General features: G+C 44.2%; 3 protein-coding genes and 1 non-coding gene across 10 annotated transcripts; 1 reads left to right on the top strand and 3 right to left on the bottom strand.

The window, feature by feature from the left end:
* The first annotated feature begins 636 nt into the window (after positions 1–636).
* On the top strand, positions 637–2,499 carry LOC127770153 (cytochrome P450 93G1). Its single transcript, XM_052295817.1, has 2 exons — positions 637–1,587; positions 1,686–2,499. Exons 1-2 carry the CDS (start codon positions 667–669, stop codon positions 2,310–2,312), a joined length of 1,548 nt encoding a protein of 515 aa, XP_052151777.1. The 5' UTR covers positions 637–666; the 3' UTR covers positions 2,313–2,499.
* A 2,296-nt stretch (positions 2,500–4,795) lies between these two features.
* Positions 4,796–13,668, bottom strand: LOC127770154 (protein MRG1-like). Of its 6 annotated transcripts, none has more exons than XM_052295818.1 (12): positions 13,403–13,668; positions 13,137–13,190; positions 12,967–12,980; positions 11,704–11,849; positions 10,656–10,694; positions 10,492–10,532; positions 9,731–9,835; positions 8,971–9,050; positions 8,037–8,072; positions 6,191–6,360; positions 5,312–5,396; positions 4,796–4,991 (listed from the first exon to the last, which is right to left on the bottom strand). In XM_052295818.1, the coding sequence occupies exons 1-12, from the start codon at positions 13,535–13,537 to the stop codon at positions 4,907–4,909; spliced, it is 990 nt and encodes a 329-aa protein (XP_052151778.1). In that variant the 5' UTR covers positions 13,538–13,668; the 3' UTR covers positions 4,796–4,906. The 6 variants fall into 6 exon arrangements, with proteins under 6 accessions (XP_052151778.1, XP_052151780.1, XP_052151779.1 ...); XM_052295820.1 differs by having other exon boundaries at positions 8,037–8,069; XM_052295819.1 differs by having other exon boundaries at positions 10,656–10,691.
* A 28,792-nt stretch (positions 13,669–42,460) lies between these two features.
* On the bottom strand, positions 42,461–46,717 carry LOC127770140 (formin-like protein 18). 2 transcript variants are annotated; one of them, XM_052295806.1, is made up of 4 exons: positions 45,945–46,717; positions 44,137–45,296; positions 43,849–44,045; positions 42,461–43,766 (listed from the first exon to the last, which is right to left on the bottom strand). In XM_052295806.1, the coding sequence occupies exons 1-4, from the start codon at positions 46,107–46,109 to the stop codon at positions 42,586–42,588; spliced, it is 2,703 nt and encodes a 900-aa protein (XP_052151766.1). In that variant the 5' UTR covers positions 46,110–46,717; the 3' UTR covers positions 42,461–42,585. The 2 variants fall into 2 exon arrangements, with proteins under 2 accessions (XP_052151766.1, XP_052151768.1); XM_052295808.1 differs by having other exon boundaries at positions 44,137–45,290.
* A 15,248-nt stretch (positions 46,718–61,965) lies between these two features.
* LOC127772408 (small nucleolar RNA R71) lies at positions 61,966–62,072 on the bottom strand. The gene has a single exon (XR_008017396.1). It is a non-coding gene; the product is annotated as a small nucleolar RNA R71 (small nucleolar RNA).
* Positions 62,073–72,089: the final 10,017 nt, after the last annotated feature.

Below are 72,089 nucleotides of genomic sequence, written 5' to 3'. Positions count from 1 at the left end.
GATAATCGATTTTCACATATATAATTGTGTGGGGCTACCTATGAAAGTCCCAAATTTTACAGAAATTTGGTTACAGACAGATGCTCCACCTAGTAATTTGGGCCGTCTGAAAAAACATTCTTGGTAGTATAGTGATTAATTTCATTCCAAAAGTCAGTAGCGACATCTATTTAAATATGGAGGGAATAATTATTATACTTAAATAAAAATAGAAGTTGTATAGGTGTACTATTATCTACGAAAGCTTTCGCTATAACAAATTTGAATGTGTCATTTTCATATGCCCAAAATTTAAATAATTATTTTCTTAAAATATAAGTATTTTTAGCTTGAATGTACTTGTCCATATTTCGAAATTAGAAGTTGTTGTATATTATAATGGTCAAAATGAATTAAGTTAACTGCACGAATTCTAAGGTAAAACTTATTTGTAACTAGAGAGAGCAGGTAAATATGCTTAAAAAATTTACGTGAAGATAAAACACGATCCATGCCTCTTCATTAGCTAATTCCCCTGTTTTAAAATATAGCAATAATTTTAGAATCGGATGAGACATTATGAGTACGGAGATCCAATGGTAGGTTATCATCCTGGGACGGAGGGAACGGAGGGAGTATATATATGTCTATAATAGTGCGTGCGGTGAAACAGATCAGTAAGGTAGGATGGCATCGTTGATGGAAGTGCAGGTGCCGCTGTTGGGAATGGGCACTACGATGGGCGCCCTGGCTCTGGCTCTCGTCGTCGTTGTGGTTGTGCACGTTGCCGTGAACGCCTTTGGGCGGCGGCGGCTTCCCCCGAGTCCGGCGAGCCTACCGGTGATCGGGCACCTTCACCTGCTCCGGCCGCCGGTGCACCGCACCTTCCACGAGCTGGCGGCGAGGCTGGGCCCCCTGATGCACGTCCGGCTGGGGTCGACGCACTGCGTTGTGGCGAGCTCGGCGGAGGTGGCGGCGGAGCTGATCCGCAGCCACGAGGCGAAGATATCGGAGCGGCCGCTGACGGCGGTGGCCCGGCAGTTCGCGTACGAGTCGGCGGGGTTCGCGTTCGCGCCCTACAGCCCGCACTGGCGCTTCATGAAGCGGCTGTGCATGTCGGAGCTGCTGGGCCCGCGCACGGTGGAGCAGCTGCGCCCCGTGCGCCGCGCCGGGCTGGTGTCGCTGCTGCGCCACGTGTTGTCGCAGCCGGAGGCGGAGGCGGTGGACCTGACCCGCGAGCTCATCCGCATGTCCAACACCTCCATCATCCGCATGGCCGCCAGCACGGTCCCCGGCAGCGTGACGGAGGAGGCGCAGGAGCTGGTGAAGGTGGTGGCGGAGCTGGTGGGCGCCTTCAACGCCGACGACTACATCGCCCTGTGCCGTGGCTGGGACCTGCAGGGCCTCGGGCGCCGTGCGGCCGACGTGCACAAGAGGTTCGACGCGCTGCTGGAGGAGATGATCAGGCACAAGGAGGAGGCTAGGATGCGGAAGAAGACAGACACAGACGTCGGCAGCAAGGACCTGCTTGACATCCTGCTGGACAAGGCGGAGGACGGCGCGGCGGAGGTGAAGCTCACCAGAGACAACATCAAGGCCTTCATCATCGTAAGCCAGCACGCACTTTTTTCTTTCTTTCTTTCTTAATTAGCTAGTGGAGTGGAGTACTAAGATGATGCATGGATATGATGCACTCGATCGATCAGGACGTTGTTACTGCCGGGTCCGACACTTCGGCCGCCATGGTGGAGTGGATGGTGGCGGAGCTGATGAACCACCCGGAGGCCCTGCGCAAGGTGCGGGAGGAGATCGAGGCGGTGGTGGGGCGGGACAGGATCGCCGGCGAGGGGGACCTGCCGAGACTGCCGTATCTGCAGGCGGCGTACAAGGAGACGCTGCGGCTGAGGCCGGCGGCGCCGATCGCGCACAGGCAGTCGACGGAGGAGATCCAGATCCGAGGGTTCAGGGTGCCGGCGCAGACGGCGGTGTTCATCAACGTGTGGGCCATCGGGCGAGACCCGGCGTACTGGGAGGAGCCGCTGGAGTTCAGGCCGGAGCGGTTCCTGGCCGGCGGCGGCGGCGAGGGCGTGGAGCCGCGCGGGCAGCACTTCCAGTTCATGCCGTTCGGGAGCGGCCGGCGCGGGTGCCCCGGGATGGGGCTGGCGCTGCAGTCGGTGCCGGCGGTGGTGGCGGCGCTGCTGCAGTGCTTCGATTGGCAGTGCATGGACAAGATCATCGACATGGAGGAGGCAGACGGCCTGGTTTGCGCTCGGAAGCATCGCCTCCTCCTCCACGCCCACCCGCGCCTCCACCCTTTCCCGCCGCTCCTCTAGCTACGCTACCCCTACCTACCTACCACTCCTTTCCTGTCCCTGTAACGTACTACGGAGTACTAGTACCGTAATACAGTACAACCATTATAAATTATTAATTACCACTTCACTATATTGTAATAATTAATGTGTATGTATTCCCTACCTAGACGTATTGCATGTCTCTCAAATCAAATATTCCAAGCAAGCTTGACTGTGTGATTCAGATGGGACAGATTCCAGAGCTACTCCCTCCGTCCCAAAATGTAGCTATTTCTAGCACAGTGTCTTGTCCTAAAATAAAGCTATTTCTTCACCTACTTCCTCCTCTCAACCAATCACAACCATTCTTCTTCACCTACTTTCTCTTTTCAACCAATCACACACTTCCTCCAATCATTCTCACCTACTTTCTTAATACCCGTGCTAACCTCAAAAATAGCTTTATTTTGGGACGGATGAAGTAGCAAATTAGTACAGTACAGTATATTGTTGACAGTCGTCACAGCACGGGCAGATTATATTAGTCAACGAACCATAGGATACGCTACCTTCCACAGTACTCCTAATTAAATGTACCACCTATTTAGACATTTGGCTCCTAAATTTTGACAAATTGGCTCCGCATCTCCACAATTTTATTGGCTGCTAAGGCTGCGTACGTTCAAGGAACGTTCATGTCTAGCACGGTAAACTGAGCGACTTATTAGCTTGAAAATTTTAAAATAGATGAATATGATTTTGTAAAACAACATTCCTATAAAACATTTTACAAAACACACCATTTAGCAATCCGGAAAACATACACATGAAAAATAAGAAAATAAAGGTTGGAAAAAGAAGAGCCAAACACAACCTTAGAGTGGATGGTTAGTTTGAAGACAGAGGGAGAGATTCAATGTGCACACTTTCTATTTTTTTTAGTGTGCACGTTTTTTTAACTGCTTTCTTTTTTAAAAAAAATATCTATAAGAAAGTTGCATCAAAGAATCATATCGATTCATACTTAATTAGTCATGCCTTTGTATATCTTCTCCTTCTCTTTTAACCTCATCTCAAGTAATACAACCATACAACCTTAGGATGCATTTTGACCATACTGACAGTTCCTAGGTCGATTGGGTCGATGAACACTATTTATGTGAGGTTTCTACAAGACGAAAATGAAAATATCTGATAATCCTTGTTCGAGAAACGCTACCATCAATTCTGTTTTTAGTGACTCTATATTAACAAATTGCCTCAATGTATGGGAAACAATTCTAAACTCTCGAGGAAACATTCCTCGTTGTTTGCATGTCACTAGCTTAAATGGTTATGATTTTTTATAAAAAAAAGTTTCAACAAGATAGATTAATATGTGATAGACCACTTTACAAATATGCAAAATCATATTTAACTTATACAAGTTGCAAAAAAAATAACAAATTTAACAGTGAATATATGTTAACTAGTTATAGTTTAATTTTTTTCTCAACTTATAGAAGTTGAATTTGAACTTACATGTTTGTAGAGTGATATATCACATATTAACCTATCTTCTTTATTTTTTATTTTGATGACATGTAAAAAAAAAATCCCCTCCAGAGTTTAAAATCCCATCCCATCAATGTATAGCATCTTCAAGTGTAGGTCCTACCATCCCAGCTCCCTTATCAATGTCAGTTTGGATCTCCCATACATGATCCCACTCCACCAACCCCTCTCCACTCAACCAACCCAAGTCCATGACATATTGCAGCCACTTCTAGTAGGCTACATCACCGTTGTTTGGTGCCATGTCAACTCACCTCACCATTTGCTTTGCTTTATTTTTCTTCCTTGATTTGTTTGGAGTTCAATTGTTGTCCTACAAATTTTAGCAATATTTCTTTTCCCACTTGACTCCTAGGTTATTTATTTGAGGAAAAAAAATCAAAAATTTAATGTGAGCGTTCATCTTGCAACCGAAGTTATTATAAACCGAACATTGAGCCCCCTAAACATTCTCGAAAGGTCCGAGCTACCCCAGAAAACTGTTTTGTTGAGTAGATTTGCCTACATGCTGCATCAAGCCATTGACCCAACGGTTTTCCTTTCTAACACACTGACTTAATTATATATTTTGACACGCTGAATGGGAATGGATCCTGATGAAATCCCATGGGGGCAAAAAAAATGCTAATCCAAGTGTATAATGATTTGGCATGACTACAAGACCGCGTCGGTTGAAAATAGTGTAGACGCTACAATCTTTGTTTGTCAAATACAAGGTTGCGGTTCTGTTTTTCAGTTATTTTGTTTTTCAAGCCAAAGACCACGGCTTACAGTGCGGTAACTGCACAGTAACCACGAGAAAATTTTGAATTCAACTTTTTAAATATGAAATTCACGTGGTTTGTGATAACTACCGTACGGAATGTGGCCTGTGGGGTGGCCGCGGGGGCGGACACATCCTCGAACTCACAGATGCAAATGCAATGAGAGTACCATATTTTAGGAAACCTTCTGCAGCACTACATGAATTAGCAAACAGTGTTATGATGTTCATTGACCATTGTGCAATCAAATAAAAATTTAAAATAACACAGCGAGACAGTTAAGTACAGTCAACATACAGATGCAACAGTTTGCTTCTATTTGGTCTTTATCCCATCAGTACCTTTAGAACCACCATCATACGCAGAAAGGAAGAACGAACTCTGGTTCTTCTGCAGAAACCTACCATGAATTCCAAATTGGTTTAGTAAGCATTTTGGCTTTAAGTATGCCTAACTATCAGGGATTGCTACAATCTGGTAAGCATATGTAACTAAAATTATGGTATTGACCAGAAAATTGATTGTGGGACAGATTTTCAAGCATGTTTCCAAAAGTCAGGCTAACTAGAGAGCTGCTAGTATATACAGAAGAAAAATAACGGCTGGAATTTCATGAAGAAATGAAGGTGCTAACTGACTTCACATATTTGTGTATATTGATGGGAAATGAATATGTTGCCATAGTGACGCCAACAATAAAATCAAGAAATATTTGCTTACTTGAGAATGTCCAGCAATTTCTGCTGTAGTTTGTTGAGTGCATCTTCTTCCATGTTAACAGACGCAAGTAGCTCCGGCAATTTCACTGCAAAGCAGCAAGAAGTGAACCCTTTCAAACATTGTACTTAGCCTTCCAAATTATTCTGAGTCTCAACATTCTACCGACAGTCCGACACAAAACATTCATCTCACACAAAACCTTGTATTTCATTCAGCTAATGGGGGTTCCAATTTATTCATACCTGTGAACAATTATTACCCAGGCTCTAGTTCAAATTATAATAGAATACATAAGGGTTACAATAGTCGATGTTACCCTCTTCAACTATAGCCCTAACCTAAAAAAAAGACCAGTTACAACCTAAAAAAAAAATAGCCCTAACCTAAAAATCCAACCCTCAACTATGAAATTGGACATTTTCAAGCTCAACTACCAAAACCAGTTACAGCTGACATGGCAACTATTTCTACATTGCTTGCAAATAAGGTGCCATGTCAGCAAAAAGTAGATAATTTGGATGCCAACTGTGCAAAAACCACCGTAAAAATCATATTGGACTGGTCTTAAGGGGCTCTTTTGATTACGCTGTTTTGTTTCATAGCTGAGAATTGATTTCTAGACAACATAATAGATGAGGAGGGTAAAATAAATTTTACTCAGTCATAACAATGTATTCAAAAGTGAAACTGATATAATTGGTTTCAACAAGAGAAGGTTTAGAAATGCAATGAAAGCTTGAAGAAGTAAATTTGCAAGTTACATTCAGGAAGAAAGTGTAATTTTGAACAGACAATAAACCTTGTTCCTAATTTTTTCCTTACTTTACTGAATAATTTATTCATTGGTGGATATCTCATATAATCGAGAACTGCACATACCAAAAAGGCGCAGTAGATGCTCGGCTCCATATATAATTGAGGGCGAAACATCACCTTTAACCTCTTCAGTGTACTGCTGTCGTTCTTTCTTATATAAAAGCATTGCAGGCAATGCTTTATCAAAGTAGCATCGCAATCCTTTCAAAATCTCAGCATAAGAGTCATTTATCCTTCAGTACAAACAATACAAAGTTTTAGTGGGTCTTTTCAAGAAAAATATTTTTTTTAAAAAAATAATCTTGACAGACACAGATGATGCAAATAGGTTTTGGATAAGAATAATATAACATCTAAACCTTTGTTGCATAAGGACAGAATTTCCATAATTATGGTTATTAATATGAATATTAAAATGATTTTATAAGTTTTGGGTCTCAGACATTTCGATGTAGTGAAATTTAATCAGAAAGAGTTAAAGGTCAGTTTATGGTTTTGTGGATATACAAAGAAAAAACAGCAAACCAGCAGTCTGACCATAGGAAACCAGAATTGGCAACCTCAATGGTTCTGTTTGCTTCATGGACTGCTCATGCAATTAGACAGGTAAAAACAGGCAAATCAGAAGGTTACATATGAAACCTATGAACCATGAAAATCTTGAACCATGCAGTCAATGTGCAACATGAAAGATTTGTCCAGGGCATGGACCAATAAATGCTGGAACTCTCCTTGTGAAGGCACACAGTACAACAGAAATAATCCCACCAGTGAGGCCAAGGCGCTGAACAAGAACAGATGCATTTCAATAGCTGGTTTGACTTTTGGTGTATGGTTTTCAGTCATGTTAAGAGAATAGCATGCACATAGTAAACATACTATTGGATTATGCTGCACATAATAATCAGTAACCAAGCACACAGAACACACAGGATGAATTACAAACCCTAAGCTAAGAGTGGAAATTCTGTGGTTATGCTGTTGCAAAACAAAGATAGAAACTGTCAGGTGCAGCAATTGATGTTTGCAATGTTCACATGTGACATGTGGTTACAGTAATCCACATCATTAGTTGATTTATTTAAGTTAAATTTATCCCTTAGTCACAACTTACAAAAGCATGCTATACTCAGCATTGTTCCACAAAGATATAATTGGCCATACGTTTTGTATAACTTTGGATGGGAAGTTGATTAATGGCATGTGGGTCATGGGGCCAATAAAGTGTGTACCACGCTGCCACTAATTTAGCTAATTGGCTTATAAATGTCAAATTTTGCGCAAGTTTTTGCATATTATGGGTATAACATGAAGATATGAATCAACAATACATGTCATTCCCATGTCCGATACATACAGGATACAGCCATATGCAGCATTCCAGTGTATCTGGACATGTCAGTCAAGTTTAGCATTTAAAATTAACAAAATCAGATACAGCAGACCCACCATCTGCATCTTATATAAAAATCCACGATTAGCCCAATATCATATTAAACCCAAATCCCTCTGTGGAGTATACTAGAAAACTTGAGAAAACTAATGAGCATTCTGGAGGAAATGCATAATCAGAAATTCAGAAAACCATTTTAAGGTATCCTAGGGTGAAACATATTAGTTGAAAATTGAAGGGAAATGCAGCAGATGTCACATGGAACATGCAACTTGGGTGTGTTCCTCGTTCCGGATCGAGGAACGGGAACTATGTGGAACTTCGTCCCGAAAATGGATGAAACTTCATCTCAAGAGTGGTCCCAGTACAAGGTATGATAGAGTAACGAGTAGAGCAGTATGATACAGAAATGCAGCACGATGGAGCAAATGATGGAAAGGCAATCCAAAATTTCCAAGCAAAATCTATAATTTGATTAACTTTCACTAAATTTGAACTCATCTGGATGGGACGAACGTTGTTGTTGCTCCCTCGCTGCTCGCCAACGTCCTGCTGTGCATGTACGAGCGTCAGCAACATCATGCAGTGGAGAATGGACAAGCATTGCCCTCGTCACGCTGTGGGACGACCATGGAGTGATAGAGGGATGTTCCAAACAACTTAGGGACGTGTTCCAACTAACGTTCCATGTTTTAGGAAGAGGTATACCCCTAACGTTCCATGTTTTTAGAAAATGGCATCCCGTGTTCCTCGTTCTAGTTCCTCAATCCATCGATCCGGGAACTTTTGTGACCACGGCACCAAGATCTGTCCAAAGGTGATAGTCCCTATCTTTGTTTTACATTATCTTTGTATATATGTGGGAACCTACCAAAATTCATGAATATTCATCTGAATAGCCATTTTTTTAATAAAATTCTATAACACACTACACAAAAGTAACTTTGCCTAGTTTGTCAGTGAGTAATCTTAAACTCAGCGATTCTCATGCACCAGCATCCTCCTGTTTTTTTTCTGTTTATTTGTTAAAATTAGAGTAACTTCCAATACTTTCTGAAAAATACATCAATTATAATTCAAAAGCATGTTAGACTATAATATCTTTCCACATTTTATTTTATCCCTTCTTCCAATTAAAAGACTTGTAACTTTTTTGCACCTCTGAAAGTTTACTCGAATACTCGTTACTCGTTCCTTTATTTTCCACTCATTCTCTCAATGACATGTTGGTCCAGGGTCCACATGTCAGCAAGACATTAGGGGTAAAGGGATAACATGGATTTTCAAGTAGCAAATAAGGAATTGCACCAATGACACTAACATTTGTTTAAAACATCATGGTGTATGCCTCGATACCTACAGTAGAATTCCATATCCCAACACTGTTTATAACTTGTTGTGTCAAAGATATGCCAATAAATAAGAATTTATGTTTATATAGAATGCTTACTTGTTATCCTTCTTTGTTCGGTGCTCCAAGTACTTCTTTAGAATATCATCGACAGTGGGGGATCGAGGTAGCTTCACAAGCTGCAGAACAAGGAAATTGGCTCAGGAAAGAAGCTGGTGAGAATGATAAACAGTTAACTTTGGCATACTGATAAAGTGATAACTGAGGACAAACTCATCGTATTTGTAGTTTTATAACAAGTACCTTTTCCTGTCAGGAATTAGTGCAACATAATGACTTGAAACATTCAAGTCTGTCTAGTTGTTAGTAATTCTTCTTGAAATAGTAACCTTTTTGGGGAACCTTAATTCTTACAATTTTCCATACTACACAATTCTTACATGAGAAATGAACATGACAACATGTTGGCATCAGTCAATCATGTTCAAAAAGGTGCAGAAAATCCAGCTCCACAGATACACAAAATATACAAAATATACAGGATATATCTAGGTAAGTTTGAGTGGCATATATCAAGGTTGTTTGTCTAACAGTAAGGTGGTATATGTCAAAATTTAGCTGCGGAATGTACAATGAACAATATATCCACTGGTCAAGATTGCTAGTTTTTTTTTCTGAAGGAAATAAAGATTGCTAGTTTTCATTCTCTTATTAGTTCCTATTTGATACAAATATGCTTCTCTTAAGTACCTGTTGTTTCCATGCCAATTCAGAGACAATATTCAATTATAATTGAACAATGAGGAGTGTGCTTTGGACATAAATAAATCAAAGACGGCTCAGAGAAAGAATTGAATACCTTACCCAGCTGCGTGACAAACTCCCAATCATCAACAAGTTGTTTTTTTAGTGTTGAAGGAAAATGTGACATGAAGAGACTCTCAGATGATTTTCTTTCTTTCTCCTGGATCAAACAGGGCAGAGTTGTCACTATGTTTACAAATATGCCACAAGAAAACTTGATAGATAAAATGTTCTACCATATGATTGCCAAATATAGCTGAAAGCTTCAAAATGTAAAATTTATCGGTCTGCAAATAGGTAGGTCACGAATTCTCTTCGCACAATGTAAAACATTAGTTTATAGTTCCAGTTTAAATTTAACATGTGTTCTAAATTTATCCATACTACACAATTCTTACAGTTAGATTATTTTTGCTGGTAACCAAACATCATTTAGTCCAGAAATTGGATTGTTGTGTAAAGAACTAAACGAAGCACTGAAGCAACATGATTTCCTATTCATCATTACAATTTAGAATGTTGAGAAAATAAAATTGTCATCATCATACAACAAAAGGTCCACATCGACCATAGAATGTTCCCATTTTCCACATGTATGCTGCAAAATGAGCATAATTGCCAAACCATGTAGTACTAGAAAATAAAAAGAAAACTAATAAAAAAGTATTATTAGTTCAAAGGAGCAGAAATATGCATAATATCAGTAGTTTAGAAACGATATCTCAAAAGGCAAATTGCAGTATTATAATTGATAGAAAATGAACTTCATGGAAATCAAATACTTCACAATAAAACATATTTGAAAGTGAGAGGCACCTCAGTCCCACCAGGCTGACTTTTGCGTTTCTTCCCCTTGACTGCAGTTTTAACATCGCAGAGATCAAATGTAATAAATATCATACAAATCAGAAGAACCATGAAGGCATGAACCACCAGAGACAATGATACAAGAACTTTGAAAAATGTATAAGTGAACTTACCAATAATCTTGGTGTCCTCTTTATCAGTTTTTGCATCTGCTGAATGCAATTACCATAGGCAAGTAAGATATATTTAATTAAAAAGTAAGACATTAAGTGGAAACCCATCCTTAGGTGGAAGCATGGGAAAAATTTTGGTATAACCACTATAACAGCATGGTTTATTCCATTCCCAATGTAGCAAATAGAGTGGTAGCACCCCTTTAAAAATTCAATGTGCCAGAAAGAAAAATATCTGTTGCAAATAGGAACTTCTATCTTTTCTTTCCCTTTGGTTTACCATTGGTCATCATTTCTTATTTCTAGAAGTACAAATAAAATTACAGTTCAAATTCAATAAACAGATAGTTTAACAATTGAAAAGAACATATACAATGTTCTAAGAGTTTTCATACTGAATTGGTGTCAAAGCCATGGCAATTTTCATGATTGGACTGAGAGATAGTTTCCACCATAAAACAGAAATATGATCATGAGTTCATAACCATACCAATATGAAAAAGTATGAACGGGAAATTTTAGAATGTCCTATATGCGTAGTACCAACACCCATAACAGTAATCTACCACGTACTGTACTCTAACTATCACAAAATTACTCCAAGATTGGTTCACAACTCCAAACTTTGGAAGAAATATCTCCCAGGGTGAAGTTTGAGCTTAATCTGTCAATGTAAATGATCACAGCATTCAGTTATAAGTTATAACCATCCCATATTCACAATCTCTTTGCCATTTGGCATTTCTACTCTTTTAACTACAGATTAAGCATTTCCAAGATGATTGATTCTATTAGCAAAATACAAAATTTATAATAGAAACATAACACTCACAGCTATAGAACACAGTAAAAACGACCATTTGGCAAAATAGTTCCTAGAAAGGAAGCTCCCAGTGGAATAGTCTAGACATGATCCAACAGCACAAACATTGATTTAACACACAGATAGCTTGTCATGGATAGAAGTAAAAACTATCGACCCAGTAAAAAAGCATGTGTAATCAATTCCAATGGAAACAATACGGAGAAGAGGGAGGAATAAGCTAACCATTAGAACCTTTTGGCTTATGCTGCGCTGACCGTCCAGATTTTACGCTTTTGTCAACTGCTTGGCTCTTTTCAAGCTCTTGTTGTTTGCGGATATTTTCGTCGGTCAATTTCAGTAAGCGATCATTTGTGACCCATTCATCCCAGCTGTACTCATTGAAAATAAACACAATAAGAAGACTGTTTACTTGGATTAGGAGAGCAGAAAGACAACTAAATAGCATCAGTGCAGTGATAGAAACAAGCCCCTCAACAGGATTCACGCTGTACTCATTGAAAATAAACATAATAAGAAGGCCATTTACTTGGATTAGGAGAGCAGAAAGACAACTAAATAGCATCAGCGCAATGATAGAAACGAGCCCCTAAACAGGATTCATGAAAATATTAAGAAAAAAAAATTGCAACGTAAGGGCAAAGATGTGAGACTACCCAAACATGGTGTTAGACAACAATATGGCCCTGCCAGAAAAATAATAAGACACTAGAACATGCATAAGGTAATCCATATCCAGCTCAAGGTCCAAAATCCAACTTAGACATTTTTAAACTGTCAAAGGCCTCAGTGAAATTTTTCATCCGGCACAAGTATTAAACAAATTTGTGTTGCCATCACTTCAATTCACACATGGAAAATGGATTGGTCATAATTAAAAATATGTCAAGTCATCTGGGCTCCAGGCACTCACTCAGGTCCTAAATCAAAGTCAACAAAACGGGCATAGGATCACTTCCCCAACTGAGACATAACAGATCAAGTTCTAGAGATGATTTCATCAACATAATCATTCAATCATCATATGTTTCACAAACGAATCTAATGGTTTCATTTACAAGTGAATCTATAAATAGCATTTGATATATTGGTGGTCAAAACTATAAAAGTTTGATTCGACGGTTTCAAAAACATCATATATTTCCATTACACAACAAAGAGACACAGATGTAGCCCAAAGTCTGTTCTGAATTCTATGGCTTTGACATGATGCTATGCTGTAGTTCTGTATTAATCAGATTGAGGCCAGTGCAGATTCATGAGAAGATTTGCATACTTTCACATATCTCATGGTACTACATGTAAAAATAATGTCAATTGCTTGATAGAATAAAACATCAAATGCATCATACAGGTACAGGTACAGATCTTCCTTGTATGGTTAGAAAAATATTCACATCAACATAAAGAACTGGAAAGCATTGGTAATAAGCTATCAGCTATAGGTAAGCATGGAAGACTTATCGATCATCCATGGTATGCACTTGCCTCTTACTCCAACCCTAGAAAAGAAAAGAGGAAGATTAAAGCAAGACAAAGAGGGGGGAGGAGGTGCCAAATATATTATACAGGTAACGTGGATATCGTAAGGGAACACCCAAAGTTAATGCATCATTTTTAAGCACTTGTCATGGTGTACAATGGCGACGGAGACTTACAAGATAATGGACGTGATACCGCCACTCGTCCTCCTTGTTTTCGGACTTTTGAACCTTGAGAAATCCAGAAGACAAAATCTATTAGGGAATGCAATTAACAAGCGAAAGAAGGGTAGGAAATTCAAGTATGGGAGCGGAGCAGCTATGGAGGGGGCCATTTGCAGAGAAGCAAAATTAAATGAACGAAATCCGGTGGGGAGGGGAGGGGAGGGGAGGGGACTAGAACCCTAGGTTGGATTGGAGTGGAATGGGAGATAGGGGCGGACCTTGGCCTCGTAGAGGAGGGGGCCGTGGTAGGCGAGCACTCTCTCGCCCTCCTTGAAGGACGGCGATGTCTCGTCGTGCTTATCCTTGCCACCACCGCTGCTGGTGTTGGTGTTGGTGTTGGAGCTCCCCCCCATGCCAAATCACCCAATCTTCTTTCTTGTAGCCGGCGGCGGCGGACGGCGGACGGCGGCCGGCGGTGGGCAAAGAGGCGTGCTAATGGCGGCGCGGCGGGGCGGAGAGAGAGACTATGCCGGGGCGGTTTTGAACGTTGGAAGCCAAGCAGTAGGGGCTCTTTGTGGATCGGAACTGCCGATTTCTGCTTTTACTAAAAAGAAAGTCGCAACGGGAAGAAAAGATATTTACATCGAAATATTTGGATATGGTTGGATTTAATCTTTAGTAAATTAATCATCATTAATAACACTCTTTCAAAATTTGTTGGAATTTCTAGAGTTTAATTGTCAATTTTGATAATATAAACATCCTATCATTTCAGTATTTATTTAAATAAAAATCATCATTCCTCTTTAGGCCATTTTCAGCCCATTTTCTTCCTTAGCCCGCAACCGAGTCGGCCTACTTTCCTCTCTTCTCCTCCCCTTCGCCTCAGCCCGCAAGCAAGCGTCCAGCCCAGCAAGCAAACTAAAGTCTAATTAGCCTCTCCAAGTATTACTCTCACTATCATGTGGGCCCCAACTGAAAGTATAACATAAGCGTAGTGTTGGACCCGACAGACAGCACGTGGCCCAGCAGTGATACGACCCGACGATGGAGACCAGCTCGATATGGGATCAATGTGAGCATATGAGTCGTTCGTTTTGATAGACGACTCAGATTGGTTCCAAATCAATCAAAACCACATGTGCCAAAAAAAACCCTGACCCTACTTCATTTTTTCCCTCCTTTCCCCACCGTCGGCCGCCTCTCCCCCTCTGTCGCTCCCTCTCCATCGCTTCCCCTTCCCCACCGGCAGCGCCGCTTCCTCTCTCCCTCTCCTCCCGTGTCGCAGGCACGGCACGGCGACGGTGAGAGTACGGCGCGATGTAGCAATGGTGGGTCCGGCATGGAGACGGCGAAGACGGCGGCGACGGTCGTCCCACCTCCTCTCCCTCTCCCCGTAGGCCTCGACGCCGAGGGGGAGTGTACGGCGGCCATAGGCGACGGCAGCAGTGATGCCGCTTCCTGGCTAAGGGCCGGATGCACCCCGACGGCTCACATCGGTGGCTTAATGCTCCATGAATCCGGTATGTGATCCAAATTAAAATTATTTGCCACTTATATAGACTGATCACCCTATATAAATATATCAAGTCTATATTAGTATCGGCTAGGTTGGATTGAAATTTATCCGGAGGGGAGGGGAGGGGACTAGAACCCTAGGTTGGATTGGAGTGGAATGGGAGATAGGGGCGGACCTTGGCCTCGTAGAGGAGGGGGCCGTGGTAGGCGAGCACTCTCTCGCCCTCCTTGAAGGACGGCGATGTCTCGTCGTCCTTGTCCTTGCCACCGCCGCTGCTGGTGTTGGCGTTGGTGTTGGAGCTCCCCCATGCCAAATCACCCAAACTTCTTTCTTGTAGCTGGCGGCGGCGGACAGTGGACGGCGGCCGGCGGTGGGCAAAGAGGCATGCTAATGGCGGCACGGCGGGGCGGAGAGAGAGACTATGCCGGGGCGGTTTTGAACGTTGGAAGCAGTAGGGGCTCTTTGTGGATCGGAACTGCCAATTTCTGCTTTACTAAAAATAAGTCGCAACGGGAAGAAAAGATATTTACATCGAAATATTCGGATATGGTTGGATTTAATTTTTATTAAATTAATTAATCATGATTAATAACACTCTTTCAAAATTTGTTGGAATTTCTAGAGTTTCATTGTCAATTTTGATAATATAAACATCATTTCAGCATTTATTTAAATAAAAAGGAATAAGTTCACTTTGGGTCCCTCTATTTGTCGCCCAGTCCGATTTTCGTCCCTTGACCGCAAAAACGGGTATGACCCATCCCCCAATTTACAAAAACCGGGCAAACGTGGTCCCTCGGTGGTTTTGGCTGATGTGGCGCATAGTGACTTGTTTGACTAGGTCTCTGTCCCACGTGACATTGACGTGGCGCTTACGTGGCAATTATATGTAACATCCTCAAATTTTAAACTAAAATTTGACTGCATCATGCTGGCTTTTGATTAAATTAGTGTGCTTTAGAAATCTATTTGACTCTTTAATTGGTTCAAGTATTACTTTCTTAGAGGCCTACTAATTTACCCTAATTATTCCCTTTATTCCAAACCCTAGTGAATTTGAGCAAATTCTCTCAAATTTCAAACCATAGATTATTTCCTTAGTTTATCATAATATTAGTGAGGATTTGCTATACTTCAAACCCTAGTGAAACTCTTTCAAATTCATAGATTAAATTCATTCTTTTCTAGGGAAATATTCAAAAATTGTTGAAAACACTGTTCATTGCACTCAAGGTGCTCGACAAAATGCCCAGCCCAGCTAGAGCAGCCCAAGCACCACCCAATCTTGTGCAAAGTCTAGAATTGATCCTAGGGGACCACATCCCACTCAAAAAACCGTGGTTTAGTTGGCCTTCTCCTCCCCCTTGCGAGCGCCGTCCTAGCGTTCGACTTTGCCGCGCGCCGAGCCGCCGCGCGTCGGTCTCCAGATCGATCGCGCGTGCCCGACCGCCTTGGTGTGCCGCTAGCCGTTCGACGCCCTTAGACCACCATCGCCGCACCAATCACGACGACGACGAAGACATGATGACCACCGCCGCAAGAAATCACCACTCGACGCCGTGCGCGCCCGTCCAAAGCCGCCGCCGAGCACGATTTCGCTTCTACCCCGGGTGAATCGCGCCAATTCTTGCCGCACGGTTGGATTAAAGTTAGACGGTGGTTTCCCCTCTCACAATTCAAACCATTCACCCCCCAAGTCGGCTGTTTTCACCCTCGCCGCCGCCGCGCGTCGCGTCCGGATTGGCGCCAACACGTCGCCAGCCGAATTCGCACGCGGTCAAGCCAATCCTTCGCCGGTAAGTATTCAAACGTGGCCTCCCGCCACTCAAATTGATCTTGCCCGCCCTCTCACAGCCTCTGCCGCCCTAGCCATATCCAAAGCTCGAGCTCATCCATGGCAATGACGGTGCCCGAGCTCATCCATTCCTCCCAGCCCTATAAATAGGACCCCAATCCCTTCCCTGTCCATCATCGATCATCAACAACCATAACCCCACAACCCCGAAGCTCTGCTTCACCAATCCATCCCATCAACCACCATCACCTGTCGGTCGAACACCTTGTGCGCGATCGACTCCACACCTCTCCCTCCATCCTCCGCCCTAAATATCCCTTAGAACACCTTATATCAACCATGTTCTAGCATAGTAGACCCTAACCAAAGTCCTGCGTCAAGTTCTACCTCGCCGCGCCAAGCCGAGCACCGCCGCCCCCGCGCTGCTCTGTTCTTCGCCGCCGCGAAGTTTTTCCGGCTGCAATCCTTCATCTCGACATAACTCGGTGAGTTCTTTCATTTCAACCATCTACATACTACCTAGATTCCATTTTAGCAATCCCTTTGCACTATCATGCCACCCTCTGAGCTGCCGACAAGAGCACGACCGCCGCCTATGGAGGCGCTCGTCGGCAACTATTCTCCGCACCTTGCCAAAGGTCGGCAAGCTGCCAGAATCCCTCTAGACACCTCGTAGATGCTCTAGAACCCCTCCCCTAGCCATGTCTAACTCATATAACTTCGATCACCAACACGACCTAACCGTGCCACCTCCGCCCTAGCCGCCAACCCATCCACATATCAAATTAATCCCTCCGCCGCCGCTCGCCGTCGCCGGAGATCCCTAGCTCCCTCCCCTCCTCGGCCGCAACCACTTTCTCCCTCTAGCGCCGCTGGCCCGATTTGGGGAACGGCCGAAGGTAGAAGAAGGGAAGAGAGAGAGAGACTGACAGGTGGGACCCACACACAGTAACATTTCACTTTTATTTGATTTTCAAACTTTAAAAGCCCATATCTTTTAAAATATAGATCCAATTCCAGTGAAACTTGGACCAATATTCTTCTAAAAACATTCTCTATCTTTTGAGCTTCTTTTTGCTATTTTTGCATTTTATTTTATTTTCTCTATTTTTCATATTTTTGGATTTTATTTGAATTCCTTTTAAATTTGAATTTTATATATGTCTAACCCTAGGTCTTGAGGATTCTTCTGACTCAATAGATAATATCAATCAATGTCAGGACATCGAGCAAGGCAAGTTACCATATACCTGTTGATCATTTAAGCCTATATTTTACAAATTATTTATTTATAGCCTTCTATTCAGTACTCTATTTTATATGCACAATTCAACCATAGAAACCCAGATAATTTAGTATTGCTTACTTTGCTTACAATCTGGTTAAAATACCTTATACTTAGATTGGGACAGTACATAAGATTTGGTTGATTTCTGGGTGGCTAGTACTGTCTCGATCGATATAAGTTTTACCAGGTACTTATGTTGAACGAACGGGTACGACCGCAGTTTCTAGAATGGGGACAGACCTAGTTATTATGTTAATTAGCAATATGGCACTTCTGTATAGTGGTTCTTATTTTTAAGTCCTCGCGCAGGAGGCAACTATAGCCGCGAAGGGCAACTTTAACCATTACCATGTACAAGTAAATGGTTTGTGATACTCGAGTATAAACTATATGGTATATTTCTAAACCCTGATCGAGATGACGTGGTGTCATACGATCAGTTCCCCTTAAATATCTCGGGAACGCCAGAACTCCTCTTGCTGCTGTTAACAATACGTTCAGAGCATATGAGGATATAAGTTCATGGAACAGGTGCCATAATTGTTAATGACTTAATACTGGGCCATGACTAAAGTTGATGATTATCAGCAAGTCGTGGACTGCGGGTAAAGCGTACATCTGCTGCAGTAGAATATCTTTGAAACTATTCGAATAGCCGTACTCATGGAGTTGAGTACCGGGACTCATATGGTACCCTGGTTAGAAATCTAAAGTTTATAAGTTTTACAAATTCTTGCTATAACTCTTCCAGATTGTTTATTACTACTTTTTTTTTGCAAAGAACCCTACTATATGTCAATGCATAACATATTTCCATGATAACTTGTTGAGTATTGTAAATACTCACCCTTGCTCTTATAACCCCTTCTTCAGATCTGGGTCAAGAGGAGTACCCTTGTGACTATTACTACGATGACTCCGATAACTTAGAGAATCCCTAAAGGTTATACCTCACTAGTCAGAATGTATAGAAACTTCCGCTGTGTATTAAATAGTTAGGTAAATACAATTTTTTTGTTTTTTTTGTTACGGCTAAAATATAATGAATTTGACGTTAAGATTTTAACCCTAGGTGTAATACAATTTAAAGTATGTGTATGATTTTTTCTAGATTTTTTGGTGACATTTTTTAGTTGGTGTGCACGTGTGTACACGTGAGGGACTGTGTGCATAGGATATGTTGCCATTGTAAAGGGAGCGTATCCTATGCACACAGGCCCTCACGTGTACACACCGTGTACACCAACTAAAAATTATCACAAAAAATTCTAGGAAAATTCATACATATACTTTCAATAGTATTACATCTACGTGCAAAGTCGCATCTTCAAATTCATTCTACATAGAGAATAACAAAAAAGATAAAATTCTGACAAAATTGCAACCTTAAAACTGTCAGATTTTTTGTTTTTTTTGTTACGGCTAAAATATAATGAATTTGACGTTAAGATTTTAACCCTAGGTGTAATACAATTTAAAGTATGTGTATGATTTTTTCTAGATTTTTTGGTGACATTTTTTAGTTGGTGTGCACGTGTGTACACGTGAGGGACTGTGTGCATAGGATATGTTGCCATTGTAAAGGGAGCGTATCCTATGCACACAGGCCCTCACGTGTACACACCGTGTACACCAACTAAAAATTATCACAAAAAATTCTAGGAAAATTCATACATATACTTTCAATAGTATTACATCTACGTGCAAAGTCGCATCTTCAAATTCATTCTACATAGAGAATAACAAAAAAGATAAAATTCTGACAAAATTGCAACCTTAAAACTGTCAGATTTTTTGTTTTTTTGTTACGGCTAAAATATAATGAATTTGACGTTAAGATTTTAACCCTAGGTGTAATACAATTTAAAGTATGTGTATGATTTTTTCTAGATTTTTTGGTGACATTTTTTAGTTGGTGTGCACGTGTGTACACGTGAGGGACTGTGTGCATAGGATATGTTGCCTATTGTAAAACCCTTAGTATTGTAAAACTTTTACGTATGCAATGAAGAACCAATTATATTATATGTATCAATATCTACTGATCCAGGGATTGATACATTAATTCTAGTCGAATCCAAGTTGTTAGTTTTGGGACCCGATATTATATCTCGGAAAAATAATAAAAAGCATGGCCCCACATGCAAAAAAATAAATTTAAAATGGTGGGGCCCATGTCCCACATGTCAGTCTCACTCCTCTCTTCTTCCCTCTCCCTTCTCTCCCTTCTTCCCTTTCCCCTCTCTCCTTCCCTAGCAGAGGACGGCGCGGGTGGGTGGCGGGCACACACCAATGATGAACCTTGCAGGCTGCAGCTTTACTAGTTATGCACTCATGCACTTATGCTAAATATTGGTGCATTGAAGTATTGAAGTATTGAACTTGAAGTATGGATTATTAACTGGACTGAACCTATGTTTAATTATAGTCTTTTGTTGAACTATTTCGAAGTTAATTGCAAGTTTGGATTGTGTGCATGTGGCTGCCTGTGTCTTGTAACTTGTGAGTGTGGACTATGGACTATGAATATGTGATAATGTAATGCAATATGTGATGAACTGATGATGTATGTGAGTATGTCAGTAACTCAGTATGTGTCATTGTGACTGTGGATGTTTATGTACTTGTGAAATGTGTTTAATCCTAGACTTTTGGTAGATTACTTATATGTAGGGATGAAAACAGATCGAATACGGTCGGAAACTAGCTTTACCATATTCGTTTTCATTTTTTTTCTCGGAATCGAAATCGGAATCGGAAACCCCGATACGAAAACAGAATCGAATATTATCAAATACAGATACGGAGCGAATACGAACCGAAACGAATACGGTAACGAATATTAATCAGAACATAAAAGCCCCTCAAACTGACCTTCACAAATCAACGAAGAAATACAACTTGTTGTTTTTTCTAATAGAGCACGTTACGTTCCAAAGGTCAACGATTAATAATACCATTCCAAAGGTCAACGATTAATAATACCATAAGTCCATGACGAGAAACATCCACAAATTTGCACATACTGACAAGGTCACACTGTTACACACATTACCGATTACAAACTTGCACATGCTAACACTCACACGCATTAACACATAATAGCCACTTGTTATGTACACATAACAGTCACCTGCATCAGGCACTTGTGGATTGGCATTAGCTCCTTGCGTCGGCTCTTGTGGACCATATGGTGTTGGCAAAGCTGCTACACTCGCACTGCACAAGCTGAAGCTGCTGCTACTTGCATGAGAGGAATCCATCACAGATCTACCACACATGCAAAAAAAAAGAAAGAAAAAAGAAAAGAAAGAAAAGAATGAGGAGCAGCACAACTCAATGTCTCAATAGGGCCAGTCGGTCGGGTAAAGTGGAGCCGACGACGACCCTGCTTACGGCGAGACGATGATGTGGCAGAGGCGGTGATAGGGCGACGCGACGACGCCGACAAAGAGGCGGCGGCTGCTGGCCGACGCGACGACACCAACGAAGAGGCGGCAGCTGTGGTGATGGGACGACTGTCACGCCCAGAAATTCCCGAATAGAATTCCAAGCAGAATGTGCATTAAGACCCCCGTCCAGGACCGGCCGGGGTACACAAACGACAATGTTGATATACAGATCCACGTCTTACAAACATTATAAAAGTCTTACATAAATGCAGCGGAAAAAGAAAGATAACGAGAGCTAATCCTTGACTTGAACCGCAGCGGGAACACCACTCCACAGGCATCCTCGACGGCACGGATGAAGCCTACTCCTCGGAGAACCCGCCATCGGACCCATACTCATACTCTGGGGTTGGGGGAAAATAAAGTAAGACTGAGTACTATCCACTGTACTCAGCAAGTCATACCGGAATAGGAGTATGATGCAAGGATTCAACAAAGGATAGCTATACAGGTTCATTTGCATAATACTGGCATTTATAAACAGAAGTCAAGTGCGAAAACAGTTGTAATAATTAAGCAATATTAATCATCCACTGTCCAACGTTACACCACGTTGCAACAGGCCCAACCATCCACCTATACCATCCAATTTCATTAGACTAAACTAAGATGAGTCTAATCACGGTGAGTCTGGTTGACCGCCCATAACCGCGGGCACGGCTATTCGAATAGTTTTACTCTGATCAGAGGTGTACAACTGTACCCACAAGACACAGCCCCACGACACGTTTCCGTGCGCCGACATGCCACCATGATATATCGGAAAGAGACTGTGACAGGACCCTTCGCATAACCCCTCTCTAGCCAAGCACACCACACCTCAGGTTTCACCCCCGTCCCCAACGGGCGACGGGCAGTCTCCTCTCATGCCTAGGTGAATCCGGAAGCGACAGAGGCCGTCGCAGGGCCCGCCCCGCTCCATCACGCTCACCCTTGCCTGGATGCGTCAACCAGAGAAAAGCTACACTACAAGCCCAGCCGTTGCCCACGCTGGCTTGTGGTAAGTACGAGGAGTTCTTCCAGGGTTTCCCGCGAACCGGTCCTTAATTGCCATGGGTGCGACTAGCAAAACCATGCACCCACAGCCCACCATGTGATTCATTTTAATTAACCAACACCAGAGCGGTAGTACTAATCCAACATTATCATATAAACATACAGTCTATGTTTTAAATGAGATTTCCCCATTGTGTGCTAGTTGAGCTAAGTATGGCTAAGCAATTCCTAGTCCAAAGTCTATTCATGTTATAACCCCAGTTAACAAAGGAGCATGATATCCAAAAAGCATGGCTGTAACAATAGGTAATCCTCCCATAGTATTATTGCAAAACGAAATGCAGTATTTGAAGGAAAACAATAGAACATTTGCAATGTAGGATCAACATGATCAAGTGACAAGCATGACTTGCCTTGCTCTGCTGTTGGAGGAACCTCGGCGACTATTTCGAAGTACGCCGGAGCGTCGGAAGAGCCGGAATCTAACGACATACAAGGCAAACATTGCAAACAGGCTATAAGTCTACTGAAACAGAGAACAACACCATTTTTAATGGATTCTACACATTTTTCTTGATTTACTGAGACTTGAATGGGCTTAAACGGAGCTCGGATGAATTAGTTATGAATTTTAGAAGATTCATTGTGTTTATTACTATAACAAAAAGTCCTTAAATAATTTATTGCGCAATAATTCCCAGGGTTGACGTCATCAGGGGGGGCGGCGCCGACAGGCGGGTCCCACTGGTCAGTGGCTCGGGAGAGAGGGGAAGGGGCGCTGGCACGCGGGCCCCACTCGGCAGCGGCTCAAGGGGGCACGGCTGGCAAGCGGGCCCCACGGCTCCGGCTCCACGAGCCGATGTACCGGCCGGGCCCGGCATCAAGCCGGCTGGCCGGTCATGGCAAGGCGGCGGCACGGGCATGCGACCGCCGGCGACGGCGAGCGGCGGCGCGGGCGGCGGGCGGCGGGAGCGGCGCGAGCGACGACGACCGAAAGCGGCGGCGTGCGCGCGAAGAGGGCAGCGGCGCGCGGGGAAAAAGGGAAGGAAAGTAATTGGAGGGAGACCTCACCGGAGGGGCGGCAACGGCCGGCGGCGGGAAGCGAGGGAGGCGGCGAAGACCGGTGATGCCGAGGTGCGGACGAGCGATGGCAACACCTAGGGAAAAAGAGGAGAGGAATTAGGGCGGAGGAAAACCCCCACGGCGACCATCCACGCCGGCCGGAGTCGGAGGGGAGAGAGAACTCACTGGCGACGCGAGGGAGATGGGGTTTCGGTGGGATTCCGGCGATGCAAAGCGGCGGCCGGGAAAGGTCTTGCGGCGGCGAAGCTAGGGGTGGCGGTGGCTTAGCGCGGCGGCGGCTCTAGCGGCGGCGGCACATGGCCGGAGTGCGGCGGCGGGCGGCGGCGCAAGTGGCGGCGGCGCGAGCTCGGTAGGGGCACGGGATGGAGCGGTGTGTTTAGAGAGAAAAAATTAAATTTTTATCCCTCTGCCCAGGGAAATAAAATAAAAAAAAATGTGCGGGGCGTGCCAGTGTACTAAGTACAAAAAAAAATAAAGTGGACGAAGGAAAAATGCATTTTATTATAATTCTCGAAGAATTACAAAAAATACAGAATCTTTGGTCAAATGCGCTCCACGGCTCATAAGCAAGGTGGATCTGACTTGGTGATTGTGATCTCTTGGTTCCCGGGGTCTCGGAAGACACCCAGTTAATTACTCTTGTGGGTTAAACCCGTGAGATACCTCCGATTAAGCTACGCTGGTCGTCGTCGTCTGTCTTCGCTTCACGTTCTCCCATGCATGATGGTGATGGTGTTGTAGATGTGTGTAAGTGGGCGCCGGCGGTATTCGCGGCCTCGTCGGTCCGCATGCCGGTGTTGGTGACGTCGTCTTGATGTCGACTCCGCCCGCCTTGCCGTCTAGCCTCATCGGCCTTGGACGACGTGTTGGTTTATATTGTTGTTAAAGACATGCATGGAATTGTGTAGCTTGGATGACCCGACGACGTAGAAATTGCATCGGAATTAGATTATAAAAGTAAAATGATCAACGCGAATAATAGCCGAATTGGTCGTGGCTTGGAAGTTTAATATGGAGTAGCCCCAAATGAGTATGAATCTGTAAACTCATTTTTGCTTGTCACCGTGTACAGTAGCATGCATGCATGTCTTGTTTTTGTTGGCTTGCCACCGTATACAATAGCATGCACAAGACAGTCAGCATCCACATGCACAAGACAGTCAGCATCCGCGACATAGGACGGCTCTGCGGCGTAGCGCCCTGGCGGCTGCCTCGAATCCCTTTGGCGTGCTCCGGTGAGGCAAAATGACAAAAAAAAAACCTTCTCCGGCAAGCAGCGGATGATGGCGAGCATCGCTTGGCAGCGTTGCGTCGTCTACGGACTCAGGCGGCTCGACGACGTCCCCGACAACTCCGACGAGATGGCTTGCGACGTAGCTGGAGCTGGTGACGCCTTGCGGGCACCGAGTAGTGACGCTCCGGCCGGCATTCTCCTCGAGCAACCAGCCGATGAGTTCGAAGAAGATGGTAACGTCGACGAGAGCGAGCGGACGTCAGTGATGTAGTGTAGGGGAGGCTGCGACCGGCAAGGCGACGACGTCCAACGTCTCGGTGACATCACATCGCCAGGTAAAGACGTCGTGGGATAGAGGTTGTGGCCGGCGAGGCAAGGACGTCGCGGCAACAGGTAGATGTGTCACCGGCGACCGACGTCTCTGATGAGAGGGAGCGACGCGATCTCCGGCCGGCAGTGCCTCCGACAGGCGGAGAGGACGCTATCTCCAGCATGCCGGGCAGCACTAGAAACTCGCCTCGTCGCCGTGTGGTGCATGCATGACGATCTGAACAGAAAAAAAGCAGGAAAAACAAAAGAAAGCTAATAAGCTATACCCATGGCAATGGCTGAGTACATGCTCCGGCGATCGTCTCCTCCTCCGCGCGCCTCCTCGCCGGACGCCGAGGCACTGCGGCCAACGTCACCGGCCGCCGGGCACACGTGTTCCCGCCGGACGCCGAGATTCTCCGGCCAAAATGGTACGTGTCTCTCTCTCTGAAACTTTCGTGTGTGTGTGTTCTGTCTGTGTGTTCCTCCGTTTCTGTGTGTGTCTTCGTTGTGTGAAATGGCATGGCCTTTTATAGTGAAGAAAGGCGGTTCCAGCCAGTACGTGCATGGCTCGATCAGTGCATACGTGATCAGCCAATTGCCTAATTTAGCGATTAGCATTTCTTTCCATATGCTCTGTGATTCTTCCAATTAACCGAGATCCTTATTCAGCATGATTCCGTCTGAGTTACACTGGTCGATCTCCTTTCCAATTTGGAATGATACAGAGGGATCGTTTTCCTCATATTCGTATATACGTGCAATCTGTATATGGTGTGGAATTCTCCTGTCAGAGCAATTTCTGGTTTCTAAGCATACGTGCGTGTCCATGGTTTCCATGGAATCATCGATAGGAAATCAACTGCCGGCAAATGACGTGATTATTGCCCTCTAATGATGATACTACAGTGGCATGCTTCCAAAATCAATCCACCGTCATTTGCCACCATTCATATACGGATTTTTTCGTCAGTGATATCGTTTTATAGCTGTGCTGCCATTTATTCTACCATCTATTCCATGCATATATTTATATATTCTATCCTGGCTGAAATACATCATTAAATATATATATATATATACCGTATATTAATTGGGCAGCACTGCACATGTCATATAACATTCTCATGTACGCCAGATTGTATCATTAGTGATAATTAATCACTAATTTTACTATTGTACTGTCATTCCCGGAATTAATATTTTGACGCACCCCATTTCTTATAAAATAAAAAAAAGTGTACAAAATATCATCGAACACGGTGAGAGCGGAAAACGAGAGAGGAGAGCATGGGGAGCATTTTATAGGCGGAGGGGGAGGCGGACGTGGCCGGGAGGCGCTCCGATTTCGCCGGCGACGTGGGGGAGGAGAGAGAGAAGGTGGGGGCGATTCAAAATCGAATCCCGCCCCTCTCGTGCGCGGGCGCGGCCGGGAGATGCGGGGAGAGGGGGCGGCGACGTGGCGTGGGCGCGGGGAAAGCGGAGGAGTGGGTGCGGCGGCGGCGGTTTCGGCGGGGTGGCGACCGGCGCGGGCGCCCGGAGGTTGGGGAAAGGGCTGACAGGTGGGCCCCACCTGTCAGCGCCCGGAAGGGAGAGGGAGGCCGGGTGAACTTCGGGAGTGGGAGGAAGGAGCGGGCCGGCGCGGGGAGATTGGGCCGGCGGCCCAAGAAAAGGAGAAGGAGGGAAAAGAAAATATAAAAAGGAAAAGGATTTATCCAAGGATTAAATATTGCTTATGCTCAATTTTTAATTGGTTAAAATTATTTCTAGGGCTCTGAAAATTCCACTAAAAATCTTGTTAGCGAATTTCGACATGTAGAACTCAAGAAAAATTCCACATGCCAGATTTGATTATTATTTGCATTGATTCCTTAGGGTTTTCTCTTGATTTGCACCGGCATTCTCTTAGGGTCATTTATTAATTCGATTTTAGGCTTAGGAGGAGAACTTTAGGGGGTGACAACGACGCCGACGAAGGGACGAGACGACGAGAAGAGGCAGCGGCGTCGATGTCGGGCGAGGAGGCGGCGGCGGCGGCGGCGAAGGGGCGAGACGGCGGCGGCGGCGGTGAAGGGGCGAGGAGGCGGTGGGCGGTGGCGGAGGCTGCCTAGTCGCCGTGGCAGCGTGGGGCAGTGGGGGATTGAGATGTGGTGGCGGCTGGCCGGCTGTTGTGTCGCCTGTTGCTAGCTAGCAAGGGTTTGTGTTGCCTGTTGCCTGTTGGGTTGGGTTGGGTTGGGCTGCTTCCTTGGGCTAGGCTGATTCGCTGATGACAACTCCGGATATCCGGGAAAAAATCCTGGATAGTTTCAGACCATTTTCCGATTCCGTCGGATATCACCTCTACTGTATTCGTTTTCGTATCCGAGAAAAAATATCCGAATTCGTTTCTGAATCCGAGAAATTCCGGATAGTTCCGACCGAATTTTTCCGGATCCGAAAATTGGTCCGGACGGACGGAAACTATTCGAACCAGTTTCATCCCTACTTATATGTGAATGTGATTTGTTGCTTTGATATTTTCATGTAACAATTTATCATACTATCATTATGCATGCTTGCTGTTGCGCTGTTGCTGAGGGCTATGGGCAGTAATGGCAGTTTTTTGGATGGTTTGGCTCGTGAGCTTAACGAGCTAGCTTGAGCTTTTAAACGAGCCGAGCCGAGCTGGGTTTTTAGCTCGTTAGGATAATGAGTCGAGCCGAGCCAGCTCATTATCCTAACAAGCTTTACCGAGCCGAGGCGAGCTGGCTCGCTATCCACCCCTATCTATATTGGTCTCTCTAGTCCTACTTAGACAATAGGACATATATGGGTATAAATACAAGACCCTTTAGGAGGTGGGGAGAGACAACACACAAGCCAAGACAAGCCAGGCATTGACATCAGAGATTAGCCTAGACAGACCCAATCTGGTGCCTACAAAGGCTGGCAAGAGGGATCTAGCGTCATCTCTGATCTCAACGAGTTCATATTTGAGGAAGAAGACTACCCTGTCATCGACTACGTATTGGTGTTCGTGCCGCCAAGTTGACGACAACTACATAGGTTGTCCCAATTATTGTACTTGTGTGATCCAAATGAATAAAGAGTGTTGACGGTCGTTATCGATCAGTTTCGACAGTCAATATTACCAAAATAGAGGAGAACTAGTGATGCTTGCAATGCATATATCTGTTAGAATAATAAACTTCCACTAGTATTAGGTATACTAACCTCTTGCAGAGAATGACACTAAAGTGGAGGAGAATCGATATCAACTCAGACGATAAATCAATCGGACAATGTCGAGAACCAGACTTGTGTATGAATGGGCCAAGAACTCAGAATTGACATGATGAATTAGGCCAAAATTCACAAGTCTGCGGAGAAGAACAACGGAGAAGGCCGCCAGCCGAAATTGGGCTGGATTGGGCCGGCCCCAGGTTCGGCCAAACCTCCCTCGCCTCCGTTGGATCCAGGTTTTGGCTGGATGGTTGACATGAAGCCCCAATGATGGTTGGAGGGTATTACCGACCATTCCAATCGTCACAACCATCATAGTTCAGCTATAAACGGCTTCGGCTAACAGGAGTAGGGCTGATAAGGGGCCTGAACCTATATAAAAATCCTTGTCTCTCTCTTTTATTTCAATCTCTCATATACCTGGTACCAATGATCTCCATAGCATGCAAATACCATAGTCGTGACCTCAAACGTCGACAATGGCGCACCAGGTAGGGGTTTTTGGTGCTTCAAGGTTTCGACGAGATGGCTTCAAGAGATGGATTCTCCGACGACAAACTACTCGATGACTTCGGCTGTAGAGAGATCTGACTCGACCGGAGTATGTCCCCCAACAAGAGGGATCTAGCGCCATCTCTAATCTCAACGAGTTCATATTCGAGGAGGAAGACTATCCCGTCGTTGACTATGTGTTGGTGTTCGTGCCGCCATGCCGACGACACCTAGATAGGTTATCTGAAAGTTGTGCATATACCGATCCACTGAATGATCAAGCCATAACAGGGTCAGGGTAGTAATCCAATCAAATTACACATTACTTAATTTTTTTAATTGTTACTGATCTCTCTCTCTCTCTGAGATAGTCGTCTTTTAAATTTTGCTCATATGCAACATGGTGATTTAATACAAAATGAGCATTTAAGCTTCTGCAGCATTTTATGAACGTAAGCAAATTTTATAGCATGCAATGAACGTGCTAATTGTAATTTACATGGGTCCATTGCCAACAAATATTTGAGTGAGACCTCCCAAATTTCTGGAAATTCCCATGAAGTTTTGCTATTTTTTAAGGCTCAATTCCATATTAATTTCATATTTCATTGTTCCTATTGAGTAAATCGCAGAAAACTCAATATGTACAATAGTGCAAACTTTGGCTTGGGTAGTAGTTTCACATGTGAGCTAATCATTTTGCAGAAGTTCATCCTTAATTAGTGTATAGAGGTGCTGATGTGTAAAAAATTAATCCTTTGTTTTTTTTATTTTTCTTTCCCCAAAGTGTCATCCAACAATCTAGCTAGCTACCATTGTGTCAGGGTTATAGATACCACATACCTAATAGTAGTTGACTAAGCTCGGTAGGACCCACCATGTACCATGCCTTATACGGAATCATACCTCGTATATAGAAGGAGTTCCGAATAAGGAAGGGCAAATAGAGTTCTATATGGAAACGATGATCGACGAGGACTCCTCGGATTGTATCCATATTAGTCTCCCTAGTTCTACTTGGACAAGGGGACATCTATGGGTATAAATACAAGCCCCCCTAGGAGGAGAGGGGACAAGCCACAAGACAAAACATATACACAAGCCAACACACGCCAAGACAAGCTGCTGGATATCAACATCAGAGATAAGCCTAGACAAACCCAATATGGTGTCTGCGGAGGCCAATAAGAGGGATCTAGCGCTATCTCTGATCTCGCCGAGTGCGGATTCGAGGAGGAAGCCTATCCTATCATCGATTACGTGTTGGTTATCCATGCCGCCATGTCGACTGTCGAAACATGAATTCGGCAATAATAAAAGGGGGTAGCGCACGAGACCTAAAAGTGGATGGATGCAGAGACAAAGGATTTAGATAGGTTCAGGCCCTCTCAATGAGAGGTAATACCCTACTCCTGTTTGGGGATTTGAATCCGCCGGGTGTATTATAGATCTGACGATCATATGTGCTCATGCTCCCTAGAGGGCCTCCTACCCACCTTATATAGGATGGGGGCAGGATTACAAGATAGAAACCTTAACCAATACGGTATCGGTTTCCTAAATTTATTTTACAATATTATCAAATCAGGACTTTAGGCCGCTCCATAATATAAAAGGAAACGTAATACCCAAGTCATGATTTGTTACATATTCCATAAATATAAGCTATCCCCTATAACTAGTCGGATAACCATGCCATGTGGGTATGGGGTACCCATAATCTCCACAGTAGCCCCTGAGACCTTCACAGTCGAAAAGATAATCTTCTCTCGAACTAGATTACTCCAAAGCCGAGTGCTTCAATCATCTTTGCCATTGTCTCCCGAGTACTTTTACCAAATCTGAAGACTGTAGAGGGCTGAAAAATAAAGTCAGGTGCATCGACTAGATGCACCTAATAGGTGTAGCCCCCGATTATGTGATTAATTGAACAAACCAAGCATATAGTCAAGGAAAATAATCCAACCAACCGAGTGGTTTCGATAATTATAGTCAATCAAGCGACTTGATATTAATATATAGCATATGCGGTGTGAATCCCCCAAATAACATGATCCAAGTGATATACCGACTGCGTTGTAAAAATTGATGCGAGCAACCTAAAGTTGACTACATCATTGAAAATTCACATAGCAAAACAACTATAAAAAAGAGCTTGATGTTGTGAATAAAGAAATTTCCAAAGTATTGGGCATACACCATGCGCACACTGCTTTAACAAATGTGCTTAAGTCCCTAAAAGACACATGATTTAACCACACCTGGAAATATATGGCATATGTGGTGTAACATCCGAGTAAATAAACTCATAAGGATTTACCAACCGTCTGGAAAATGACCAAAATATATAATCAGCCTAAGGTATAATATTGGTCAATAAAAATGCACTCTTACGTGGCAAAAAGCAATGATATTGTATCCAATCAATTGCTTGATAAACTCAAACAGCGCCATGACTATATAAAAAAGTCAGCGGGGCAGCTATATAAAGCTTTACTGTTTGACACCTTTTAAGATGCATTGTACCAACTCCTAAAAAGTTGAGTAACTGCGGTATAAAAGGATTTTAAGGTATTGGGCACTTAATCACGCGCACTTTGGCCTAAGCAAAAAGTGCCTAAGTCCCTAAAAGAACGTGACAGGCCACACCTGAAAATATGGGCTGCAGACATATTAGGCCTAGGCCAAAAAGTATGCCTTCGACACCCTTTAAAGGATGGCGCATGTAACATGCTCCTGAGTAATAAATCTTCCGGGTGATATAGACCAAGTGTAGCTCATAAGAATAGCTTCTGATCTGAGTGATGATCCCTTATGGGATACTCCAAAATAGATATAAAAATTGAATCCCGACTGGCGCAAGTAGTCGGTTGATAGCCCTTGTGGGGAATAATGAATTGTCCAGCCGTTAAGCATATGAAATCGACTCGTGACCATAAATTCATGTTGAATGTACCGGAATAAGTCTAAATTGAAGATATGATCCTTGTGATTGAGTTGATAAGCCCCTGAGCATTAATAGCTTGTCCTTCTGCCATAGTCAAAATTGTCCATTGGCAATAGCTGATGCAGTCGACATGAAGGCAAGATGACGAACATGGGGATGATATCGCCCGTCAGAGGTGACGAAAATGTTGGTGGTGGTAAAAACAGTGACACCAATCAAAGGTGATGAAGTTGCATAGCCATGGAGGTGAAGAAACTAGTCGGCAGCAGTCAGGTCAGCTAGCAGTGAAGATGAAGGCGCCCAACAACAACGACAGAGCAGTCGGTGGCGACAAAAGCAAGCCGACGATGAAAATGTAGATACGCATCGATGGTGATGGCGAAATCCACCAATTATGAAGATGAAGAAAATAGTCGGCGATGGCAAACGCATCCGACGGTAATGATGATTAGCTGCAACAGAGATAGCCGGCTATGATGACGAAGTTGCCCATCAACGGCAGCAGAGTAGGCTATGTTGAAGAGGCTTGACAGGATGTTGATGAAGATGACCATGTCATTGATCCAGTCAATAGTAGTGTAGCAGTCCATGATAACGATGAAATCCTCTATCGGCAGTTGCGTAGTAGGCCAACCGTGAAGACGAAATAACAAGTCGGCGATGAAAGTCGGTGATGACAAAAGCAACCGACGGCGAGGACGTAGTCACCTCTTAGCAACAGCGGAGACGTCAGGGCCGATGAAGTAAACGTGCTGGTGATGATGTCAATGACAACAATCCATCAAACCATCGAGAATATATCGAAGCTTGAGAAGTTTCCTTGATGTGAGCGTGTGCATAAAGAAGACTGATGCAACGCTTCTTGATTTACGAAGATGACTGCAGAACTTATTGTTATAGCTGTTGTAGATGCTTCACTTGGAGGAAAGTAGATGCTGTTGTCCAACTCGTCTAAACCGAGCTGATTGGTTGATAACTACAAACTCCCGAGCATGTAGATTAAATCTTGAACTTGATACTTAAGAATTTTGGAGTAGATTATGGCAGCGCTGAGAAGCCAAAATTGTCGGTGAAATAATTGAAGTTGCTGAAGTAGAACATCTGCTCCGAAGCAAAGATGAAGACAATGACTCCTGGATAAATTGATTGCTTCAACTTGTCGAATTTTGAGATGCTTGTATTTGTGTAGCCCCCGACTCTTTGGTTAGTTGGGAAACAACTGAACATAGAGTCGAGAACTGTAGCTTCTTGTCATCGAGTAGTCATCACTTGAGTGAAGATACATGTTGAAGATGTCCAAGTAGAATTCTTGAAAATTGGAAAACCACTTGTTGTAATAATATAACACGGCATCATAGTTGATAATGCATGCCGAGATGTCGAAGCTCCTGTAGACGTCATGGCTGGTGAAATAGCAAAACTTGCAAAGTAGCGGCAAGTGAGTTTGCTGATGCCGAAGATAATAAACATTAAGTCGCTCCACCATGGTGACAAAGTTGCAAAGCCGTGATGAAGTGAACACGAGTCAGCAGCAACAGAAGAAAACCGGTGGCGAAGACGTGTAGTTGTGAAGATAGATACTCCAGTCGGTGGCGGCATAACCAGTCGGCGATGGAAGACGATGATGTCCATCAGTAGTGGTAGTGGTATAAACCTGACGTAGAGGCGAGGGCACTAGTCAGCAACAGACGAGACGACCGACGATGAAGACGATAAGGCCAATCAACACTGGCAGAATCATGCAGCCATGGGAGTGAAGAAACCAGTCGGCAGCAGACGTAGATAGCTTGTGTTGAAGATGATGACACCTATTAGCGGTGACGGCGACGTAGCCAGCCGTGAAGAAGATAGCATCAGTTGGCGTCATAACAGGCCAGCCGTGCAGGCGGAAACACCAGTCGGTGGCGGACGAGACGGCCGGTCGGTGAAGAGGTAGACGCCCAACAACGGCGGCATAATAGGCCAGCCGTGGAGGCGGAAACACCAGTCGGCGGCGGACGAGGCGGCCGGTCGGTTAAGACGTAGACGCCCAACAACGGCAGCATAATAGGCCAGCTGTGCAGGCGGAAACACTAGGCGGCGGACGAGGCGGGTCGGTGAAGATGTAGACGCCCAACAACGGCAGCATAATAGGCCAGCCGTGCAGGCGGAAACACCAGTCGGCGGCGGACGAGGCGGCCGGTCGGTGAAGATGTAGACGCCCAACAACGGTGGCATAATAGGTCAGCCATGCAGGCGGAAACACCAGTCGGCGGCGGACGAGGCGGCCGGTCGATGAAGATGTAGACGCCCAACAACGGCGGCATAATAGGCCAGCTGTGCAAGCGGTGACACCAGTCGGCGGCGGTGAAAGAAAACCGGCGGTGAAGATGTAGACGCCTAGCAACGGTGTTGTGACCAACCAACCGTATAGGCGAAGACACCAGTCAGCGGCGACGACGGCGAGCCGGTGGTGATGTTCTGACTGATCGATTCCTGGAGCGTAAGAGATAAGCTTAAAGCCATGAATCCCTTTTATGCATATCTAGATTTGGATCCTGCAGAACAAACATATAGGATGAGTAGTATCTGATGTAAATATAATACTCGAGAAAAATGCAAGTATTTTAAAATGTTTATAAATATGTATTTCTCCTCTTGTCAATTTTGATTTCCCCGAGCAGATGACTCCTTACGTTTAAACACTCTGCCCGACTAGTCATAGCCCCCAAGCACCAGGAGTTGGCCTAGGCACTTCCCAAACATGCATATGAGTGACATGAGTTCGTCATTAATGGAACAAAGTTTCACGAATCAGAATTTACTACTCGGGTACTTTTGCAATTGTAAAGAGTAGAAAATAAATTTATCTTATCTCCATGCTTTTGATTTATTCTGATTAATACTTAGCACCTTGTGTTACTCGGTTCATCTAACGAGCCCCCGGGTGCTAGGAATCGGCCCAAAGGCAACTATCCATCGACAAACCAAACAGAAAGCATAGGAAGATAGAACTCGATAACTCGATATGCACTTTTGTACTCAGATTATGTCGCAAGCAATCAAGATAAATATTATGAAAAATTGTTTAAAAAATATGATATAACATCTGTAGCCCCCGACTCACTAGTCAACGGCGAACCAGTTGATGTAGTGAGGCAGAGAAAAGGAAAATATCATATAAAGAAGAAAATTAATTATGACTTAGCTTTCTGGTCTTTCCCTTGGTGACGACCGAGGTGGCCGATGTGGGAATAAAGTCATCCATCAATAGCAATGAAAACACCAGCCATAGAAGCAACTTGAGGCAACTGACGATGAAAGTGAAGACGCCCATCAACGGCGGCATAATAGGCCAGCAATGCAGGCAGAAACACCAGTCGGCGGCGGCAAAGGCCAGCCGGTCGGTGAAGACGTGGACGCCCGTGAACGGTGGTGTGACCAACCAACCGTAAAGGTGAGGACACCAGTCGGTGGCGGCGAAGGCCAGCCGGCGGTGAAGTCGTAGACGCCCAACAGCGGCGGCATAATAGACTAGAAGTGCGGGCGGAAACACCAGTCGACGGCGGCGAAGGCCAGCCGGTCGGTGAAGACGTGGACGCCCGTGAACGGTGGTGTGACCAACCAAACGTATAGGCGAGGACACCAGTCGGCGGTGGCGAAGGCCAGTCGGTCGGTGAAGTCGTAGACGCCCAATAGCGGCGGCATAATAGGCCAGCAGTGCAGGCGGAAACACCAGTCGGCGGCGGTGAAGGCCAGCCGGTCGGTGAAGACGTGGACGCCCGTGAACGGTGGTGTGACCAACCAACCGTATAGGCGAGGACACCAGTCGGCGGCGGCGAAGACCAGCCGGTCTGTGAAGTCGTAGATGCCCAACAGCGGCGGCATAATAGGCCAGCAGTGCAGGCGGAAACACCAGTCGGCGGCGGCGAAGGCCAGCCGGTCAATGAGGACGTGGACGCCCGTGAACGGTGGTGCGACCAACTAACCGTATAGGCGAGGACAGCAGTCGGTGGCGGCGAAGGCCAGCCGGCGGTGAAGTCGTAGACGCCCAACAGCGGCGGCATAATAGGCCAGCCGTGCAGGTGAGGGCACCAGTCGGTAACGGACGAGGCGGCCGGTCGGTAAAGATGTTAGTCGGCAACAGCAAAGCAAAGGTAGCCGACACGAGTACATACAAAATAAATCAATGAACAGATCATCTGCTTAGTACCATATAAAAAAATATAGGTATAAAGAAGCTTGTGCATGTATGTTTGCATATATCAATGCATATACACGGCTTGCATATATTGATTAATTAGCCAACTAATCTCCTGTGGCATGAACGCTAGACACATCCACACATCACCCGACAGGTCCTGCCATGCGCTCGTACAGATCACAGGTCCGAGTCCAGATCAAATCCCCGTCAGAAGCTTCTTGTGATGGGGATCGAACACGTTCGACCGGGGGTGCATGCAAAATAATAAACCAGATCAAATAGAGATTAGTAGCATAAACAAATAAAAAAGTATAGATGATTATGGATGTTAATCGATGCATGTATGTTTGCATGTAGATCGATTTGTAGAAGAAGTCGGTGTCAGCCAGCTTGCCAGGAAAAGCATTGATTAGCTATTAAAAGAAAACAGATGCTTTACGATCTCTATGCGTAGCATTATTAGGTAAACTAGGAAATAGCCCGTGCATTCGCGCGGGCATGCACATTAGTTTGTTTCGAAAATAGTTCTAACAAAACAAATTGAAATTAAAGTAAGGTATTTTTCTATTTTTAATTGAGTGTTCATTATATCTCTTTTTCGTGATTGGTAATAACTGGTTTTTTTACCATCATGCTAGCTCTCTCTTTAATTGCTTCATATATATGCAATTGGTTATGCATGTGAATCAATAAAGATATACAAATTATTTTAAAATTATTTATTGTATTTTGAATTTAGTTATTGAGTGATTCTTATTCTAAATTGTCTTTTTTAGGGATTTTAAATTGTACTTATTCTCGTATCATGTTGTATTTGGACTCTTCTTTTAATACTTATTTTATTATTCCAAATTTCAAATATTTATAACTTATGCAAGTAAAAATGGACTCTTCATATTTTATATTCTATATGGAATCTTGTTATATTTTCTATGGTTTTAATGACTTTTTTGTATATGTATTTTAATCTAATTGCTTGTTGTTTTTGAATTTAATTACGAACTCTTTGTAGTGATCCGCTTGTTACCATTAGCCTCGCGGATCATTGTCGACCTCCTCATGAGTGAGCCTCTCTTAATGTAGTGGACATTATGTGGCGAGGCTCAGTGGCAGAGATGAAGCTGTTTTCTAGTCCTTGTCAAAGACATGGAACATCTCCCTCTGCTCCTCCTCTCAGTCCTTGCCCTTCACCTAATCATCTAGCATGCTATTAGGCCCATGAACTTGTGGAAGTCGATGTTGCCGCTGCCGTCGATGTCCACCTCGCTAATATTGTCTTGTAGCTCTGCCTTCATCGGGTTCAGGCCCAGAGTATGCATCATAGTTTCAAGTTTCTTGGTAGTGATTGAACTTGGACATTAGACTCACATATTTGAATTCATTAGTCATTTTCAAAGTGCTATTTTGCTCAAATATTTGTAGTTAGAACAACAGCATTATCTAACTTTTATATAGTAAATATAGGCATTATGGTTCTTAAATTATGTATTTAATTATAAATAACACAATAGATCAAATAAATTGAGAAAAGTACATGTAACTTGAGAGTCATGATCATTTAGCTATTATTTTTTTATATATTATCTGTTAGCTAAAATAGGAGATGAGAGTTGCATCCTATAGGAGAGTAGGACGGTGGAGGGAGTACATTCACACGTGCATGCTCACGTACGGTAGGGGTGGAGCTGGGGGTACCAGATTTATTTATGCGCAATGTAGTAGTTATAATTACTGGGTTCACCTATTCAAAGGAAAATCAATGGTTCGGTTTTTTTTATCATAATTTCTATTTTTTTAGTTTATTTGAGCATCATATGGCATCTTAGGAGTATTTGTAGAACACCATGTGATAGTTTGAGAGCGTTTGTAGGAAGTTTAATGGACTTTTAATATATAGCATTTTTTATTGTTTACGTATTGAGCTGCTGGCTGTAGAAAATATGGATAAGAAAGTGAGTAGGAGACATGATAGATCATTCACGATGGCATGATATATGTTATTTTTTAAATATTTTATTACTATTTAGTTGTGATATAAAGGAGATTATGTCAAATGATATATTTCTTATATATGTACGCGCCAATATATGGTAAATATAGTTCACATTAAAATAGAATATATTATAAGATATTCTAATTATTTAGTTACTGTGTTTTTATATATAAAAATTTTGCTAAATGGAAGGAAGAAGAGAGGGGTGGGGAGACGTACTTAATTTGGATGTACGTACGTATGAGGAGAGGTGGGAGAGGTGTGGATGTACGTGACATTTTTGTTTAACATATATAGATCTAATGGTGTAAAATGATGGGTCCACCATATTAACTGAAAATCAACGGTAGGATGTTTTCCTTTTTTTCTTGGAATATCTTAGATTTCTCTAATTTATCAGAGTACCACGTGACGGCTCAGGAGAGTTTGTAGGAGCCATGTGACGGCCTGAGAGCGTTGGTAGGAAGTTTAATGGACCTGCGATATACGCGGGCACCTTGTTTAATGTTTGCTTGAATTTTTGAAAAATTCTTTGACTTGATTTTAGACATGTTTTGGGTAATAACTGACACGGAGGACTTCCTCAACTATAACAAAATATATGATAAGTATTTAATTGCACATGTTATGTGATTGTTTATTTGTTATCAAAACTATTTGGCAAAGAGAAAATACATACATGTATAGCCATAAATCTCACGATGGATTAAGGGGCTCAATTATAGCAAGTTCATTGGTTGAAAATATTTTGATAATATTTACACGTCTATGTTGCTCACTTCTCAAATGCAATCAAATTGTTGTAAAAAATCCAACAAAAAAACTTTGAAAATCAAATCTACATGAAAAAAATTGTGTTGTTTTGATTGGTTTTACATATGTAGATTTAAATTAGTGTTTTATATTTGTGAAATGATATATCTCACACCTAAAATATGATGGAAATTATTTAAATACTTCTCATAATATTATTATTACATGTCAGTCTCATGTGTTGTGACGTATTTAGGACCATAAACATCAAATGTATATTTAACTAAAAAATAAAACAGGATCGTAATTTGGATAGATAATTTTAAAATAATTTAGAAGATAGGATGTTTAAAGAGTGTTGATTGGATATTGCATATTTATATTATAGATCTAGTTTAACTACGTATATTTGTTTATATGTGTAAATTTATATATTTTATCTATTGTAGAAAATCCAATTTCAAAGACTGTCGATTATTTTCCACTGATATATGTTAGATGTACGCATATGTTTTTTCTTCCCGTGAACAGCATGTAAGCTAATTAAATTATGCGGATATATTTCTCATGTATATGTATATAGGAGGAAAATATTAATTTTTTAATAATATTTAAGTGAAAATTAACGGTAAGACTATAGACTATATAATGCTATGTGGATACATAATTTTGAAATAATTTCTAAGACAACATGCAAAGAGAGTTGATTGGATATTTTATATTTATATTTATAGATCTAGTTTAACTGTGTATATTTGCTAAATTTGTAGAGAAGTACATTTTATTAATCATAGAAAATAAATAAATTAAACATGATCGTAATTTGAATAGATAATTTTAAAATAATTTAAAAGATAGGATGTTTAAAGAGTGTTGATTGGATATTTTATATTTATATTATAGATCTAGTTTAACTATGTATATTTGTTTATATGTGTAAATTAATATATTTTATTAATTGTAGAAAATCCAATTTCAAAGACTGTCGATTATTTTCCACTGGTATATGTTAGATGTACGCATATGCTTTTTTCTTCCTGTGAATAGCAGGTAAGATAATCAAACATGCATGCGGATATATTTCTCATGTATAAGTATATAGGAGGAAAATATTACTTTTTTAATAATATTTAAGTGAAAATCGACGGTGAGACTATATATAGCTACGTGGATATATAATTTTAAAATAATTTCTAAGACAACGTGCAAAGAGAGTTGATTGGATATTTTATATTTATATTTATAGATCTAGTTTAACTATTTATATTTACTAAATTTGTAGAGAAATATATTTTATTAATCGTAGAAAATAAATTCTAGTTTAAAGACATCGATTTTTTCCCACGCGTATTAGATGTGCCTAAATTATTTTTGCTCTATCGTTTTTTTAAGTAATTACGCGTCTGTTTTTTTTTTCTTCCTGTTCAGAGAGTAGGTAAGCTTTATTGGTTTCTTTAATCATACGTACATGCGAATATATTTTTTATACGTATACATGATAAATGTATTACTTTTTAACTAGGGGGAATATCCAGCGAAAACCATCAAATAAGTGAAAACCCGTGAAAACCACATCTAAAAGTTTTGTAAATTCATGAAAAAATTAATAGAGATAGGTATAGGCATGAAATACATTCATACCAAATCTCATGTTCAAACTCAACTTCATTTGAGAGAAACAAAAAAGACAAATTTCGGGTGAATAGTATGCAGTAATTTTTTCATGAATTTACAAAACTTTTAGATGTGGTTTTCACAGGTTTTCACTTATTTGATGGTTTTCACCGGATATGTCCCCTTTTAACTAATAGATCTAATGGTCTATAATATTGGAGCCACCAATTTAGATGAAAATTAACGGTGAGAATAGATAGTGCTATGTGGATATATAATTTGAAAATAATCTGAACGTTTAAACAGTGTAGATTGAATATTTTATATTTATATTATATATCTAGTTTAACTGTGTATATTTACGTAAATTTGTAAAGTAATATATTTGATTGACGGTAGAAAATATTATTTTTAAGATCGTCTATTTTTATAAAAGCAATATATTTTATTAATTGTAGAAAATATTATTTTGTCGTTGATTTTTTTTCATTGCTGTTACATGTACATATCACATATGTATTTCCTACTTTATATTTTTTTCTTTCCGTAAGTACGTGTGTACTATTTTTCTTCTTTTTGGGAACAGAAGGTAAGCTTTGTTTGTGTTTAACGTACGTAGGTGTGGATATATATCATGTGTACGTATACTTTAGTTCCTTTTAATAACAAATCTAATCTAATGGTCTAAAATATCATGACCACCAATTTAATTGAAAATCGACGGTAAGATTAGATAGTTCCATGTGGCAACCCAGAAGCGTTTGTAGGTGTGCCACGTGGCAGCTTGAGAGCGTTTGTAGAAAGTTTAATGGACTTTTAGTATATAATAGGAAGATAGATAGATTGTGCATCTTCTCCATAGCTTGCATGGATGCTCCTGTTTGCACACGCTGGCTGTGCATGCATGCCGCCATGAACGTTCCAGTGGGCGTGTGCTTGTTTGATTCGTAAATCAACAAATGCACGAATTTGCTCCTGGTCGTCGGGTGTTCCTATGCCGAACCTGCGGCATCTCCATCTGCAAGGAAAGGAGCACTCGGACACGGTTAGGCGCCAAAGTAGGCGAGGCGATGGCTGTGTCTCAATTTCAGCCAGAACGTGAAAATAATAAAAATAACAGTAGATTAAAAAATCAATCTAATAAAAATAAGATTGGAACGACAAACCCGATTGAAGATTAGAGCCACTGAAATCAATAAGATTGATCTCGGCGTTTCCTCTGAAGTTGATTCCATCGCACTTTTCGACGGGTAATTCGACGCAACCCCTACCTGGCGCGCCAACTGTCGAAACATGAATTCAGTAATAATAAAATGGGGTAGCGCACGAGACCTAAAAGTGGATGGATGCGGAAACAAAGGATTTAGACAGGTTCAGGCCCTCTCAATGAGAGGTAATACGCTACTCCTGTTTGGGGATTTGAATCCGCCGGATGTATTATAGATCTGACGATCATATGTGCTCATGCCTCCTAGAGGGCCTCCTGCCCACCTTATATAGGATGGGGGCAGGATTACAAGATAGAAACCTTAACCAATACGGTATCGGTTTCCTAAATCTATTTTACAATATTATCAAATCAGAACTTTAAGCCGCTCTATAATATAAAAGGAAACGTAATACCCAAGTCATGATTTGTTACATATTCCATAGATATAAGCTATCCTTATGACTAGTCGGATAACCATGCCGTGTGGGTATGGGGTACCCATAATCTCCACATGGACGACAGCAGCTAGATGGGTTATCCCAATTATTGTACTGGTATGATTATGATGAATAAGAGCAACACCGGTTTCGGCCACAGGAGTAGGGCTATTACCTATTAATAAGGGGCCCGAACCTATATAAAAATCCCTGTCTCTATCTCTTTTATCTCAATCTTGCATATACCCTGGTACCGAAGATCTCCATACCATCCAAATACCCTAGTTGTGACATTGTTTCCCAAATATACTGCCGCAACGCGCGGGGTATCATCTAGTTCAATTAATGAGACAGGCAGTGCATGTGGCAATCCGGCAATATGCAAAGGAAGGATAGTGAGGGCTTGTTTAGATCCCCTGGCAAAATTTTACACTCTGTCACATTGAATGTTTGGACACATGTATGGAGTATTAAATATAAACAAAAAAATAACTAATTACACAGATTGCGTGTAAATTACGAAACAAATCTTTTAAGCCTAATTGCGCCATGATTTGACAATGTGGTGCTACAGTAAATATTTGCTAATGATGGATTAATTAGGCTTAATAAATTCGTCTCGCGGTTTACTGACGGATACTGTAACTAGTTTTATTATTAGACTATGTTTAATACTTCGAATGTGTGTAAGTGACAGGCACCCTGGATCCCGGACTTAATCTGTGAGAGGACGAGAATTTCATGCATGCAACAGTAGAGAGAGAGAGAGAGGGGGGGGGGGGGGGGGGAGAGAGCCTAGCTAGCTACCATGCATGCATGCACCGCATGATCCATATAATAAAGAGAATGATCGTATATACCAGGAAAGATAGGGCGGGCGAATATATATAGCTAGCTAGCTAGCTAATAGAGTAGTACGTAGTAACAAATTAAACTAGTCATCAGAATCAGAGGAGCTGGAGCTGCTATTGTTTCGGCTGAGCGCGGCGGCCCTCCGATCTTGGATCTGCTGGCGTGGGTCGCGGAAGGACGACTGGGAGGATTGCCTGCTCCTTGGCGCCGGCGTGGGCTGCTGCTGCTTCTTGGCCTTGGCGTTGGCGGCCGCCTGCTCCTTCACCTCCCTGCACACCTTGTCGAGAATGCCGAGGAAGTCGCGCACGACGACGAAGAGGCGTAGGCCTTCGTCCTTGCCGGTGCTGCCGTGGAAGTAGTCGACGGTGGCGCGCACCAGGGAGCGCAGCCTCTTCTCATCCTCCAGCAGCCGGGTCACCTGCTCCTGCGACTGCTGCACGAAGGAGGCCAGCCGGCGTTGGAAGCCGCTGTCCTCCTCCAGGCTGCGCATGCCCGTGCTCAGGAACTCGTTGGCCTTCACCAGCCGGTGCCCCAGGCTGGCCACCGTGATGGTCAGCGCGTCCGCGTCGAAGCTCGCCGCCTTGCGCACGTTCTGCAGGTCGTCGCCCAGGCTGGACACCACGCCCAGCCCCAGCTGCCTGTACCGCTCCGTCTCGTCCTGCTCCTGCTCCAACGACGATGCGTCCACGCTGCTTCTGCCGCTGTTGCTGCCGATGCTGCTCTGGCTCTGGAGGAGGATCAGGTCGTCCGACGAGGAGATGGAGCTGATGCTGCTCCCCCCGCCGCCGCCGCTTGCTGCCCTGGCGGCGCGGACGCCCTCGGACCGGATGATCTCCTGCACCACGAAGTGGAGCAGCGTCGTCTTGCCGTCCACGCCCTTCACGTCCGCCAGCTTCAGGAGGGTGTCCAGCTTGAAGGCCTGGGCGCCCCCGCGGAAGGTGCCGTCGTTCATGCGGTTCCCGGTCTTGAGCACCGCCTCCAGAAGCTTCTTGAAGAGGCGGCTGCCGCGGAGCTCCTCGCACGCGACCTCCAGGGTGGCGAAGGACTGCTCCACGGCGGCGGCCTCCTCCGGGAGAGCGGCCATGAAGAGGAGAGCGTCCAGGCGCTGGTAGAGGTAGGGGACGTCGATGATGGCGCGCATGAACTGCTCGGCGGGGCCCAGCTGCGCGGGCTCCCCGGCGTAGAGACGCAGACGCAGCTCCTCGTCGCTCGTGGGGCTCCACCGCACCAGAGTCTGAATCAGATCCGGAGGCAGATCGTGCCCTGCATATATATATATATGTAAGTTCAAGTTCAAATTCAAATTCAATCCACCAAAAATTAAACTAGCTAGTGCCGTGCGTACCTTCCATCACTGCAGCACGCACTTGTTCGGCTGAAACGCTGAGTGCCTTGAGTGATATTGCCAGATTCTGAGCCTTCTTGGGGTCCAGGATCCTAACGAACTGCGTCGCTTCCTTGCCGGTCTCCTTCTTCGCATCGGTGCTCTTCTTCTCAGTGGACTGAGCCCCAAACAAGCTCTCGATCATCTCCTCGTTAAACCTATTAAGTATATATGATACGTACAGTTAGATTAATTAATTAATTAATTACTAGTATAATTAATTAATATATGCTAGCTAGCTTAGCTTACTGAAATGATCCCGCTTTGATCTGATCCCACACCATGGCTTGGTTTGGATTGGCAGTAACTTTGTCCCAGAAGAAGGGCTTAAGCTTTGCCTTGTTTGGGTCCGCTTGTGCAGCTGCCGCAGCCGCCCCCGGCGACTTCTTGAATGGCGGGGGACCACGTGCTCTGGGACCACCAGGCAGCGCCGGCGGTGGAGGTCCACCACCTCCTCTGCCAGCAGCTCCCGGTGGCGGTGGAGGACCAGGACCAGGACCAGGAGGCCTCGGAGCAGCAGGAGCAGCGGGAGGAGGTGGTGGCGGTGGCCCAGCTGCTGCTGATGGTGATGGAGCAGGAGGAGGAGGAGCAGGAGCAGCGGGATGAGCAGGCGGAGGAGGAGGAGGAGCGCCAGCTCCAGGAGGAGGTGGATGAGGTGGTGGTGGATGATGGCCGTGATGATGATGGTGAGAAGGAGGAAGAGGAGGAGGAGCCGGAGGCGGAGGACCTGCAGGTGGTGGCGGCGCTGCAGGTACCTGCCCTCCTGCAGCACCTGCAGCTGCAGCAGCAGAAGAAGGTGCTATCGTTGACACCTTATTCTCGACGCGTCCAGCTCCGGCGATGGTGGTTATCTCGTGCGAGCTCATCCGCATGGCCTGCGATTGCATCGACACCTTGTTCATCGACATGGATCCTACACCAGCTGGCTTCCTTAAATTATAGTTTGTGGTGTTGTGATCACCAGCACCAGCACCAGCACCACCATGCAAGTGCTGCTCGCACTCCGCCGTCAACGCTCCCAGCCTGCTCACGTCGATCGTGGTGGCGCACGACTTCCGAGACGGACCGTCGCTCAGGTTCAGGCTCAGCAGCGGCTTCTCATCCCGTAGATCGTACGGCGACGACGAAGACTCTGAGTCACGACATGCGCAAAAGCAGATGCCAACCAGGGTAACCAATGCTACGCACGCCGCTGACAATCCAACCATCACCATACCACTACTGTCATCATCCTTCTTCTTCTTTTTCGCTCCATGTTTCTCCTTCTTCATAACCGCCACCAACGGTCGATCACCGCCCATCTTCACTTCACTCATCCTGCCCGCCCCCGCCTGTCTTCTAACTTCTTCACCCATCATCATCCTCCTACCATCATCACCCCCCCATAACTCCATCTCATTCACCTGTACCTGCCATACGTGCAATAATGATGCATCATATCATAATTAACTAAACAACACATATATCCATATATATAGGCATATATAGCTAGTGAAGTGATAAAATTAAATATATGACTATATATATATATATATATTATGCTAATTTAAAAGTTTTCAGGAAATGACCGGTGAAAAGGCTTTGTTTACATATATCGTACCTTTTCCTGCTCCATAAGCTAGCTAGTTATCAAAGTGGCTATATACTTTAATTCATATATATTAATTTGCCCAGCTGCTTCGTATATATATATTTAAGTGCTACTACATTTCCATATACGTGATAAAAAAATTTAAATTAGAATTTTTCCTTTTGCTTGGTTCGCGTGCATGTAGCCACAGATTACACCGTTTATATATATGAATATATCTTAATTTCCTATTAAACAAGAGAGTATATATCCTAGTATATATGCAAATAACCATCGATTATTTACAGAAGTTCAGAACTCTTTGAAATCATTGATTCTATATATACATGCATGCATGTTGACAATTCTGTGGCTAACTAAAAGTCAAAATTAAAATTCAACCAGACAACAACAAGAGGAATACGATCTAATAGCAACAAAATGAAAAGGTATATATGCATTATATATATTAATTATTGGTTCTTACCGATTCTTCTTCCAATAGATCAGGCAGATGATGCAGCGGTGAAGATGTTGACCAGAATAGGTGATTCCTGATGGCTCCAACGAGCTGCAAACCCTCCAAGTCTTTGGGTGTGAGGAGTAGCAAACAAACCAAGAAGGCCATGATCAACCATCTCAGTTTACTCATCGTGTCCTATATATATGATGAATATATATGATTTCCAATCTTTCCGACTGTTGCTCATAGATCAGCTTGCATTGTTCGATCACCTCCTCTTTGCCAACGCTGATGATTGATCAGAATTGTTCAAGTTTCAGCGGTGTATCTTGAGGCAAATCGATCTTTTGGCCAAAGTGTTGCTTGAATCGATCTGACGTTGCCTCTTCATGTCCCATGTAGATTGGTTTACGCTGGAATGTTGAGAATGAACAGAAAGAGTAGTCGGGGAAACGGGGAGGTATCACAAGAAAACAAAATGAGAGATTTTCTCTGCACCATCGCTAGCTGATCCCACTATTTGATCGAACACAGGTAGTAGAAATAACAGAAACTGATATATGGTCAGCTCAAACGACTTCAAAAATTAAACAGAAGAAAAACAAATCCAACTATCAGCAGCATCAAATTAAAACACCAATCCAGCTAAAAGGATGAGGAAGAGTACGTGATCATTTTTTTACTGCCCTAGTTTTTTGATCATTGCTCTGGTACCTACATATCTATTTTTAGAAATTGCTCAAGTGGTTTATGTGTGAAAGGAGAGTGGGAGGGAGGATGCCTTAGACCAACAGGTGTATCGCCATCTATTTTTGGGAAATGTGCATGACCTATGTACAAAGGAAAGAGGAGGTCCCCCTCAATACTAGGAGCAGAGCCACCATGAAAAAAGACTCATGCCCAATAGGGCCACATCAGCCTACTCTTAGGCTGTGTTCAGAGGAGGGGGTTGAGAACCCCTCCTCCCTAGCACGCAAAACAAAGTTCATTTTATTGCATGATTAATTAAGTATTAACTATTATTTTTTAAAAAATAGATTAATATGATTTTTTAAACAACTTTCATATAGAAAGTTTTCGCATAAATCATACCGTTTAGTAGTTTGAAAAGCGTGCGCGCGGAAAACGAGAGAGATGGGTTGGGAAAATGAGGTGAAGAACACGGCCTAATCTGCTTCTCAAACCAAAGTATTTGAAGGATATTCTCAAGAAGTTTGGGATGAAGGATGCAAAACCCATCAAGACCCCCATGTCTACCAATGGACATCTTGACCGCGATGAAAAATGGCAAAAGTGTGGATCAAAAAGGTATAGCGCTCTATGATTGGATCCTCGTTTTATCTTTTGTGCATCTATACTGATATCATGCTTAGTGTGTGCATGTGTGCGCGCTTTCAAAAGATACTTAAGGAATGTCATTTGATTGCCGTTAGGAAAATCCTTCAGTATTTTGTTCATACTCCTAGTCTTGACTTGTGATATCCTAAGGGTTGTGCCTAATCATGCCTCTATCTCTGGCTCCAACTATGTCGGTTGTAAGGTTAACCGCAAAAGCATTATTGGGACAAGTCAATTTCTATGTCGGTTGTAAGGTTGACTGCAAAAGCATTATTGGGACAAGTCAATTTCTTGGGCAGTCCCTTGTTTTTTAGTCCTCCTAGAAGCAAAATTCCATTGCCTTATCCACCGCCAAAGCCAAATACATAGCTGATAGATCATGTTGTGCTCAACTCTTTTGAAGGAAACAAACCCTACAAGACTTTGGCTATACATTTTTTCAAGATTCCATTCCTATATGACAATGAGAGTGCCATTAAAATTGCAAACAACCATGTCCAACACTCAAGAATCAAACATATTGACATTCACCGTTACTTCTTTAGAGATCATAAGACCAAAGGAGATATTGTCCTCTCCCATGGGAGAACCAAAAGCCAATTGGCCAATATATTCACCAAGCCATTAGATGAGAAGAGGTTTTGTGAGCTTAGGAGTGAGCTCAATATCATAGATTCTCGCAACATTGCATGAGGAGTGGTTGGCTAATCAATAGCCAAACACAAATCATAAAATATGTAAATTAAAATTGAACTTCTATGTCTTGAGTACTCTTCTTGAGTAGAAGTTGGTCTTAATACCAGGAATAAAGTTCAAACATTCCCCCCTAATTCAAAAACACTTTTTTTCAAAAGTTTGCGAAAATTGTTATGTGCTCATTTTTATTGCAAAAACTTGGTCTCTATTCTCTTGGTTGTTGTGGGGTACACGGTACCCGGGTGCCTCTTGTCGAGCCTTTGTGCCACATAGCACGGGGTGGGCCAAGTGCTCTAGGCCCCTTGCATCTTGCTTGTAATCCAAGAAGGAGGGATTCTCGGGATAAGATATAGATCTCGAGAATCACACATATCTTTGATAGATAGAATAGGGAGATTTAGTTGCAACAAATTAGATACTTTCCTTGTAACCCTCTCCCTCATCCTATATAAGACGGGGTAGGGGGCTTCTCCTGGAACCATCTCCACAACCCACAAACCCTAATCTAGGGTTAGACACCATAGACATTCTTGCGCAATGCTGCATACTAGCTTCGGTATAGATTCAATCTACTACACTGAACGTAGGGTATTTCCTCTTATCGAGGGCTTGAACCAGTATAAATCATCTGTGTTACCATCTCACCTTGATCTTGTGCACCCCATAAAATATATTGCATATCACAAAAATCGACAGTTGGCACGTTAGGTAGAGGGGCGCTCGATCGACTTCTTCAAGGAGGAGATGGCTTCAACATCGCTGGGTTTGTCGTTTCAATCTATGATCTTAATTTATTTCACTCTTATATTTAATTATCTCATAGATTGATCTACCGTTTGGATGCTTTGTTTCCACGAGCTGATGGCCAATGAGATCCCTGGACTACCTTCGCTTGACGGCATCCTGCCGAAGGATCATCAAGCAAGCCGTCGAAGGCGCGGGGTGCGACACGGCTCGCCAACCGCCCACCTCGTCCTGTGACCTCCCACATCGCGTTTCCCAGCATACCCATGGTGGATGCCACACTTTGTTGCGCCTCCGCTTGACTGCACAAGCCTCTCCGATCATGGACCTAACAACACGCATGTATGGGTGGACCCCGCGTTCGAACATGCAGGAGATCGATTCCGGATCACACGGCTGACCAAATCGATCGATTAATATGAAATCGCTCTTTTACGGGTGCCCGATGTGACCCAAAAAAATGACCTCCCACATGGAAGGGGAAAGGGGGCAGGGGAACACCGGGGGAGGAGAAAGGCGGGGAGCTTCCACGAGGTGCTCCTTGTCACGAAGGAGAAGGAGAAGGTGCAGGTGCTGGTGATCATGCACCTGCTGTCGTGGCTGATGTCGCTGCTGTCGGCGGCGGTGGCCGCGATCGGGTCCACGTTGGCATCTAGCGCTGGCAGCTCGTCGCTCGAGTCGTAGGTGGCATCCAACGAGCTGCCGAACCTCGGGACTTATAGGTGAGGAGGAGGGGTGGTTTGGTTGGTTGGTTTAGTTTGGTCCGGTGGTTTGCAGTTTGAAAGTGTATCTAGGCCCCTAATGATTTTGGTGATTAATAACAATATGATTAGAGAGGACTAACAATTTTATTTAAGTGAATGTGAAGGATAGTTAGTCCATGGCGATCTATGACGCAATGCATAACCCGTTGAATGCGACACATCATGTGATGCAGCATATGAGCAAAGGTCATTTTGTATATTTTCAATTCTTTGCGTCTTTAGGAATGCCGTACTATTATATTATGGGGGATGATGCATTGACAATGAGGAATGATGTGTGTGCTCAAAAATCTATTTTTGAAAGTGTTTCTCCTCATTTTTTGTGTTTTGGAAATTTTTGGACTTGTCCAAAAATGATTTTCGGGATTTCCGATACTGGCTGCGAAGCAAACTTGGTTCTGGAAATTTTCGGAGTTGTTCGAAAGTGGTTTTCAGAATTTCCAAAACAGGCTGCGAAGCAATCTTGGTTCTGGAAATCTTCGGAGTTGTCCAAACGCTGTTTTCGGAATTTCCGAAACTGTCTACACAACCAATTTCGTTCAGGAAATTTTCGGACTTGTCTGAAATTAATTTTCAAAATCTCCAAAAATATCTGGCAGACATTTTTGGTTCTGGATATTTACGGACTTGTTCAAAAGTTTTTCGGAATTTCCGAGAAAACACTTTTGTGGTTTGCTGTTCTAGAATTTTTCGGAAAATGAAATATTTGTGCATAACGGGCAGATCTGGAGCTGTGGCTGTAAACAGCCCACCCTCTCCAAGTCAGGGCTGCTGGTCTCATTGCAAACTCGTGCCCTTGGCTTGTTTATCTTGAGATTCACTTTTGAGCCTTGCTTGCTTGTTTCCCCTCCACCCGTGTTTGATTCGGATTTGGTATGTGTGTGCGAGGTGTGGATTTGAGCTTGTGTGAGTGCTTGTTGTTGACTTGGTGAAGATTTGTGAGCACTTGCATCATCCCCGAGAGTTCTTTCCATCATTTATTACTCTCGAAGGTTGAGGACTCCTAGACGGCTAGGTGTCACTCTTGAGCCACCGATCTACTTGTGGTTGGCCGGAAGAAGTTTGTGAAGGTTGGATCTCACCTCCAAAAGGGAAGAGATACCACTAGTGGAAGAAGGAGTGCTTTGTGCAACATCTTGAGGAAAGGGTTAGCAAAGACCCGGCTCTTTGTGAGGACCTCAATGGTGAATAAAATCCCCTCAAGGATTCAAACTTCGGGAACAACTCATCATGCAACATCTTTGGTGATATCCCTTCCTCCCTACTCTAGCTTTGCTTGCTTGAGCTGCTATAGGTCTAGTTGCTGTTTGTGCTAGCATTTCTTTGTTGTAGGCATCTAGATCTAGCATTTACTTTCAGTTGCGTGTTGGTATTTCTTACGACCACAGATAAATCCGCAAGCGCACGGAATACCGCTGTAGCACTTGACCTTCGGGTGACCCCAAAAGGATATCAAACTCAGGGAACGTGTGTAATCTACCTAAGACTAAGATGATCCAAGGACAACAACTGATGGTAGATAGGCTAGGCTAGAGAGGGCTTTCTATGTGTTTTAATTATCCAAGCTAAGCAAAGGTAATTTCCTATCTATTGCTTCGGGCACCAACCCCTGCTGGTCTGCCAGCGTGCTTCCAGATATAGCTCTATGATGTATCCGAACATGGAGGATTACTAGGACGGGATTCAGGGCTATCACCACCTGCCGCCTACCTCTGACAAATCCGTGGGATACACAACAAACAAAGGTAATCTCTAACCTAGACACCACGTCTAAGTTATGGTAGTACTTCGGGGCATGATAACATGTGTGGAATTGTGTCTTGTGGATATAGTGGTATATCTCTGGCTAGAGTAAAACTATTCGAATAGCCGTGCCCGTGGTTATGGGTGGGTCTAACAATGTCTTTCGTGATTAGTCTCACACTTCTCACCATAATAAATGATGCTATAACTGGTAATAATTTGATTGGCTCCTGGTTTGGAATGGTACATTCCTGGTTTGGAGATAAATCTGTACAGCCGGGTATGGTTGTTCAGGATGGTTGGGCCTGTGCAGCATGGGTATGCTGTTCAGTGTTGATTAATATTGATGATTAATTACTCTACTGTTTTATAATTCTTAAATATTTGCTAAATGCTGCTTTTGCAAATGAACCCTATATTATGCCATTCTTTGGTATCCTTGTTGAAGACAAGTTGTGAAGGAGAAGACTTTTGGCTTATACCCCAGTTGAGCTCCCTATGGGAGTGGAGCCGGAGCTTCGCTAGATCGTTTTTCCGCTGTTGTTTTCTCTTTTCTTTTGTAAGTATGTAACGTTATTATTATGATGAATCTGTATATTAAATTGTCAGTTTGTGTAACTCGGTTGATTCTTGGTCGAGGATTTCATGCACAAATTAGTTCCGAAATTACTAGCGAATTTCTGGGCATGACAGCAGCCCTCTGTTGATGCAAAAAACACACACTGGCATGGGAAATCTGCTTAACTCCAGTGTAGGTCCAAAGGTTGGGAAATCTGCTTAACTCCAGTCAGTTTGATCCTGCCACTGACAAGATATGTAAACAGTAGATCAATGAGCCGATCGGCTGAGAAGCCGATAGATTAATTCCAGCCGATGCCGATACCAGCAGATAGCGATAGGGTTTTGAGCTATCGGCTAATTGTCCAATGTGGATAATGATATAAAGGCGATCGGCTGATGATGATAAATAATAATAATATAATTCAGTATAAACCAATCGGCTAACAATATGATATAATAGAACAAGTACTGATCCGAAGGTTATAGCATACATCAGCTGAAGGTCCGATGTCATAAAATCCAAACGATTAGATAAATCAATGAAACCTTTGTTGTCATAGCTAAATCCAACTTATATGTATTGCAATCCTTATAAGCCGATGCAACGTCCAGATAACTTATCGGCTAGCACCCCGATAAAGCACTAGCATGAACATATCGGCTTAACAAGATTTATATTATCAACAACAATCTAGTAGGTCGAACCTAACCGATGCAGCACGAGATTGTATATGATAATCTAATACTTGATGAGCCGATAGATCTGTCTAATGTGATGGATATAACAAATCTATTTAGAACAACATTGTGATTGTAGAGATATATCGGCTAAGATAGAAGATCAGACCTAACCAAGACAGATCCCAACTAAACCGATGCGTCTCTAAACACAATACAATTAGAGATAGAATTGAGATATCATGTAGGCAAATATATCAACCAAACTAGAGCGATCCAAGAGATCGAAGCGATGCAGCCTTGAACAACACCAACGTAGCCAATAGATTCACCAGGGCCGGCGGAACGTAGGGCTTACTGTTGGTATTTCTTAACGACATTACTAGAAATATAATTCCCAGCAATGGCGCAGAAATACTCCTGGTATATTTTGGTTACAGAGTTCATCCGCAAGCGCATGGATATACCATTGTAGCATTTCACCCGAGAGTATTCCAAGGGTATCGTATTTATTTTATCCCATGGGAAGATCATGTAGAGAGAACTTGACTAATAATTTATATATTACTTGTAATAATCATATTCTAAGTAGGGGTTAAGATAAACCAAGGCTAGAGTGACACACAAGCATTAGCTACTCATTCTCATAATATAATATCTAAGCTAAGCAGAAAGAAAATAGAAAGGAAATCTATTCCTATACTTCTAGTATGCATAGTATACTTACATTCTAGTTATCCGATATACTAGCTAATACCCTCTATCCGATGCCCTCCTGATATTTCGAGAAGCCACCCCTGACTGCCGAGTTTCTTACGACAGCCCGTCATGACCATACAATCGGGGCTAAATACGTAGGAGTACCCTCCCTAGGGAATTAACTTAGGATTATATACACGAGCGGAGGAATACCCGTACTGAGCTGTCACCATCAGCGACCCACCTCTCATCCGCAGCATATAACCCCAAATAATGATATCCCGTAATCTAGACACCACGTCTAAACTACCAGATACTACTCTAATATCATCGTCATGACATAGAGTAATTGCATAAGCAAACATTAAACCCGCACCAAAGCATCTCCCAGATAAGCTAGCAGCATATTCAGTATAACATGAACATAATGTAAAGTTGGCATTGATATACTCGGAAAGTATTTCAATACTATAAATCTATAAAGAAGAATATTCTAATAATAGTACAAAGCTTACAAAAGAGAAGAGAAGAGCTACTAGAGCCATACCCGAACTCTTCCGAAGGCTTCCGGACTCCTGATTTCTACTCTATTCCTATTCTACTAGCTTGATACTATTAAACTAAACTTGAGAGAATATGAGAGAGCTTTGTTTGAGGTGTGTGAGTGAAGTGAGAAGAGGATCTCCTTTTATAGCTGAACTATGACGGTTGTGACGGTTGGAATGGTCGGTAATACCCTCCAAACTTCATTGGGGCTTCATCTCAACCGCCCAGCCAAAACCTGGATCCAACGGAGGCAAGGGGTTCGGCCGAACCAGGGGCCAGCCCAACCAGCCCACCTTTCGGCTGGCGGCCTCCTCTATTGCTCATTTATGTAGACTTGTGAATTTTGGCCCAGTTTGTCGTGTCAATTCTGAGTTCTTGGCACATTCATACATAAGTCTGATTCTCGACATCGCCCGATTAATTTATCATTTGTATTGATGTCGATTCTCCTCCACTTTATGGTCATTCTCTGCAAAAGATTAGTATACCTAATACTAGTGGAATATTATTATTCTAACATAAATATGCATTGCAAGCATAACTAGTTCTCCTCTATTTTAGTAATATTGATGGTCAAAACTGATCGATAACGACCGTCAACAAAACCCCCCAAGCTTGAACCTTTGCTCGTCCCGAGTGAAGGACGAAAGGAAACAAAAACTTAGTTGTTGATCAGGATTTGCTACTATGCTGTATATCTCAAAGATACAGGTGCAAGGTATATGTACTCTCTCTTAGATTAAATAATCTTTGGCATGGTGGCTTATCCTTACCCCTGATTCCCACGAGACACTGCTTCTCCTTGCCTTGGGCGGTTGAAAGACAGAACAACAATTAGAGCACCAATCACCCAATATTTATTCAACTCTTATTCCGGAAGTTTTCAAATGATTTTGCAAAAGAAAGCCAAGTTCCTCAAATCATTCACTCAGTCTCTCCAAGTGTATCAAAATGAATTCCTCACCAATTTTGCCTTTTTTGATTCCTACTCTATGGTTTTGATAAGTGAAGCTCGGTAGAGATCAAACATGACATACTTGCATTCACATTTATTACTAAGTCAAAAACTCAGACTAAAGCTGATAACTAAACATACTCAAGATCAAGATCGTGCAATGTGTGTGATATATGGTGTAAGTGATATATGAAGAAAAATAAAGAAAATGCTTCTCCTTTGTGCTTACTTCCTTCTCCCAAAAAAATCCTTCTTTTATTGATTAGGAGAGGGCATGGCTACATTTTTATCATGCTCATGCTTGATGGAGCATAACTTTATTATTCTCTTTTTCATAACCATGCCTTTCCCTCCTTCTTTATTTTTTAAAAAGACTTTTTCATTTTAGGGGAAGAAAGCATATGAAAGCATGGAGAATTTATTTGCTGGTAGTATATAAATGGAATGGAATGGAATATTGCTCAGCACCCAGTGTAGGAGTTTAGCTTGTGCATATATGTGGGTGTATGATCTTGATCATAGAGCATGAGAAGTATCTACACAAGTCACAAGAGTTTGACAAAGTTCAATGGAATGGCAAGTAACCAAAATGTATATGGTTTAATCATGATAGCACATTTTTGGCTTTGGTAGGAATTTATATCAAATGTGGAACTTTCAATTTTATCATTTTGAAAAAACAAAACATCCGGAATTCAAGTCAAACTAGGATCAGGATCATAGTAACTCTTATTTACTATCTCGTATCTTGCAACAACTTAGACTTAGATTAGCAAGTGCAGCTCATTTACCTCAGGTTCCCAGATAATTGTTGGCTACTTATATTTAACCTTTGAGAAAGCACTTGCATGAGATTCTTCTATGGTCTGCAGGGGAATGGTTAGTTCATGGCAGCTGTACAAATGATACCCCGTGTTTGGCAACGGGATTTCATTTGTACAACCGGGGAAAAAGTATAACAAAGATCCATCTGCTCCATGTTTCAGAATATGCCCTTGCACTAGATAAGTCTCATCAATACACGGACGAGCGGCTGAGATAAAAACAATTTGGTCGCTAACGACCCTTAGCATTTTTGCTATCCGAGTGATCAGAGAAGTCCACTCAACAGGAGCTGAGAACTTTATATTTTCTAACCATTGTCTTATCATACATTTCACAGGAGCAATTTTGATTTTTCTAATCATGGCAAACATGATAATCAATTCATCCCCCCTAATGGGTCTAAGATCACCTCTAGGAAACAAGGTCATAGCAATCCATTTGTGCATGAGCCTAAGTGTAGGATTATGAATGTCATTCGTCCTAGGTTTCTTGCAAATTGGAGCACCAGAAATATCTTCCCAAAACCTATTTTTCTCGAACCCAAAAATTCATCTCTAGAGATCGATTTTACAGGAATCGTGAAAACCAAGAAGTGTACTTAAGCCTTTCCATGTAAGTGTATACTTTTTATGGAAAAAGCGAAAGGAAATTCCATCCTCTGTTTCTTTCAAAGTGCACAGAAATTGCAAAGTAAGCAAACGAGAACCAGGCTCATCTACCACAACAAATCTCTGCCATCCAACAGCTTTCCAAATAGCACGAAATTCAACATCCATACCTCTCTTTTTCAACAGCTCCGGAGAGTATTCTCGCGTGTGAGCATACTCCCGGTCACTCAGCATGTAGTAGGCTTGTCTCTTCCGATCACCGACAAGGTCGAGGTCGGTGTCATTCGGGAGTCGTCGCGGAGCTTCGGCATCTTCCATCGAGACATCAGCTGATGAACGAGTGCTAGACTCGTCATGATGACTTGATGAAGAGCCGGACCCCTTGAACAGACGAGACAATCGCCTCCTCATTCTGCACAATGGAGAAAGAACGGACTAACTCGGCGGGGGTTAGAATAGCAAGAGTTTCACCCGCCGGTTAGTTTTACCAAAACAACTTGTATGTATGCAACTAGTAGATGAATTTGAGGGAAACTATCAAAGCTTGAATGAATTTGAGAGCAAACTTTGGAGAGGGAATGAAAATGTATTGAAATGAGGTGGAGTTCCCTCTCCTGGCCGGTTGGCTTAAGTAGTGCACCTACAACAGTTAGAAATGACATGTGGGACCCACTTGCCGTTGCCTCGAAAAGGGAGGCAGCCGACCGTTGCTAGGCCGGTTCGGTCGAACCAGTGGGTTCGGCCCAACCCCTGGTGGGCCCAACCGGCCCCACTTTCGGCCGTTGGATTCCAACGGTTAGTGTGGTCGCGGCACAGTGAATTTTCATTGAAAATTTTATTTTGGTTTGCTCTGAAAAAATTCATTTTAAGAATTTCCTCAAAATTCAAAAATCCTAAATGCAATTTTGAAATTCAAACATGTGATGATGCAAAAATTCAAATTGTTGAAAACAAATATGCGGATACATACCAATTTACCTGTTGGCGAAGGTCTCGTCATTTAAAGTCGGACGTGCAAGACTGTACCTCCTTGCAGTTTAGTTCGCGGATTTTCCACCCGTCTCTGGAGGTGATGGGGCGAGCGTCTTTGGCTTTTCCCGCCACACCTTTGGCTTTGGTGCGGAAGGCGGCTTCATCGGAGCCGACTACTCTGACTTCTTGGCCGGTATACTTGCTTTTACCGGCATCTTCCAATAACGGTTCCTGGGCGTTGTTGTTTCCTTCTCCAGAAAATTCTGCATAAACTTCACCAGGCTATCCGTCTTGGGTGGCTCCACTTCGACCACTTGTATATTCTGCGGGTTTGGCCCGTACTTGATTCTGACCATGGAGCATTGTTCCGTCCTCGGTAGGAACTCAAACTTCTCTTCCTTCCCATTAATATGGAAACGGATGCTTCCTGTTCCCATAACAATGTTGGCTCCCGCGGTGCTAAGGAACGGACGCCCTAGGATAAGCGGCGTCTCCTTTCCCGTATCCGTATCCAACAACACGAAATCAACCGGGATGAAGAAATCCAGTATCTTAACTGGCTCATCCTCCACTATCTCTGCCGGGTAACGAACTGACGAGTCAGCCAGTTGTAGACGCATCGGTGTGGGTGCCAACACCGAGAAGTTGAGCTTGTCAAAGATGTCCGTTGGCATGACGCTGACACTGGCTCCAAGATCGCACAAGGCCTGGACGAACTGCCGTGCCCTGATCGAGCAAGTGACCGTGGGACACCCCGGATCCTTCTTCCTCTCCAGGAGCTTGTGGAGTATGACGTTGCTGCATTGTTCCATCAGCTTAACCACCACTGTTGTTGGGAGCGGTCTCTTGTTGTTGAGTATATCCTTGAGATAACGAGCATATGTTGGCACTTGCATAGCATCCAACAATGGCACGTTGATGTGGATCTTCTGGATTACTTCAACAAAACGAGCAAACTGCTCGTCCACTGATGGTTTTCTACTCTGTTGAGGAAATGGCAGCAATCGTGTGTCGTAGTACTCCTGCAGCACGGCCTTCTCTGTTGAACCTCTTTGTCAGCCGAATCACTGGATGGCGCTTCTCATGCAATTTCGTTAGTTCCTGCAGGGTTAGGATATGGTGGATCACGGGTGGACTTACCTCCCCTCGTCGTGATCGCCTTGACATTTTCAACAGAGGAGTCGGGTTGCCCCGGAATCCTCCCAGTTTCATTTACAGGGACTAAGGATGCCAAGTGAGCTAGCTGGGTTTCTATCATTTTGTTAAAGCTCAGCTGGTTTTGAAAAGCGGAAGCGAAGCCATATAACTTAACATTTATATTTTCAAGGATCTTGTCATTGGCAGCGAGCTGTTTGCTTAGCGCATCGGTGGTTTTAGCTTGCGCAAAGACGAGATCCTTCAAGGAGGGTTGGTTAGAGAAGTTACCGTTGTTGTTGCCTCCTTGATAATATGGGCGTGGCTGGTTCCAAGCGTTTCATTAGGAGGTTCAGCTTGGCAGCAAGTAATTCCGTTTCCTTGACGGTGTGCATGCCTCGCTGACGGGTCTTGTCACACCCTAAAAATCCTAAATATATAAATTGTTGTTTAATTGGAATTATTAGAAATGATTTTAAAAGCCTAGTAGAGAAGATCTAATTTTAAATAATAAATTCCAATATAAAATGGGGCCAGATAAAATTTCATTAAATACTTTGCTTAATTCTATAATTCCTAGATTTTTCTGGGATTTATTTGAGCTAAGGAAGTATTTTTAATAAATGGAATTGCATTTCATGAATAATTTAAATTGGAAAAAAGTTTTAAAAAGTCTCTTTTGGCTTTGGGCCGAAAGTCGGCCCAAAACCTTCTCTCTCTCTCTGGCCCAAGCCGGCCCAGTCCGCAGCCGAGCCGCCGCTCGCGCGCGCTCCCGCTCGCTGACAGGTGGGGCCCACCTGTCAGGTCTTCGTCTTCCTCGCGCCGCCGCCGCCCGAAACCCTAGCATCGCGCCGCCACCGTCTCCTTCCAAATCCGGCCGATCCTTTCCGTTTCCGATGAAATCGATAGAGGGGAAATGATCTTCTCGATCTCCTCTATCTTTTCTCTTTTGGAATCATCGGCTAAAATCGTTTGGAAATTCGTGGATTTGAGGTCGAATCGGGTCGGTCTCTCTCCTCCGAACCCTAGACTTTCCTTCTCGTCGCCGGCCGCCGTGGGCCTTCGCCGCCGTGTCCTTGCCCCTATAAAAGGATCCCCGGTGTCTCCGCTACCCGTCGCCACCCTCGCCTTCGCCTCTCGTCGCCGGTAGAGCTCTAGCACCGTGTAGCTTAGCGCCGCCGTCGCCGCCGTCGCTCCAGCCGTGCGCCGCCGTCGCTCCGATCGTTGCCGTCGCTCGGGAAGGCCGCCGTCGTGGTCGCCGTCGCATCGCCGTCCTCGTCCGCCACTCCGCCGTTGCTGTCGACCGCCAGAACATCGTCGCCGTCGTCAAGCCGGAGGTCGCCGCCGCTTCTTCTTCGCCGCTGTCGCCGTCCGTTGTTCTTCCGCCGCTTCTTTGGTCACCGGTGAGTTCGCCGTGCCGTCTGCTACCCGTAGGTGCTCTCCGTTCGCGTCGCCGCGCCGTCGTTCGCTGGCGAGCTCGCGCGGTTCGGTCGCCGCCGGAGGTGACGTCACCGCTGACGCCATCGGTGCCGACCGCCGTGGTCTGGCTGTGGACCGATCGATCTCGGCCGTTCGTTTTGGATGGATCGATCTCGGCCGTCCGTTCCCGTGAACCGTCGCCGTGCACCCGGTCCACCGCAAACCCTAGCCGCTGACGCAATAAATCCTCTTTTCCTTTTCAAAAATAATTCATTATTGCGTCATAATTCAATTAAAATCCATATAAGGGTTTTAATCCGATTTAATCTTTAAAAATTCATAACTAATTCATCTTAGCTCGGATTTAGTTGGTTCAAGTCTCTAAATTTTTTTTAAATTGAGATCTACATGTTAAAAATATCCACATGTACTGTTCATGCTTGTTTATGTGCTGTTTTAGTGTTTTGCTCTTTTCTGTTTAGATTCCGACGTTTCCGGAGAGTCCGTTTTCGCAGGAGAAGAATTTGAGGAGTTCCGAGGCCAGCAAGGCAAGTCACACAGATCCCAAATAACCCTTTGAACATGTTGATCCCGTTTAAAGCTATTGTTTCTATTCAACTATTGCATTTATTTTCGAATGTCATTGGGTGGAATTAACCTATTGTTTGTTATAGCCCTTTTGTTCTTGATTACTTTATTCCTTGATACCTTGGGTTATTATAAATTGACTAGTTGAGCTTTATATATTGGTTCAGCTAGATATTAGATGTGATTGCTTAGCCATGCTTAGAAACTTTAGCACACTATTGGGATAACTTATGACTCACTATTATTTAATGATGGCTTCATGATAACTCATGATGGTTAATCATGATGGGTTAATTAATTAATTTGCCAACTAAAACCTGTTAATGGTGGGTTGTGAGCACATGGTTTTGATGGTCGTGCTCATGACAATTAAGGACCGGTTCACGAGTTTCGGTTGTGAAACATTAACCGTGCCAACCACAAGCCAGCGTGGGCAACGGCTTTACCTTTTGTATAGCATGGTTCATTGCGGGGCACCAGACTGAGAAGTGGCGGAGATAAGCCCACGGGGGTCGCTGGGGAGTCCATGCCTTGTTTATAAGGGGGTGATTATGATCCAGGAACGGTGCACTGTGGTGGATGGTGTTGTGCGAGGGGTACTGTCACAGCTCCTTTCTGAGGTACCGTGGTGGTATCAAGGCGCATGGTAACATGTCGTGGGGCTGTGTCTTGTGGGTACAGTGGTACACCTCTGGCCAGAGTAAAACTATTCGAATAGCCGTGCCCGCGGTTATGGGCAGGTCTAACAATGTCTTTCGTGATTAGTCTCACACCTCTCATCATAATAAAAGATACTATGACTGGTAATAATTTGATTAGCTCCTGGTTTGGAATGGTATATTCCTGGTTTGGAGATAGAACTGTGCAACCAGGATTGGTTGTTCAGGATGGTTGGGCCTATGCAACCGGGTATGTTGTATAGCGTTGGATTAATATTGTTTAATTATTACTCAACTGTTTTATTAAATTTTGAAATGTTTATTAAATGCTGTTTATGCAAATGAAACCCTACTATGCCATCCTTTGTTATCCTGTGCACTTGCATGTTTGCTGCGTGGCTTGCTGAGTATGTCATATACTCACCTTGCAATCATTCATCAGAGGAGGAGTTCTACAGTGATGCTGATGGTGTGGAGGATTAGGTGTAGCCCTGGTCAAGCTGCCTGTGGAGTGGAATCGTCTGCGCCGTTTACCTTTTTTTTTTCCGCTGCTTAGACCTTTATTGGTTGAGAGGAACTATCTACCTCTGTAATGACATTTTATTCGCTTATTAATTAGAGTAATAATTGTACTCTATTATCAATTTGTTATTGTGTGCCTCGGCTGATTCCTGGACGAGGGTTCACACACATGTAAGCGTTTGGAATTTTGGATAGAAATTCCGGGCGTGACAGGTCTGGAGTCGTTCCTCGCTCCAACCCATATTGGAAACCATCTTCTCTATGAAGTCAACGGCTCCCCGAACCGTTTTAGAGAAGAAAGCCCCTCCAGCTGCCGCGTCCAGGTGGTCATGGGACATGGGCGTGAGTCCATTATAGAAATTTTGTGGCAAGCCTAATGAGGATGCCAACGCTCATCTGCAGCAGTTCCTGCAGATCTGTAGCACGTACACCATCAAGGGCGTCAGTCCAGACGCCGTCAGGCTAAGGCTGTTTCCGTTCTCCCTCCTCGGGGAAGCGAAGTAGTGGTTCTATGCCAACCGTGCTGCTGTCAACACCTGGGACAAGTGCTCCACGGCATTCCTCTCGAGGTTCTTCCCGATGGGCAAAACCAATGCCCTTCGTGGACGAATTTCTAGTTTCCAATAGACAAGGGACAAGTCTATTCCTGAAGCGTGGGAACGTCTGCAAGAGTATGTGGCCGCCTGTCCTCATCATGGGATGGACGACTGGCTAATCCTGCAGAATTTTTACAATGGACTCACACCCACGTCCCGCGATCATCTGGACGCGGCAGCTGGAGGGGCTTTCTTCTCTAAAATGGTTCGAGGAGCCGTTGACTTAATAGAGAAGATGGTCTCTAATTTGGGTTGGAGTGAGGAATGACTCCAGACCCGTCAGCAAGGCATGCACACCGTTAAGGAGATGGAATTACTTGCTGCCAAACTGGACCTCCTCATGAAACGCTAGGACGACCACGAGAAACGGCCACAAGGCACCGTTAAAGCCTTGGACTCACACGTTACGTGTGAGATCTGTGGCGGCACAGGTCATTCTGGGAATGACTGCCCAGAAACCCGTGAGGAGACGATGTACATGGGCAACAACAACAACAACGGGTACCATCCACAAGGAGGTCAGGGGTGGAACCAGCCACGCCCATATAATCTAGGAGGCAACAACAACAGTAACTTCTTTAACCAGCCCTCCTTGAAGGATCTCGTTTTTGCGCAAGCTAAAACCACCGATGCACTAAGCAAAAAGCTAGCTACCAATGACAAGATCCTAGAAAACATAAATGTTAAGTTAGATGGCTTTGCGTCCGCTTTCCAAAACCAGCTGAGGTTCAATAAAATGATAGACACCCAGCTAGCTCAGTTGGCATCCTTAGTCCCTGCAAATGTGTCGCGACCGAGAAAATTACCTTTTCCCGAACGCTAGTGTATTAATCCTCGTCCCAGGAAAAGCCGGGGTACACCACACAAACATGATATAAAAGACACATCTTTATTATATCGATAATATTTACATTATTACAAAGGCACTTCAGGCCTGACAAACAAAAATAAACAGCAGCGGACTAGCGGGCCTACGGCTCCATCTTCACAGGCGCTCAACTGGGGTATAAGCCAGGACTCCACCTAAGACTTCTTCTCCAAAGCTTCTTTTACTGAAGGGGGGAAAGATTGAGCAAGAATGAGTACAACCACAGTACTTAGCAAGCCACACCGGCAGATGCATGATTAATGCAAGGGGGGTACAAGGGGATAATAATAGAGGTTAAGTTTTGCAATAAACAGCATTTAAAAGTCACTTAGTTGCCCAAAGCCATTTTATAAAGACGATCCTAGAGCTACACAGTATTATTATCAAGGCCGTGAACCCACACGAACCTGCCTTAACCCAAGGCCTACGATGATTCAGACCGAACTGGCAACCCGACCCTGGTCCCAGCTCGTCCCAAGCCAACCCAGGCCAACCATTCCACATTTTAGTTATTAAGCAGGTTTTAAGAATTTAAAACACTAACTTGGGTACATTGCTAGGCTTGCCCATAACCGAGGGCGCGGCTATTCGAATAGATTATACTCTGATCAGAGGTGTACATCTTTACCCACAAGACACATCTTCCTCACTTGCAACCACGTGCCACATACCACCATGGCATATGGACGGAAGACATGACATAGTTTCCAACCCATCCTAGCCATAGACAAGAGTACCGACCCAACCCACCTATGGCCGGAACCCCTAGACAGGCAGGCAGAATTGAGCCCCTAGCAGCAGGACACCAGCCCTGTGCCATGACATCTCGACTACCGGGCCGCAGCCCGTGTAGCCTTCATTTGTCCTAGAGATGTCCATCGACCCCGACTTCGTCCATCTCCATCTGTGTACTTTTGTTTATAACCAGACTGAGCCACAAACTAAGCCTTACCCACTAGACATATGGAAGTACGGTAGTGCTTTGCAACAGAGGCCCGAAGACCGGTCCTTATGTGGCCGAGGTGCTACTAACAAAACCATGCACCCCGAGCCCAGCCTAAAACCATTTTGAGGGTTTTGAATAGAGGGGGAGGTGTGCATCCAATTCCACAATAATCCAACCATTCCATAGTGTCCAAGTGATATGAATATTCCCAAAGTCTAGAGTTATAAAACCACCTAATGTTGCCTAGTTAATCAGCCAAGCATCTACCTAAATTCATACTAGTGGAACCATGAATAGAGTACCCACTAGCTGGGGTTTTGTTTATTCTAGGGTGAACAAGGTAATAATAACAATAGCAATAATAATAAGGTCATAACAAAGGTAAATAGGCATGGCTAAATAAAACAGTGATAACGCAGGAATTTAAATAAAGCGATAATGCATTAATTTAAATCAAAATAATTTTATAAACTGGGATTCAATATGCTCAAGGATGATGTGACTTGCCTTGCTCAGAGAGAACGGCCTGCTGAACCTTCGGCGACGACCGCGAACCACGCTTCGAGAACCTCCGGAACGACAGAAGCTACGCGAAGCACACAAGCAAAGCTACAAGCCTATAAAGAAGCAATAACAATACATAAAAAGTAAGCACCCGGTTCTTTAGGTTATAACAAACATTAGGAGACTTGAACGGGTCGATTCAGAGTTCGCATGACCAAGATATGATCATCCGAAGTTTAATGCTGTTATATGGAGATTTACGGATTATTATAATTGGGTTTTTCAACCATAAAACATGTGTAAGCCCTAGCCTAGAAAAGACAGGAAGGCTGCGCCGTTGACATGCGGACCTCACATGTCAACATAAAGGACCGCGGTAGACCGAGTACACAGAGACGGTCCACGGCTCGACGGAAGCGGATCCCGTGTGTCAACTGAGGCGAGTGGCCGACAAACGGACTCCACTAGACACCACACGGGTTGCACACGTGGAAACCACGCGGCTACCGAGCGGGCACACTAACACGGTCACCACACACACACATGGACGACTACCGACACCGGTACACGGGTACCAGGGTCGACAACCGCACAACTTGCACGGGCGACACCGAAAGGACGAGGACGGGGGCAGCGAGAGGAGAGATCCTTACCACCACGCGACGAGGCGTGGGAACGACAACGACGAACGGGCGCGGCGGAGACAGCTCGGGGACGACGGAGGCGAACGGCGAGGGAACGACTTCGGCGGCGATCCTTCGACGAAGAAGAGATGCGGCCGGCACAAGGCTTGACGACGCAGAGGCGAGGACGAAGACGACGACGGGGCTGCAGCGGCACACTTGACGGACGCGGACGACGGACGAGAACAGCTTGACGGAGGGACGAACACCACGACGACCGGGAACGACGAGAGGACGACGACCGGAACCGGCGAGGAGGCGACGAGGGCAGCTGGCGGCAGCTGCACGGAGACGAGGACGGCGCGGAACATGCCGCTGCGATGCCGACGACGGAGGCGGCGCCGCGAGACGACGAGCCGACGAGGATGAACGGTGAAGACGACGACGGACACCGGCGGTGTTCGGGTGGAGGGGAGGCGAGGCCGAGGGCGACCTTGCCGCTGCGATGCCGGAGGTGGAGATGGCGACGTCGGCCGGCGCATTGGCACGGCGGAAGGGGCTGCCGGAGTGGGTGCCGACGAGACCGAGGGAGAGGCGGCGCGGGCGACGGCGTTCCGGCGAAATACGGGCGACGCCGCAGCCGGGCCGGAGAAGAGGATGGTGCTGCAGCACCGACAGAGGTGGCAGCGATGTCGGCCGGCGCTCAGGCGAGGCGGCAGGGATGGCTGGAGACGGTACAGTGGAGGCAAAGCCACTTGAAGCCGGCGGGGGCGCGTCTCCGGCGATTTCCCCACTAATCGGAGGAGGTGCCGGGGAAGAGGAGGCGGCTGCGACGCCGGGAAAGGCGACGGCACGGCCGGCCGGCGTGCTGACGCGGCGGCAGGGGTGGCTGGAGGCGGCCGGCAGCGTGGGAGAGAGAGGAGGGCGGCGGGGAGAGGTGGTGAGGCCACGGGAGAACGCGGGAGGGGGCTAAAACTGGAGAACGGATCGAGGATCGAGGGGGTTCCATTTTATAGCGGAGGGAAGCGAGCCGAGCACGGGAGAGGGCGGAACGGCGACAGGAATGGCGGCCGGCGGCCATGGAAAGCGGCCGGTGTTGGCGCGTCCGTTCCCGGCGATTGGCGGAGCCATTCAAGGGGGAAAACGGGGGAAATCAAAGAGGAAGGAATGGGGATTAATTCCCCCCAATCAATTTGGAAAGAACGGTTGGATTCGGGGCGGATTTGGAGGAGGAAATGGCGCTAGGGTTCACGGGAGAGAGAGAGGATGCCGTGCGGGAGGAGGGAGACGACCGGCGCGTGGGCCCCACGCAGTCGCGCGGTCAGCGCGCGTGCGCGGGAGGGGAGCGGCTCAGCTTGGGCCGGGGGCGGCTGGGTGACGCGGCTTGGGCCAGGACGCGGCCCAGGCGGGAGGGGAGGAAGAGGCGGCCTGGGGAGAGAGGGAGGAGGAGGGAGCTGGGTCGAGGGGAAGGAGAGGAGGCCCAATAGAAGGAGGGAGAGGAGGAGTGGGAGAGAAAGAGAGGGAGGAAGAGAGGACTTTGGCTGCGGGCCGAGAGAGAGAGGGAGGACTTTGGGCCGGACTTGGCCCAAAGGAGGAAGGAGGATTATTTTTAGGTTTTTTCTTTTTAATAAACTTTGATAATTGTTTTTGTTGCTTAATAAATATTTCCGGCGCTCTAAAAATTCAAGTAAAATTTGAGGGCTCATTTTAGACCAAGAAGAATTTAACAAAAATTCTCCGGGCCACATTCGAATTTTTCTTGTACGTATTTTAGTGTTTGCCAATTTCTTTTCGAATTTTAATTAATTCTATTATTCCTTTTAGAGAATGATTTTTATTTTGAGATGAATTTATCAGGACATGACAAAATGAAACTGGGAGGATTCCGGGGCAACCCGACTCCTCCGTTGAATATGTTAAGGCGATCACGACGAGGGGAGGTAAGTCCACTCGAGATCCGCCATATCCTAACCCTGTAGGAACTAACGGGAATGCAAAAGAAGCGCCATCTAGTGACTTGGCTGATAAATAGGTTCAGCCAGAAAGGACCGTGCCGTAGGAATACTGCGACACACGATTGCTGTCGTTTCCTCAACGGAGCAGGATACCATCAGTGGACAAGCAGTTCGCTCGTTTTGTTGAAGTAATCCAGAAGATTCACATCAACGTTCCATTGTTGGATGCTATACAAGTGACAACATATGCCTGTTATCTCAAGGACATACTCAACAACAAGAGACCGCTCCTAACAACGGTGGTGGTTAAGCTGACGGAGCAATGCAGCAACGTCATACTCCACAAACTCTCGGAAAAGAAGAAGGGTCTGGGGTGTCCTACGATCACCTGCTCGATCGGGGCACAGCAGTTTGACCAGGCCTTGTGCGATCTTGGAGCCAGCGTTAGCGTCATGCCAAAGGACGTCTTTGACAAGCTCAACTTCACGGTGTTGGCACCCACATCGAAGCGCTTACAACTGGCTGACTCGTCAGTGCTTTACCCGGCAGGGATAGCGGAGGATGTGCCAGTCAAGATACGGGATTTCTTCATCCCAGTTGACTTCGTGGTGCTAGACATGGACACGGGAAAAGAGACGCCGGTTATCCTGGGGCGTCCGTTCCTTAGCACCGCGGGAGCCAACATTGACGTAGTAACGGGGAGTATCCATTTCCACATCAACGGGAAGGAGGAGAAGTTTGAGTTCCAGTCGAGGACGGAACAATGCTCCATGATCAGAATAAAGTACGGGCTGAACCCACAGAATATTCAAGTGGTCGAAGTGGAGCCACCCAAGACGGATAGCCTGGTGAAGTTTATGCAGAATTTCCTAGAGAAGGAAACAATGATGCCCAGGAATCGTTATTGGAACATGCCGGTAAAAGCAAGTACACCGGCCAAGAAGCTAGAGCAGTCGGCTCAGAAGAAGCCGCCTTCTGATATATGGAGAAGAAGGTAAGCACAAAGGAGAAGTATTTTCTTTATTTTTCATATATCATTTCCACCATATATCACACACATTGCACGATCTTGATCTTGAGTATGATTAGTCATCTGCTTTAGTCTAAGTTTTTGACTTAGTAATAAATGTGAATGCAAGTATGCCATGTTTTGATCCCTACCGAGCTCCACATATCGAAATCTTAGAGTAGGAATCAAAAAGGCAAAATCTGGTGAGGAAGTCATATTGATACACTTAAAGAGTCTGAGTGAATCATTTGAGGAAATTGGCTTTCTTTTGCAAAAATCATTTGAAAACTTCCGGAATGAGAGTTGAATGAATATTGGGTGATTTGTGCTCTAATTGCTGTTCTGTCTTTCAACCGCCCAAGGCAAGGGGAAGCAGTGTCTCGTGGGAATCAGGGGTAAGGGTAAGCCACCGTGCCAAAGATTATTTAATCTGAGAGAGAGTGCATATACCTTGCACCTGTATCTTTGAGTTATACAGCATAGTAGCAACTCCTGATCAACAACCAAGTTTTTGTTTCCTTTCGTCCTTCACTCGGGACGAGCAAAGGTTCAAGCTTGGGGGGTTTTGTTGACGGTCGTTATCGATCAGTTTCGACCGTCAATATTATCAAAATAGAGGAGAACTAGCTATGCTTGCAATGCATATATATATGTTAGAATAATAATATTCCACTAGTATTAGGTATACTAACCTTTTGCAGAGAATGACCACAAAGTGGAGGAGAATCAACATCAACACAGACGATAAATCAATCGAACGATGTCGAGAATCAGACTTATGTATGAATGGGCCAAGAACTCAGAATTGACACGACAAACTAGGCCAAAATTCACAAGTCCACATAAAGGAGCAATAGAGCAGGCCACCAGCCGAAAGGTGGGCTGGTTGTGCCGGCCCCTGGTTCGGCCGAACCAGGAGGTTTGGCCGAACCTCCCTCAGCGCCGATGGATGCAGGGTTTTGAGGGAACGGTGGAGATTCACTCCCTATGGCAGTTGGAGGGTATTACCGACCATTACAACCGCCATTACCGTCATTACCTGCCTATTTAAGGAGCTCCTCTCCTCACTTCACACACACACCTCGAGGAAAGCTCTCTCATATTCTCTCAAGTTTAGTTCAGTAGTATCAAGGTAGTGGAATAGAAATAGAGTAGAAATCAGGAGTCCGGAAGCCTTCGGAAGAGTTCGGGAATGGCTCTAGTAGCTCTTCTCTTTTCTTTTGTAAGCTTTGTAATATTATTAGAATATTCTTCTATATACATTTATGGTATTGAAATACTTTCCGAGTATATGAATGCCTACTTTACATTACGTTCATGTTATACTAAATATGCTGCTAGTTTATCTGGGAGATGCTTTGGTGCAGGTATAATGTTTGCTTATGCAATTACTCTATGTTATGACGATGATATTAGAGTAGTATCTGGTAGTTTAGACGTGGTGTCTAGATTACGGGATATCATTATTTGGGGTTATATGCTGCGGATGAGAGGTGGGTCGCTGATGGTTACAGCTCAATACGGGTATTCCTCTGCGCGTGTATATAATCCTAAGTTAATTCTCTGGGGAGGGTACTCCTCCGTATTTAGCCCTGGTTGTATGGTCATGACGGGCTGTCGTAAGGAACTCGGCAGTTAGGGGTGGCTTCTCGAAGTACCAGGATGGCATCGGATAGAGGGTATTAGCTGGTATATCAGATGAGTAGAATGTATGTATACTATAAGTATAAGAATAGATTATCTTTCTCTTTTCTTCCCATTTAGCTTATATACCTTAGTATAAGAATGAGTAGCTTAAGTGCTTGTGTATCACTCTACCCTTGGATTATCTTAACCCCTGCTTAGGATATGATTATCACAAGTAATATATAAATTATTAGTCAAGTTCTCTCTACATGATCTTCCCACGGGATAAAATAAATACAATACCCTTGGAATACTCTCGGGTGAAATGCTACAATGGTATATCCGTGCGCTTGCAGATGAACTCTGTAACCATAATATACCAGATGTATTTCTGCGCCATTGCTGGGAATTATATTTCTAGTAATGTCGTTAAGAAATACAAACACTAGTTCTCCTCTATTTTAGTAATATTGACGGTCGAAACTGATCGATAACGACCGTCAACACTTACCCCTTCGCCGGAGATCGAACTGAACCGATGCAGCCCCGTGTCAGGTGCCAAATTCTGCCGGATGATAAGTAAAAACCTCGGGAAAGAGGGTGGCGATAAGCCGAGAGTAGTTGTGTTGATCGAGAGGTATTTTATAATGTCCCCGGGTGTACATATTTATATGCATTGGGAGATACTAGTTCTTGTAGGACAAGAAAGAAACCTTCCTAAAGATAAAAGGAAAACATAAAGTCCTCATAGGACACTAAACACACTTTCTTAAAGATAAAAGGAAACTAACAAACTATTCCTAATTAATAGATAACTTGCCATGCCGCACCCTCCTTGAACTCGGTCACTTCTAGATAAATCTCCTTTAATTGATCCGATTCCACCAAGAACACCACTGCTGGTGATTTGATGACTTCCATCAGCCGATTCTAAGAATCTGAAGCCGATACTGACTCTAGGCTGAGGATGACTTCGGGCTTACCAAATTTTGGCGTTAACACCCTCGCTCTAAATTTCTCCGCCCCTTTTGCATCCATGGCGGAAGAGAGAGAGAAAACTTCCAGAGTCAATGGGCACCCTCCGACGTCACATAGGAGAACCTCAAGGAAATGGTGGCGCACGGGGTGTTACCGGCCAAGGAAATCATCGGATGGCGTCCGGCATTCGGCGAAGCTTTTCCAACCCCCGACACTCACAAGGTCGTCATCTTTTCCCATTTCTTCTATGGCGGTTTTGCTCTTCCAACTTCAAAATTCTTTAGAGGAATTCTTGAATTTTATGGGATCAATATCTACCATCTCAACCTCAATCCCATTCTTCATATTGCAAACTTTGTTCATCTCTATGAAGCCTTCCTGGGGACTTAGCCTTGCGCCCTATTTCGCCGGATCTTTTTCTTGAAACCCAGCCAAGTAAAAATAAACCTTGCATCATTGGGGGATCTGGCTTTCAACTTCGTGGCACCCTGTGCCAGAAGTACTTTACTCTTCCCTTCAAAACATCCAACATAGGCTGGCACGCTAGCTGGTTTTATACCTAGAATCCAGATCCTGCGCTGCCAGAATATTCATGCCATCCTCCAAAATATCAAGAAACCTAGAACTCACTTCCCATGGGCGATGAAGCTGCTCAGGCCCTTGAACTGTGTTGGTAATTGTTACGATCACAGATAAAATCCGCAAGCGCACGGATATACCGATGTAGCACTTCCCCTACGGAGTATTCCAAGGGTATCGAATACAAGGGAACGTGTGTGATCAAATCTTCCTCCGGTTCATCCAAGGACACCAAGCAAATGATAGGCCAGGATAGAGAGGATTTACTAGTGAGAAACAGTGTCTAGGGAAAGCTTAACTTTAATCCTAATGCAATACTTCAGGCACTGGCAACCCGCTGTTCCCAGATGTCGCTCTACTACGTACCCGGACAGGGAGGACTTAAGTGATCACGAGGGTTGTCACCACCTCTACACCTACCTCAAACGTACTGTGGGGTACGCAGCAATTACTGGATAACAACTGCCTAAACACCACGCCTAAGCAATTAATATCTACTTTAGTGTTTATAACTCACCAAAGCAATCACTATATTTTAGTTAATTATAGTGAACAATAATCCCTTATGCTATTTGGGAACTAACCAAGAGATAATTCTCACAAGATAAATCTAAATTACTCAGGAGAATATTATATTGAATTCAGAGTAATAAACAGAATAAAAGAAATTGGAGAAGATTACCGACAACTCCGGAATTCTTCCGACTTCTTCTACTCTACTCTCTTCCTATTCTAGTACACAATATAGTACAATAGAGCCTCTTATAATTCAGCTCAAGCTTGGAAGTGTGTGTTGAAGTGAGTGAAGTGAGGTCTTTATATAGAGGTAGGTATGATGGTTGGCGAAGGAGAAATGTCCGAAGAGCCCCGCAACAAACTGGGATCAACGGTGATCACCAGGGTTCGGCCGAACTAGGGGATTCGGCCGAACCTGGGCTGGGCCCATCTGGCCTAGCCTTTAGCCCATGTCCTCCCCTGGCCTTCCTCTATTCATTCTTCGGTATTTTGGGCTGATTCTCGATGTTTCGATGAAG

The sequence above is a fragment of the Oryza glaberrima genome, chromosome 4 (genome assembly GCF_000147395.1).
Source record: "Oryza glaberrima chromosome 4, OglaRS2, whole genome shotgun sequence".
Lineage (NCBI taxonomy): Eukaryota > Viridiplantae > Streptophyta > Magnoliopsida > Poales > Poaceae > Oryza > Oryza glaberrima.
The sequence above is the reverse complement of the archived record's forward strand: the minus strand, read 5'-3'. Positions and strand labels throughout refer to the sequence as shown.

Excerpts from the sequence above, each read along its gene's own strand:
- LOC127770153 (XM_052295817.1), top strand. The coding sequence starts at position 667 with ATGGCATCGTTGATGGAAGTGCAGGTGCCGCTGTTGGGAATGGGCACT. Across the intron at positions 1,588-1,685 it reads ACATCAAGGCCTTCATCATC|GACGTTGTTACTGCCGGGTC; the intron begins GTAAGCCAGCAC and ends TCGATCGATCAG.
- LOC127770154 (XM_052295818.1), bottom strand. The coding sequence starts at position 13,537 with ATGGGGGGGAGCTCCAACACCAACACCAACACCAGCAGCGGTGGTGGC. Across the intron at positions 10,533-10,655 it reads AGAGGACACCAAGATTATTG|TCAAGGGGAAGAAACGCAAA; the intron begins GTAAGTTCACTT and ends TTAAAACTGCAG. Across the intron at positions 4,992-5,311 it reads AAATTGCTGGACATTCTCAA|GTTTCTGCAGAAGAACCAGA; the intron begins GTAAGCAAATAT and ends AATTCATGGTAG.
- LOC127770140 (XM_052295806.1), bottom strand. The coding sequence starts at position 46,109 with ATGAGTAAACTGAGATGGTTGATCATGGCCTTCTTGGTTTGTTTGCTA. Across the intron at positions 44,046-44,136 it reads ATCAAAGCGGGATCATTTCA|GTTTAACGAGGAGATGATCG; the intron begins GTAAGCTAAGCT and ends TATACTTAATAG. Across the intron at positions 43,767-43,848 it reads GCGTGCTGCAGTGATGGAAG|GGCACGATCTGCCTCCGGAT; the intron begins GTACGCACGGCA and ends ATATATATGCAG.